Below are 72,089 nucleotides of genomic sequence, written 5' to 3'. Positions count from 1 at the left end.
GGGAACATTGGAAGAGAGAAGAGGTAAGGGACACGAATGGCTAGAGTTCTCGCGTGGATGGGGGTTAATGATTTTGAATCCATGCGTACATGTCCTGTGCGGTCCACATGGGTGGGCGAAAAGATGATGGGCATGGAAGCATCATGTACGCTTAAGCACGGATAGGGAGAGTGCGTGTGGACGCGTACGCATACGGTACGCGTCTGCGCGGGTAGAAGCTTACGCGAGAAGCATAATGCTCGCGCCACGTTTTCATAACTCTCAGGTTATATGTATGGGATCTGTGTCAGCGCATCGACGCGTACGCGTCATGTACGCGTACGCGTGCATGAAACTTGCGCTACACGCCCAGTGTTCGCGATCAACTTGCACAACTCTCTGGAAAATGTATGGGGGCTGCATCCACTCATCGACGCGTATGCGTAAGGTGTGCGTACGCGTCCCTGCCCCCCTCCCCCTTTTTCAGGAATATTAAAAGCAGCTTAAAATCTCCCTAACAATACATACAACTCAAAACCAATCAAAAATGCAAAATTACAAAAATCTTTTTGGCTTTTGAAGAGTTTTTCCAAGGAAAGCTTGCATCACAAGCAACTAGCAACCAAATTATTAAAACAACTATATGAAGAGGAAACTACCTACAATGGCAACTCAAATCACTTATTAATCAAATCTACAAGAGAGTGGAAAGAGTTTACCATGGTGGGGTGTCTTCCACTAGCACTTTTATTTTAAGTCCTTAAGTTGGACATTTGAGAAGCTCTTTGTCATGGTGGCTTATGCTTGTACTCATCCTTGAATCTCCAAGGATGCATGCTCCTCAGTTAGTTGACAGAATTTCCAACCGTCTTCACCAAGCTTGTGTAAAGTTCTACCCAAGATATGAGCTCCCACAAGTGGTCTTCATGTTGTGATCCGGGTCCCATATCTTATTTTTGCACCCGTCTTCTAGTTGATCATCATAAATCTTCCATCCGGGTGGTTGGCACATAGAATTCCCTTTAGAACATTAAACTCTCCTTCTAAACCCATACAAAGTAGCATTCATCCAATCATGGTCCCTATGCTTTGAAGCTTCGACCTTAATGAGCCTAATTCCAAACTTCCGACCACCACACAGCTCCCTTTTACTCTTAGTTCTACAAAGAGCTCTAAGTTGCCCATCTATTTCAATCAAATCATATTCAAGTGAAAAAGTGAAGCTTAAGGGTAAGAATTTTACCCACTTGAATGTTGTGTTGGATGGTGACTTAGGAAGGGAAACCTCCAATGGTTCTTCAGGTGTTATTCCCTTATGCTCTTCTTTGGTTATGTCCACCTCTTGACAACTTCTTTCAAATTCATCTTGCTTGTCAACTTCTTCCAAATCCTCCTCATCATCGATCAAGTCAAACTTTGGAGGTAGTGTGAAGTCTACTTCAATATCAACTTCACATCCAATGGAAGAGTCTTCAACGAGTTCACCAATATCACTTGGCGTTGAGTTATCTTTAATACCCTCAATTTCATGTCCAACAGGAGGGGATTCAATGTTTGATAGGAAGTCATTGATGATTGAATCCATCTCTTGATCAACCTCTTCATATTCCTTAATTTTGATATGCTCCGGAGGTTGTTAAGATTCCCATGGTGGTTCCGCATCTCCTAGATCTTCAACCACTTCTTCTTTTTCTTCAATAATCATAGGTTTCTCCAATCACTCCAATATAAATGCCGATTCCTCCTTCTCCACCAAAATTTCCAATTTCTCCTTCATGCTTTGCTCTTCTTTTAATTTTTCACATGTGACCACAGAAGTACCTTGAGTGTTCAAGCATTGGTAGGCTAAAGTATGCACTACCTTGGTCAAGTTAGCCACAAACTCTAGTGTATTCCTTTGCATGGCCTCTTGTCCTTGAAGTAGCAAAGTGAGATACTCATCTATTGGGGCTTGGGGTGGATAGGGAGGTTCATAATTTTGGAGAAAGGGTTCATAGTAGGAAGGTGGTTCTTTTTGGTAAGGGTATGGAGTTGTATGTATTGAGGTGGTTCTTGGTAATAATCCTGATAGGGTTGTGGTAGTTCTAAAGGTTCTTGCTCATAATGATCACAAGGATGTGGTATGGGTGATTGGTCATATGATGGATATGGATCATAGAAAGGTGCTTGGTAGAGAGGGGCTTGTGAGTAGGGTTGATGGTCATGTTGAGGATAAGATTCATAGGTATATGATGGTAGTTGATCGTCACAAAGAGAGCCACCATAGCCCCATTGAATTGGCATGCATTAGGATAGGAATTATACCTATAAGTGTTCGGAGGTTATTTCCAAGAGGAGTGATCAATTCCTTGAGGCTCCTCCCATTTTTGATGGTTCCATCCTTGATACATGTTGTCATTGAAATTCACATTCTCTACAACACAATTTGAACCAAACTCATAGCCAAAAGGGTGAGAATTCATAGCGAAAGCAAAAACAAACTAACTAAGTCCTAAGGCTAACAAAAGCTAACAAACAAACAAAAGACAAGCATATACACAATATTCACATATATACAATAACCAATAACAAGGCACACAATTGCAATTCCCCGGCAACGGCGCCATTTTGATGAATGGAAAATTGATGGTATAGAATTTCACAAATGAAATCTCGTTGCAAGTATAGTTTCTAAACCAACAATAATCCTTTCATACAAAAATTTGTTTGTAACAAGTACAAACCCCTAATAAATCTAATAACTGAAGTATTTAAACCTCAGATCGTCTCTCAAAGGAATTGCAGGGTAGTGTTCTTGTTATTGGTTATGAGTTGTATATTTTGGGATTTTGGATAAGAAACACGAAAACTAAATGGCAATGGAAATCAAATGATAAAATAGTCTTGGCAAGGTTTAGTGGTCAAGGATCTCTATCCTTATCACTAACCACAACATGATAATTGCAAGGATCAATCCCATTGAATCATCCTCTAACAAGTAAAGGAAAGTCAAATGAGCTATATCAATCCAAGTCCATAAGTCCTAGCTATTCACTAATTGAATTAATGAAAGCTAGAGTCAATGGCTATCAATTATTAATCACTTGGACATTAGTAACTCAAGAGTTCCTAAGTAACCTTCCCAAGCAAAGAACAATAAAATTCTACTCTAACATCCTTCCAAGCATTTTATCAAACACTTGGAAGGCATAAAAGGAAAACATAGTAAATTGACAACAAGAATAAAATCTAACAACAACTAATTGCAAAGAATTAACAACAATAATCAAAGAAATCACAATTAACATGAATTACCTCAAATTGCATTAGACGAAAATAAAAGGAACAAAAGTAGATCCACAACAAAGCATAGAAACAAAATAGAGGAAATTAGAACAAGAGAATAGAAGAACAAGATGTAGAAACAAAGAATTGAATGGTAAAAATAGATGAAAGCAAGAATTAAAACCTAGATCTAAGAAATTCTAATCTAAACCTAATCCTAATTCTAGAGAGAAGAGAGAGATTCTCTCTCCAGAAAACTAACACTAAAACTAGATCTCAAATGTATCTCCTGATCTATGATGTGCAATTGATGCATTCCCCTTCAATCGTTGGTCCTTTTACCTTTTCCTGCCAAAGTTCCACTCCAAAATTGGCCCAGAAGTACTTCAGAAATTGCCAGGCATGATTTCACTAAAGAGGTCACGTGCGGACATCGACGCGTACGCGTCCCTTGGAATTTCACGATCCACGCGTATGCGTCTATTGCGCGTGCGCGTCCATGAGTGCATCCCAAATCTTTGGCTTTTCATGATTTCTCCACTTTGCATGCTTTCTCTTCACTCCTTTGATCCATTCCAAGCCTTTTCAATCCAAAATTACTAACAAACACATCAAGGCATCTAGTGGAATCAAAGGTGAAGTAAAATTAGCAAATTAAAGGCCTGAAAAGCATGTTTTAACTCTTAAGCATAAATAAAGAAAGAATCATAAAACCATGCTATTTCATTGAATAAATGTGAGGAAAGGTTGACAAAATACTCTAAATTCACTACAAGATAAACCCTAAAAATGGGGTTTATCATCCGGTCCAACCCATTAGTGATTTTAGCCCGTTTGGCCCACTTTGGACCAAAACCTTTAAGATTAGTGCCCGACTTTCGATTCTAAATTATTTTTTGTCCTTTCAAAACAATAAATCAACTTTCAGAAATCTTATTTTTCTCAAAACACGGTACCAGACAGACTAGAGTCGGTACTACCGGCTTAAGCTCCGATACGTATTTTTACAAAAAATTTCCGCCGACAAATACATTTTCCATCTTAGAAAAGTTCTTAGAAATAAAATTTTACCTTTTTATTTTTAAAATATCATTTCTATATTTTTAAACCTATTTGGGGCGATTAAATTATTATTTTATTAAAGCGGTTAAGTCGGTTCTTATATATGGAGTAAATTGGTAACTTGAATTGCTTGAAAGTGGACTTGGTGGCTAGACTTGTTGATCTTGGTTGAGGACTTGGTATTTTGTGGTGCGGATTTTTTGAATATCCATAACTTAACCGGAAAGTGCACCGCGTCATCCAAGTAATACCTTAGGTGAGTGAGGGTCGATCCCATGAGGATTGTCGGACTGAGCAAGCAATGGTGATCATGTTGGACTTAGTTAGGCAAATCAAAAAGGGGGTTTGGTGAATGCAATTCGCATAAAACAATATGCAATAAATAGTTTGGTGTGAAAATGCTATGAGAAAACAGTTAAGATTTCAGAGATGTTTACTTTTCCGGATTAAAATATCTTACCAACTATTTTAACAATGAATGATTCATTCTATGGCAAATCATAAGTGATTAAACCTTAATCCCTTAGCGATTTAATCTCCTCTAACCCTAATCAAACGCCACTCCCGTGGTCATTCAATTCAGATTAGAGGGTGAAGTTAAAAAAAACTAGTGTATACCACATAAGCCCTAATCACCTCAATCTCGGCTGAATAGATGTTCCTTATTCCCATCAGGTTGTGTGATTAGCCATCTAGGAGGAGTGTTTTCAAGCTATAGTTCAAGCGAGATAACTCTTCCGAGAATCACAAGAACTCAAGTAGAAAAGGGTCATACTGTCGTTCCACCCAATTCATAAGATTAAGAACGAAAATAACACCTTAGAATTGAATCAAACATATATTAAAATAGAAGAATAATAATCTTAATCCATAAAACTAAACAGAGCTCCTAACCTTAACTAAGAAGTTTAGTTGCTCATACTTACAGAGAAAATGCAATTGCCGTCAAATTAGGTTTGATGCCCTAAAAAAGGTGCATCTTATTCCTTAAATACTAACCTAACAATAAATGCTAGACCTAAAAAGATATTGTTTGTAAATAAAAATTACAAAAAGAAACTAAAATAAGACTGATAAGTGCTAAATCCACTTGGAGGCCCAAAGAGCTGTGAAACGGGATGCTGCTGGTGTTTAACTCTAGAGTTGGGCGTTAAACGCCCTAAAGGGGGTCAAAAATTCGTGCATGCTGAGGTCCCCTGCTGGCGTTGGTTCTGTCCCTGTTGGGCGCTAAATGCCAGGCTCAGCTTTTAGCGCCAGATTTGGCAGTGATTCTAGAGAAAAAGTATATACTATTATATATCGTTGGAAAGCTTTGAAAGTTGGATTTTCAATGCCGTTAAAACCGCATCAATTGAACCTCTATAGCTCAACTTATGCTCGTTGGAATGTAAGGAGGTCAGGGTTGACATCATCTACTTTGTTCCTTTGCTTTTGCACAAAACTCTACCAAATTTGCCCGAATTTCACCTGAAATCATAGAAACACCACAACAACTCAAAGTAGCATTCAAAGAGTATTTTTGCACTAAAATATAATAAAACTTAATAAAATCTAACTAAAAACAACTAGAAAATGCTATGAAAAAGGGTATAAAATATTCACGTATCACAACATCAAACTTAAACCGTTGCTTGTCCTCAAGCAACCAAAACAATATAAGACCAAAGAAGAGATAATGCTTAAGACTTTGAGTTGTCAATGAAGCTCAGGTCTAGTAACTGAATGTGGCTTATGACACTCTATTTCTGAATAGCTTTGGCATCTCACCATCTTTTGAAACTCAGAAATATCAACATCCCCTTGGAACTGGAACTCAGATGATATTATAGATTATCTTCTTTAGGCTCTAATTGATTCTTAAATACAGCTTTTGAATTTTTTTTTTCTTGGTGCTTTGCACCTTGAGCCTAGCCGTGACTCTAAGTGTTTTGTCTTCAAACTTAACTTGATACAAGAGCACCACAAGCACTTAATTAGGGGACTCTTTGAGTTCTAATTTTTCTTTTTACTCCTCCCAGATAGTGGTGCTCAGAGCCTTAGGCATACTCTGTAATAGCAATGGGTCACGACTTTAAGTGTTCAGTCTCAAGGGTTACTTGACACTTTAACACCACAAGCATATGGTTAAGAAAAACTACTCTTTTGAGCTTTAGATCAGTTTTGACCCTCCTAATAATTGATGCTCAAAGCCTTGGACCTTTTTCTTTTGATTTTTCCTTTCTTCTCAATTCTTTTTGTTGTTTGTTTTGCTTCAAGAATCAATCTTTTTCTTGTTTCCGAGAATTCACAATATCCCTCTAAGTTCTTGAACCTCAGGGATCAACACTCTTTACTTCAATATCAAATATGCACTGTTTCTTCACACATTTAGAAATAGAGATAGTGCCACCACATTAAGATAATAAGAACAATATATAACTCAAAATATTATGCATTTTACTACTTTTTTAGAATGATTTTTATTTTAAGCTTAGTGAGCAATACATGAGACATATTTTAAAATAAACATAAAATAGCAAAATAAAGAACTAAAGCAAGAAAATCCTACTAGTGATCATGCAAAAGCTAGAATAGAAAAACAGGAAATAAGCTAAAAAGTATTAGAAAAACAGAAGATAAGATAAGGTAAGGGATAATGAAACTTAACCACACTACAAGAAAACATGTTTTTTGCTACGCTTTTAAAGCGTGGCGAAAAGCTGAAAAAAGCGTAGCAATAGCTTTTCGCCATGCTTTTGGAGCTATTGGGATACTTTTGAAAGGGTCACGTCTGTAAGGGTGCCAGTTGCTCTATTGCCACGCTTTTGGTGACCTATCGCCACGTTTTTTTTGCAACGCTTTAAAACATCGCCACGCATTAAAAGTGTGGCCATATGTGCCAGATATGGCTACGCTTTTAAAGGGTGCCCACATCGAGCTATGGCTACCATTTTAAAAGTGTGCCAATATCTAGACATATGGCTATGCTTTTGAAGCATTCCAATAGCTAGACATATGGCTGCGCTTTTAAGGCGTGCCAATAGCGTGAAATACAGCTATGCTTTAGCTTTTAAAGCGTAGCTGTTGATGCCCACTGTAACGTTATGGCCACACTTTCAAAGCATGGCAACAAGTGGAGATATGGCTACACTTTAAAAGCGTGCCAATAGTGGAGATCAGGCTATGCTTTTAAAGCGTGCCAATAGGTACTTAACTAACTTACAGCCAGGCTTATAAAGCGTGGCTGTTGATTGTTGCTGTACAATATGGCCACTCTTTTAAAGCGTGGCTATAAGTTAGTTCATACCTATTTGCACTCTTTTTTTAATAAACCTTACAAAATCATAGATAATTTTAAAATATAAAAGATGACTACTAATTTTAAATCAACTAATCCTTACTTCATAAACTTGTCACAGAAAAAAAGTGTTTGATCACATGATAAACTCTAACAAAATACCAAAAATCAAAGTCTCATCCACTAGCAATTTCCTAATACATGAATTACAATTCCAACATGGGTTACATTATGTACTTCCTTTACACTTCATTACAAAATATAAAACTTCATGATTACTGATCATCATTGTGACCGAAATTATTTTCACTACTGCCCTGCATAATTTTAAATATTGTTGTGTGTTAGTGCATCTTATATCAAACCAAAAAATGAAAAGACATATATTACACATTAGCAATGTTAGTAGCAATAATTGTTTTATCAACAAATTGCCTTATAGTCATACAATAATTGTAACCAGGAAAGGCTAAAACTAATCATATTTGCAAACAAATATTTCAATTTTCTTGCACAATCTCTATACAATATAACATAAAGTGAACAGTTTTAAATAAAATGAATAAATTTATTTCCTATTAAACCAAAAGCACAAAATGAAGCATTAAGTGTGCCACGAACAAGAGATTATCCATACAATTTTGAATAGAGAGATTATCCACACAGCATATTTTACATTACTTCCAACCTTAGTAGGTTGATTTATAAAAGGAAAAATAATACACAGAATTTTAACAAGTCAGAATATAGCACTAAAACCTGATTATTTTTTTCATTGGATGGATCAACACTTATTGAATGAAAACAGGATGTGGATAAATAGAATGAACACCAAAAATCATGAATATGTAAATACCTGAAAGCCACTATACTTTTTTTGTTCTTAAAGTTTTCAAAAAGGGAAAGGGTACTGATATAGGAAGCTAACAATAAACCCCCCCCCTTTTTTTTGTTTTACTGCAACTGTCACATGTTTTACTCAACAATGGCTTGTATCACCCTAACTCCTAATATATTTCACAACCAAATTAACCATTCTTGTAGCCCTATACTGCACCTGTAGTCACATGCACCATAAGTTTATACTAGCAACTAGAGAATCAATACAAATTGCATATGGATCAATTCTATAACCGATTCCTTCTTCTGATTAATATTTAAGGTAGGAAAAGAAAGAAAGAAAGAAAGAAAGAAAGAAAGAAAGAAAGAAAAGATCAATCCCCAATAAATAAATCAAGCAAAATGAGATATACCATGAGAGCCATTAATTCTTTCTGGAGTCTGCAAAAATCAAAACAAACAAAACCATTAAAATTCAATTACGGTTTCTTTTCTTTTCCTTTTTCCAATTTGATTAAGAAAAAGTATAAATCTTCAAAGATTTCTCATGTTTTCCAAAATTGAGATTCAATGCCACACTAGATACAAAACAAAACACTATTAAAAAGTCAACAACTTTGAATTCAGATTCCAATTCAACACCATTAGCACCATTTATAATCTTTTATCTCACTATCAAATATCCAAAATCAACAACAACAATAAGTCAACAACTTTGAATGGAAATATATCGAATATCCAAAGATAGTTACTTACATCTTTGGATGGAATATGAGTTGATTCGGAGGAGCGAGGAGTATTTCTTGGTCTGCTACTTGAGGTATCCAAAGGAGAATTTTGGGCAGCTTGCACTAAGGCTGCTACCTCTTCCTCACTCATTCCAGGGTTGACTTGGTGCACCAATACCATTAATAAACTACATACATCGTCCATCTTCTTCTCTAATGATGAGACCTTCTCATTGTATTCAACTTTGACTTGTCAAATCTCCTTATCCTTTTTAAGAGAGCTTCTTGTACTCGAAGCCCCATAACAACGAACTCGACCTGGTTGGTCCTTTCTTAGCACTCCTACAAATGCATCCTCATCATTTTTCCCTGCCTCTATGCGGGTTTGAAGTTCAGCCTATCAAAAGTGAGGAGCAATAAAATACAAAGCTGCATTAACTCAATATTAATAGAAATCACTATAGAATTTATATTGTACAAATCCAAATACAAATACAAACAACTCACAATTGTGCTTTGTGTTTTAGCATCAATTTCTTTTCCTTTTTTACTTGTGCAAGTTGCTATGAAAACTTCAACTCTTGATGGTTCTTCACTGTTCTCTTTAGAGTACATATAGAAAAATTTACATGAAGCATACTAACTAGAAAACTACAATATGAATATAAATGAGAAATCACAAAAAAAAATAAGTTATATTATCAGCTGCTTGCGCACTATTCCAAAATTTGTGGATCCCATCCGGTGAGGACATGTTTGCTTTGAACTATTTTCAGCATTCTTAGTAGACACAGCCTAAATATAAATATAAATATGAAAAAGAGATGTTATTATTCTTAATAAACATGTTTTCTTATTTTTTCAAAATCACATTACCTTTTTTCAAAACACCAAGTTTAATCATATAAAGAACTAAAGGACAATATTACCTTGACAGTCGAAAGACTCCAATACCGAATTAGTTTGCGAAATTGAACCTCAGGGATCTCTAATGGTTGGTTCTTTACCTTTTCTTTCTTTGTGTTGTACTTCAAGAAATGTTCCTTTTTTTATTTTGCCTTTGTATTTTTTCCATGAACGACAAAATCCCTTTATTACCCACCGCTTTGAAGTTATTGGAAGAATGAATTTTTGCTAAACAAGATAACAAATTAGAATGTCAAAGGTTAGCATAAATAAAGTAACAAATAAATTTTAAAAAATTATCTATAATGCTATATTTACATACATTGGCATACTGCCACATGTCCTCTTTGAGATTTTTAGGCACACCATGCCAACTAGTATATAGCAAAGTCACAAAACAAGTATTTCTGACTGTTGTGCCCAAAAGTTGGTTGAGATTAGATACGACCTCCTTGATTGGACCTACAGGCTGCCCTCCAAAAAATTCCACCTCCCGTCGATCATTAAAATCAGTGGCATGAAGCTTTTTGCACATAGTCTTTCCACGAGTTTTCTTCTTTATTGTGCCTAAGTCCGATTAAAATAATAGAATTTTAACTCAAATCAACTTAGAAGTAATACAAGCTATATTTTGACAATAAGGTAAAACAAGAAAAGCACCTTCATTTCTAGATTGTCCTCCATTACCTTCATCATTTGCAGCATCATCAAGCTCATCTTCCTCATCTTCCTCATCTTCTTCATCTTTCAAATTTATCCCATGTACCTTAAAATACATGTCAAGACTCATTCTTTTTTTCGTTGAACTTGCACTTAGCTCACTTGTATCTTCTCCCTCATCATAAGAACTTAAATCATTTTGTTCCATTATATCAACTTCAACAGTCCTTTGTTTCCCAGTTTTGGAGGTCTTTTCAGCATGAAACATTGTCCCGTTCCCATTATGTTCACATTCTTGAAAAAGTGACATTGGTTGGACCTTCTTTTTCTTCTTTGGAGTCCTAGCTTGCTCTTCAATGGCATCTTCCACGGTTGTGATGGTTGGTTTCTTGTTTGATCTTTTGGGTCTTGAGCTTGGAAGCTAGCCTTCTTATCTTCAGCCATAATCTTTTCTCTTTTAATATTGTATTGTTGTAGCAATTCAGCACTTGACCTCACTTATGTAACCTCAAAGGAATTCTTTTTTTTTGGACTTTTTTCTTTCATTTTTTGTGCTAAGGTACTTATCCATTTTCTTTTAGTGATCTCTCCTTTCTCCATTCTGCATACACAAAAGAGTTGCAATGAAAAAATATTATTTTATGAATAATTAAATGAACATAATCAACATAAGCGAGTAATTAAATAAGAAAAATAACTAAAAAAAATGAGATGTTTAGAATTCTACCAAAATAGCATTACATGAAAACATGTCAAGATGTTTCAGAATCAGAGTCCTCCATGTACTCGTATTCGCTTTCCTCATCTTCCTCGCCACGTTGTTTGGCAAACATATTTGAAGCTATATCTATAATGGTTTCTCGTAAATCATTCCTCACTAGATCAACTTCGCCATTATCATTTGGGAGACTGGGAATCACTTCAGGTTCACATGGATCCCTTGCATATATTATGAGGGAATCAGACTCAAGGTCATCACTTATCTTAAATAAATCTCTTGGAATTGTTTTCATAACATAGTGTTTGTCACTCACATATGGGTCTTGCACATAAAAGCATTGGTTTACTTGGGATGCTAGCACAAATGGTTCTTCTTAGTAGCATTTTTTACTGAAATACACATATGAGAGACCAAAGTTGTCTTTTGCAACTATATACCACTCACACTTAAATAGGACTACCTTAAATTGGCCATAATAATCTAATTCAAACATATCAACTATTCTACCATAGTAGGTTACTTTTGTTTCAATTGGGTTCTTATCTTTCACAGTAGCAAAACTAGGAGTCAATGCCTCCAATGTGACACCACTATTTTGGGTTTTACGTCTTGCATCACGGTGCCTTGTATGGAACCTATACCCATTGATAACATAACCTGAAAATCTTTTTGCAACTCCATTTGGACCCCTAGCCAACCCTTTTGCCCAACCAGGCACATCCTTTTTCATGGCATAAGTTTTAAACCATTCTGAGAACTGTTGACTATGGTCTTTGGCTTTCTCCCACTTTGTTCTTCGTGGATTGTTATCATTTACTGCCTCCTCATGCTCTCTGAAGATCAAATATTCATATTCTTATTTGTTAGTAGGGTAAAATGTTATGATTGAGGTCTACGAAATGACAATGAATCAAACAAAATACCTCATGTAGACTTCGATCTTATCACAATTGTTTAGGATGTATGCATGACCTTGTATTTCTTATTTTTCATCTAACATGAACAAATCTCCCATTTTTCCACCCAAAGGACATCCTTTACTTGGAAACAAACTAGGAGTTCGCAGCTCATCTGAAACAGACTCATCATTGTTTCAAGGGACTCTGTTGAATCTTGTCTAGACATCTTCATGCAAATATCTTGAGCAAAAATTAATACACTCATTCCCCAAATATCCTTTGGCAATGGATCCTTCTGGACGACTTCTATTACGAACATACGATTTTAGTGTGCACATATATCGTTCAACAGGGTACATCCAACGATATTGAACTGGACCACCTAACATCACTTCATTTTCCAAATGGATAGGCAAGTGCACCATTATGTCAAAAAAGCTTGAAGGAAAATCCTCTCTAATTGGCATAATGTCTTAGCAATCTCTGCTTCTAAGTTAACTACATCATCTAGGCTAACTACCTTTTGACATATCTGGCGAAAAAATGAACATAATCGAACTAAAGCGATGGCAACATGGTCAGGAAGTATGCTTTTGATCGGTACTTGCAACAAGTAATGTAACATAAAATGAGCATCATGGGTAATGTAACTAGAAATCTTCTTTTCTATTTGCTGCACACATCGAGCGATATTGGAAGCGCTGCCGTCTGGTAATTTTGCCCCTTTTAACACACTACAAAAGATTGTTTTCTCTACTGCAGTCATTGAGAAGAATGCCTTTGCTAACTTAGTTCTTTTACCATCATTCGTATCTTTTGGTTGAAGGTTTTTCCTGATACTCATGTCTTTAAGGTCAAAACGCGCAGCTGCATGATCTTTTGTCTTTCCAGAAATATCCAAAAGAGTTCCAGTTATGCTATCAACTATATTCTTCTCTATGTGCATGACATCAAGGTTGTGACTAAACATGTTGAACTTTCAATACGGTAAATAAAAAAAGATTGACCGCTTTTTTCAATTTGAAATGCCATTCTTTGATCTCCTTTGCTTCTTCCCAAAAGAATTATCTACCCCATGCAATATATCAAATACAGTTGTTCCATCTAACAACTGCGGTGGAGACCTAAGTTCAGTTTTTCCATTGAAAGATCTTATATTATGTCTCCATGGATGGTTCATGGGTAAAAACCTTCGATGATCCATATAAACTGTCTTGTGGCTATGTTTCAGATATATAGAAGAAGTCTCATCATTACAACACGGACAAGCCAATTTTCCTTTTGTACTCCACCCAGATAATATAGCATACGTAGGGAAGTCATTAATTGTCCATAAAAGACATGCTCTCATGTTGAATGTTTTGTTCTCTTTGGAATCATATGTTTCGACACCTAACTCCCACAATTTTTTTAATTCTTCAATTAGTGGTTGAAGAAAGACATCAATATCATTTCCCGGTGATTGTGGGCTATGAATGAGTAAAGAGAGCATAAAATAATCAGACTTCATGCTCATCCAAGGGGGTAGATTATACACCATTAGAACAATAGGCCATGTACTATGTGTACTACTTAAAGTTCGAAACGGATTGAACCTGTCGTTTGCTAAGCAAAGTCTCACATTACGAGGCTCCTTTGCAAAATCTTCATGTCGACTGTCAAATGATTTCCAAGATTCACCATCGGCAGGATGCCTTAACGACCCATCTTTAACACGTTCATTATGATGCCAAGACATAGCTTCAACCGTCCTTGTGCACATAAAAAGCCTTTGAAGTCTGGGAATCAGGGGGAAATGCCTTAGAGTTTTTGCAGCAACTTTACGAGGCTCTTTAGATGAGGTAGTATCGTCCTCTTCTACATGATGCTCAATATAACGGGATGTTCCACAGACATGGCAAGATGAGTCATTCTCATACCCGTTCCGATACAACATGAAGTCATTGCGACATGCATCGATCTTTTGGTAGTCAATACCCAAATTCTTCACCATATTCTTCGTTTTATCAAAAGAAGTAGGAATATTCAAATGTGGCATTCCTTCTTTCAATAATTCTAAGAGAGAAGTGAACGATGCATTACTCCAACCATGCAAGCATTTTAACAAGTAAAGACGGATGGTAAAGGATAATCTTGGGAATCCTTTACATCCAGGGTATAGTTCTTGGCTTGCCTCGTCTACCAATTTATAAAATTCTTTTGCACCTTCGTTAGGCCCCATGTTATGTCCATCAACTTGTGTATTATCTCTGAATCTATCACGTAACAACTCATCAATGTTATCATTGCAGTTATATTCCTCATCTGTGTTACTGTCAACATCCATAGCAACAAGTGATTCCCCATGATTAAACCACCGCCTATAACCTTTTATGAATCCATTGTATATTAGATGGTCATACATGACATCTCTCCTTAACCAAAGTCTATTACAACACTTTGCACATGGGCACTGAATTTCTTTCCCTTAAGGAATTCCTAGTGATGAAAAAGCAAAGTGTAAAAACTTTTCTACACTGAGTTGATATTCTTTTTCATGACATGGTGTATCCATTCAATCCTTGGACACATCCATCGAAAATCTATATATTTCAAATAGACAGCTAAATTTCTAGTTTGAAGTCCTTACTGCTAGTCTCACTAACTACGAGTTTAGCTTCCTAATTAACTAAGAGACAACATTTTCCAAGTCTCCAAAATACTTTGAAGGCATTGGACATAAAATAGCAAAGAAAATTAAATTTTAACAATTCTTAAAGAAGGTCCTAAAGTGAGTGCCTCAGGAAAGCACTTAAGTTGTACGCATAACATTAATAACAAATTAATAGATATATTTAAATTCGCATGAACCAACCTTAAATATTGTCTTAATCCATACCACAACAGCACCCACAACTAGAAAATGGATTAATACAGACAGATTTACAGACAGATTTAGTCTTTATTACAGACGGATTTTTGATTACCGACGAATTTTGTCCCTCTGTAAAAGCCTCGTCGGAAATTATTTACCGACGGATTTTTTTCCGTCAGAAATTACAGACGGATTTTTACCAGTTACCGACGGATTTTCCCTCTGTAAATTCTCCATCCATTTCCCTGAGACGACAAACTTTCCGACGGATTTTTCGTCGGTAATTACAGATGGATTTTCTGACAGATTTTTCGTCTGTAATTACAGACGGATTTTCTGACAGATTATCTGTCCGTAGTTACAGACGGATTTTCCGACAGATTTTCTGTCTATAGTTACAGACGGATTTTTCGGCGGATTTTTCGTCTGTAATTACAGACGGATTTTTCGACAGATTTTCTGTCTGTAATTTGAACCTTATTACAGACAAAAAATCCGTCTGTAAATCCGTCAGTAAGGTAAAATAGAATTTTTTTTAGATTTTTCCATTGCAAAATAAACTTGTTTTCATTCAAAATATATATAAATTTAATAAAACAAATTTTTATTGATAAGAAAAATAGAAACACACACCAGTGAGTACAAAGCGCTTTCTTTATAATAAGAAGCAATTATTTCCATGCAATAATACAAACTGAATACATTAGATGACAAGTAACTACTAGTAGACTCATCAGAATTCAATATCCTAATTTATGGATGTAACACCCTACCATACAGAGTCTTATGCTTAAGTCATAATTCAGAGATGGCAAGGTATTACGACCTCTAAAACAAAAATTTAGTACGTATAGTAGTATGAATAATTGATTATAACTAGGAGCCTTTGTAGAAAAAGGGGTAAACAAAAAAACCGTAACTCGAAAGCGCAACACTCCGATCGATAACGCAACGAGCAAAGGATAAGTTAACGCGAGATTATATATATAAGGAGTGTCAAAAACGGGAATATCAAGACTCAAAATCCGGCTGCGAAGATAACCGGTCCGAGCATAATAATATATACATATAATAAAATAAGGAAACCCCAAAGAAAACCCAAAGGGACACAAATACAGAAAACCTATTCTCCAAAATCCCCTCTAGAAGGAGTCATCACAGTTTGTATTATTTAATGGAGATAAAAGTATCTAAACAAGATATATAAACCAAAACAGAGTCCCGAGAACAAAGGATCTTCGCTAATCCAGAAGTCTCCAGCATGCCTCAACGAGAAGCCTCGCGTCCTGTATCTGAAAACCACAAAATCCGCATGGGTGAGAACCAGAGGTCCCTAGTACGGTAACAGCTTCCACATATATAATACATAATAATAGAGGAAAGCCGAAGGCAATCCTAGAACTTCCTCCAGGTAATATCAAAGCTTATAAACAAGCTAAACCGTAAGTGGCAACTGACTAAAGATCCTTCAGTCTAACTAATACTTCCCTTTCCAATTCCTTCAGACCTCCCAACCACCAGCAGGAGTATAATATAGCAAACACAGTTATATCAGACAAGAGATTTACAAATAGGAACAGATAAGGCATTTAGGCAATTAGCAAGTAATATGCAGTCAATAGGCAATCTCAAACAATTCATGTAGTATGCTTATGATGCATGCCTGTCCCTAGTGGCTGATGATATCATCTGTCGGTTATAGAGCCAACCCGACAAGTCCTGGTAGCTAACCATTGGACTGTCCCTCTGTCGTGCATCCCCAACTCGAGTTATACTCATCATAAACTTGATCATAATCATGATCCATATCCATCACCCTCACTGGTGAATATTTATGGGGGCGAGCTCATCCGGGCCTTTCACAGTGCCTGGCCACACTTATGACATAGGGTCAAAAGAGCTTTGAGTCTCAACCTGGAGCACGTGGTGGCTAGTCACTGCTTCCTTCAAGGAAAACCCTCATCTCCGGTAGTGGAAGTGCAAACATTCACAATTCATTCAACAGCATATATGCATTTATACTTAGCCATAATCATGGCTCCGCCGTAACACGGCAATAATCTAGCCATCCGGCTCACGGTTAAATCCATAACCAGCCAATTCATTAACAATTATGGCCCTTCGGCCCATGGCATAACAAGCACTTCCACCGCCATTCTCCGCATCTCACATAATCATCTTTGATCCTCATGGATCATTCATTTTTCCCTTGCTCCACTCGCAAGTTACCACATTCACTAGCCCTTTTCCTCATGCTAGGCATATCATAATGATTTAAGACATAAGTGGTGAGATCGGAGGCTTAAAAGTATGAAATTTGGCTTTTAAAACTCAAAAATCAACTTTGGGATGAAAACAGGGCCATGCGTACGCGCACTCCACGCGCACGCGTGGATGGCCTTAAAAATCATCGACGCGCAAGTGTCATACGCGCGAATGCGCGGTTGAAAAATATCCAAACGGCGCGCAAGCGTCAGCCACGCGTACGCGTGGGTGCTCTTGCGCCCAGGCACAAAACTGGCACAACTCTCTGGAAAATAGCTGGGCATATGGCGCAGCGCATCGACGCGCCCGCGCACGCCACGCGCACGCGTGGATGGTGCTTTCTAGAAGAATGGCGCGCACGCGCCAAGTGCGCCTACGCGCGGAGGGTTATTTTGCTAAAAATATTCTAAGTTAAAAGCTGTAGATTTCACAGATTCAACCCCCAATCTTCCGACGGTCATAACTCTCTCATTTTAAATCATTTTTCACCCGTTCTTCGAACGGCATGGACATCCCAGATCCAATTTCATTTCTAAACAAATTTGGCACAAATCAGAGATCCGTAGTCCAAGTTATGTCCCGTCAAAGTATGCCCAAAAACCATGTTTTCATACAAAACCATAAAGTGCCATTTTCAAAAACAAGCCACTTTCAAGTCTTTTCAAAATCAATCAAAACATGCCAATTTCAACCCTTTTCTTTGAAATCATTCAAAATGTACCAAAATCAACAACAAGCCATCCTCAACTCACACATTGACACTTTACCAAAATTTCCAACCCTTTTAACACTTCTCAATCAAATGGCTAAAGGACAAACACAATATCATGTCATACATCCTTCATCATTCCAATTTCCAATAATTCCATTTCCAATCAACCATCATTATACATAATCATCATCATACTCACCATCAACATGGTACCACCCATCAATTCAACCTCAATCATCCATCAAGCATATATCACAACATGCATTTCTCATATATCACACAATCAAGGCATCAATATTCATAATCACATATATGATCACATCATATATCTCAACCATTCAACAACATCAACAATTCAATGCCTATCTTAGGGCCTCTAGCCTAAGTATTTCCTACCACATTACATATTAGATACGGGAAACCGAAACCATACCTTAGCCGATTACCCAAGCTCAACCGGAGCACTTCTAAACCACTTGGCCACAAGCTCTCAAGGTCTCAACACCTCCAAGAACAGATTTTATCACACAAAACCCTCTCCCAAGCTTTCCAAAATCACCAATCAAGCTCCAATATTCACATATACACAACCTAAGCCACAATCATCATACCCATACACAACATCTCAATACCCAAACATCATAGAACAACAAATTACACTAGAGTTGAGAATCTTACCACACCCAAGGTCCAAGGAGACAAGATTAACCTTCTCCTTCAAGAGAGTTGGGTCCTATAACATCAAAGAACCCAAAATCTCAACATTTTTGCTCATGAAACTCGAAATCAAGGGCTAGAATTTCGAACAGTAAAACGTGGCTTACCTCAAGATTAATTGTATGGGTTTTGTAGAGCTCTCCGCGGTGAACGCGTGGCCGCAAACGGAGCGGCAATCGGAGCTCTAGATCAAAAGTTATGGTGGTTTGAAGATCAACCAAGGGAGAGAACTTGAGAGAGTGTTCTTCCCCCCTCCATACCAATTTCAGCGTGTTTGAGTGTGTTGTGAGGAGAGAGAGTGCTGAAAACTAGGGTTTTGGTTTAGTTTAGTTGGGCCAAGGGCCCACTTTGGGTCCGGTTGGACCGGTTTGGCCCGTTCTGTCCAATCTTGGTCCGATTTCTATAAAATTGGTACCGAAATTCTCGTCTCAATCTCCTCTATCACATTTAGCCATAAAAATAACATTTTTGGCTTTCTAGAATAAATTCTCATTTATGGGTAAATTAGCCGTTAATTAACCGGGTCTTACATTCTACCCACCTAATTGGGAATTTTGCCCACAAAATTCAAATGCAATTACCTGAGAATAAGTGCGGATAATCCGTTCGCATCTCCGACTCAAGTTCCCAAGTGTGTTCCTCAACACCGCCTCGACTCCAAGCCACTTTGACTAATGAAACCTCCTTTCCACGCAACCGTTTGATACTAGTATCATCAATTCTGACTGGAGCCACTGGAAGCGTCAAATCTTCCCTTAACTGAACCGATTCGGGTTCTAACACATGGCTAGCATCAGGGGTGTACTTCCGAAGCTGCGACACGTGAAACACGTCGTGCAGGTTCGAAAGATGAGGTGGTAGAGCCATCCGATATGCCACCGGTCCAATCCTCTCCAGGATCTGAAATGGACCAATGTATCGAGGATTCAACTTCTTTGCTTTAATCGCTCTACCTATTCCTGTGGTCGGAGTAACCTTAAGGAAAACATGATCTCCTTCCTCAAATTCCAAGGGCTTCCGCCTCTGATCGGCGTAACTCTTTTGGCGACTCTGTGCCGTAAGCATCCTATCTCGGATTTTCTTCACTTGTTCAGTGGTCTTAGCTATCATCTCCGGCCCTAACAAGCCTTTCTCTCCAGCTTCATACCAACATAGCGGAGATTGACATTTCCTCCCATACAACGCCTCATACGGAGCCATTCCGATGCTCGCATGGTAACTATTATTGTATGCAAACTCCACTAACGGCATATACCGATCCCAACTCGCCGGTTGGTCCAAAACACAAGCTCTCAACATATCCTCTAGTGTTTGGATCGTCCTCTCGGATTGACCATCTGTTTGAGGATGGTAAGCTGTACTCAAGCTTAATCGGGTTCCAAAAGCTTTCTGAAATGCACCCCAGAACCTCGAAGTAAAACGAGGATCTCTATCAGAGAGTATAGTAGCAGGTACACCATGAAGTCTCACAATCTCTTTTATGTATAACCGAGCTAGCTCCTCAAGGGTGTAAATCATCCAAATGGGTAAAAAGTGAGCTGACTTCGTCAGTCGGTCCACGATCACCCAGATAGCATCAAAACCAGTCCTAGTCCTTGGCAATCCCGACACAAAGTCCATTGCAATACTTTCCCACTTCCATTGCGGAACCTCTAAGGGTTGCAACATCCCGGAAGGTCTTTGATGTTCAATCTTTACCTTTTGACAAGTTAAGCACTTTGAAACATATTCCGCCACATCATTCTTCATACCCGGCCACCAAAACATCGCCTTTAAATCATGGTACATCTTAGTACTTCCCGGGTGAATGGAGAATCCGCTTTTGTGTGCCTCCTTTAAGATATCTTGCCTCAAAGTGCCAACATCCGGCACAATGATCCTACCCTTGAATCTCCATAACCCGTCTTTTTCTTCCGACACTCTCGACTGTTTTCCTTGCTCGATAGCCGGTAACACCTTCCATAACGCTTCATCATTTTCATGAGCCTTTAGGAGTTCGGACTTAAAGTCACTCGAGATTTCTAATCGGCTCAAACACAAGGTTCCGGATACTTTTCGAACACCAATTTTTAGACTCTCGAATCCCTTGAGCAACTTCTCCTCTTGAAGCATCATCCAAGACGCATATAACGACTTTCGACTTAACGCATCCGCCACTATATTCGCCTTTCCAGGATGGTAATTTAACTCAAAGTCATAGTCTTTCAACAATTCCATCCACCTCCTTTGCCTCATATTAAGCTCTTTCTGATCAAAGAGGTATTTCAAGCTCTTGTGATCGGAGAAGACTTGGAACTTAACCCCATAGAGATAATGCCTCCACACCTTCAAGGCAAACACGACCGCAGCGAGTTCCAGATCGTGCGTAGGGTAACTAACTTTATGAGGTCTTAACTGTCGTGAGGCATACGCCACCACATTATGATGCTGCATCAGCACGCACCCTAGACCCTTTAACGATGCATCACAGTACACCTCAAAAGGCTCGTTCGGCTCAGGTAACACTAACACAGGTGCAGTGGTCAACTTTTTCTTCAATGTCTGAAAGCTCTCCTCGCACTCAGGAGTCCAAACAAACGGAGTGTCTTTGCGGGTTAACTTTGTCAACGGCAAGGCTAATTGCGAAAAGCCTTTGATAAACCTTCGGTAATAGCCAGCTAAACCCAGAAAACTCCTTATCTCAGTTACTGTGGTTGGTTGCCTCTAATCCATCACAGCTTCCACCTTAGTTGGATCTACGGCTATTCCCTTCTTACTCACCACGTGACCCAAAAACTTTACCTCACTCTTCCAAAACTCACACTTAGACAGTTTTGCATAGAGTTTCTTCTCCTTTAAAATCTGCAACACGGTCCGCAAGTGTTCCGCATGCTCTTCTTCAGTTTTGGAGTAAATTAGTATGTCGTCAATGAAGACAACAACAAATTTATCCAGAAACGGATGGAACACTCTATTCATGTAATCCATAAATACTGCAGGAGCGTTCGTCAACCCAAAGGACATTACAGTATACTCGTAATGACCATAACGAGTCCTGAAAGCGGTCTTAGGGATATCCTCACCCCTCACCCTTATCTGGTGATAACCGGATCGCAAATCGATCTTAGAGAAAACCCCAGCTCCTTGTAACTGATCCATGAGATCATCAATCCTCGGCAATGCGTACTTATTCTTTATGGTGACCTTGTTCAGCTGCCTGTAATCCACACAGAGCCGCATACTTCCATCTTTCTTCTTTACCAGTAACACTGGAGCACCCCACGGGGAAACACTTGGTCGGATAAAGTTCTTACCCAACAATTCCTCTAACTGAGACTTTAGCTCGGCCATCTCTAACGGTGACATCCTATAAGGAGCACTTGAGATTGGTCCCGCCCCAGGCACCAACTCAATAGCAAACTCGACCTCTCGGTTAGGTGGAAATTCCTCAATATCATCGGGAAACACTTCCGGAAACTCACACACTACCGGAATCTGATCCAACTTTTGATCATCACCCGAAACACCAGCGGTTAACAACAGGATACCCTGACATTCGATTCCAGAACAGTTCACCATCATCGAATTCAAGTAATAATTATTCACCACGACCGGCCCTTCTGTATCCTCCGGCATAAAGTACACCGACTTTGTAGAACAATCAAGCAGGACATGGTTCCCAGATAACCAGTCCAATCCCAAGATAAGATCAAGACTGATCATCGGTAAGCAGATTAAATTATGGACAAAATCACGCTGCTTGAACCTAAACGAAACTTTCGGGCATCCTAGCCTAGTTACCATGGCCTCATGGGTAGCATTATACACTTTTAAGTCATAACCTAAGGTTACGATCTTCAATCCTAACTCATGGGCTTTCTCAAATGCAATAAATGAATGCGATGCTCCCGAATCAAATAAAGCATTTAAAGTTTGACCAGCCATTTCACAGTTACCTCGAATGAGTGTCTCGGATCCCTCTGCACCCACAGCTGAGGTGGTGAACACCCGACCAGTCTGTTGTGCTTTCCCAGCACCTTGCTTTTGCTTCTCCGGAGAACTTGTGGCTTTATGCCCCGCTTTTCCACAATTGTAGCACAAACCCCATCCGGCCTTGCATGGTACTCCCGGATGGTGACTTTCACACCTAGTACAAGCTTGATCATTCTGAGGCTGCTTCCCAAACCTTTTCCCTTGGGAGTAGTTGTTGTTGGGCCTCCTAAAAGAACCTCCCCTCTTGAAAGATGGACCTCTAGGTGCAAAGCTCTTCCCTCGGTTCTGTGGAAATGATCCTTTGTGACTTCCTTTCTCAGCGGCTGCCCTCTTCACACATTCTTCAGCAACCCTACACTTGTTCACCAATTCGGAGAAAGTCCTAATCTCCATTGGCCCTACCGAATCGAAAATATCGCTCCGAAGTCCTCCTTCGTACTTAACACACTTCCACTCCTCATATTCCACCGGAGTCCCTTGACACATACGAGAGAATCTGAACAGCTCCTCAAACTTGTCAGCATACTCAGATACGGACATAGTACCCTGCTTCAGCTGCAACAATTCAAGCTCCTTGGCTGTCCTAGCAGAAGTCGGAAAGTACTTCTTATAGAACTCCTCTTGGAAGACGTCCCAGGTGATATAATCATCACCCTGCTGCAGGAGGCGTCGGATTCCTTGCCACCAATGCGACGCTTCACCAGTGAGCAAATAGGTAGCGAACTCCACACGCTGCCCTTCAGGTACCACCTGCGCTTGCAGTGCTCGTTCCATAGCCTGAAACCATGTATCAGCTTCAGTCGGGCTAGTAGTTCCTTTGAACTTCGGGGGATTAACCTTCAAAAAGTTCGCCAGTGTCATCGGGCCCTGAACTCTACCTCCGTCATTACCATAGTTGTTCATCTGTTGACCAAGAGCCTCAGCAGTGGCTTGCATAGCAGCAACCATGTTCTCCAACGCAGTCATAAAATTCATCGGGTCATTAGGGTTAGTCTCCGGTGCACGAGCATTTGTATGTCCTCTCCCACGGCCTCTACCGCATCCACAAGGCGCCATCTGGTTCCTATACACACCAAACAATCGATATTAAGTTGATCAGTCTCAATATCGGAAGTTTAGTGCTTCAAAGTCCCAAATGCATGCTCATGAACGTTTATGCCAACCATATCAAGTAGATATACTAACAGCACATAACACACATACAGAGAATGCACAGAAGCATAGTCAGTCCATTCCTCAGGCTCTACAGGAACGAACTGCTCTGATACCATAATGTAACACCCTACCATACAGAGTCTTATGCTTAAGTCATAATTCAGAGATGGCAAGGTATTACGACCTCTAAAACAAAAATTTAGTACGTATGGTAGTATGAATAATTGATTATAACTAGGAGCCTTTGTAGAAAAAGGGGTAAACAAAAAAACCGTAACTCGAAAGCGCAACACTCCGATCGATAACGCAACGAGCAAAGGATAAGGTAACGCGAGATTATATATATAAGGAGTGTCAAAAACGGGAATATCAAGACTCAAAATCCGGCTGCGAAGATAACCGGTCCGAGCATAATAATATATACATATAATAAAATAAGGAAACCCCAAAGAAAACCCAAAGGGACACAAATACAGAAAACCTATTCTCCAAAATCCCCTCTAGAAGGAGTCATCACAGTTTGTATTATTTAATGGAGATAAAAGTATCTAAACAAGATATATAAACCAAAACAGAGTCCCGAGAACAAAGGATCTTCGCTAATCCAGAAGTCTCCAGCATGCCTCAACGAGAAGCCTCGCGTCCTGCATCTGAAAACCACAAAATCCGCATGGGTGAGAACCAGAGGTCCCCAGTACGGTAACAGCTTCCACATATATAATACATAATAATAGAGGAAAGCCGAAGGCAATCCTAGAACTTCCTCCAGGTAATATCAAAGCTTATAAACAAGCTAAACCGTAAGTGGCAACTGACTAAAGATCCTTCAGTCTAACTAATACTTCCCTTTCCAATTCCTTCAAACCTCCCAACCACCAGCAGGAGTATAATATAGCAAACACAGTTATATCAGACAAGAGATTTACAAATAGGAAAAGATAAGGCATTTAGGCAATTAGCAAGTAATATGCAGTCAATAGGCAATCTCAAACAATTCATGTAGTATGCTTATGATGCATGCCTGTCCCTAGTGGCTGATGATATCATCTGTCGGTTATAGAGCCAACCCGACAAGTCCTGGTAGCTAACCATTGGACTGTCCCTCTGTCGTGCATCCCCAACTCGAGTTATACTCATCATAAACTTGATCATAATCATGATCCATATCCATCACCCTCACTGGTGAATATTTATGGGGGCGAGCTCATCCGGGCCTTTCACAGTGCCCGGCCACACTTACGACATAGGGTCAAAAGAGCTTCGAGTCTCAACCTGGAGCACGTGGTGGCTAGTCACTGCTTCCTCCTAGGGAAACCCTCATCTCCGGTAGTGGAAGTGCAAACATTCACAATTCATTCAACAGCATATATGCATTTATACTTAGCCATAATCATGGCTCCACCGTAACACGGCAATAATCTAGCCATCCGGCTCACGGTTAAATCCATAACTAGCCAATTCATTAACAATTATGGCCCTTCGGCCCATGGCATAACAAGCACTTCCACCGCCATTCTCCGCATCTCACATAATCATCTTTGATCCTCATGGATCATTCATTTTTCCCTTGCTTCACTCGCAAGTTACCACATTCACTAGCCCTTTTCCTCATGCTAGGCATATCATAATGATTTAAGACATAAGTGGTGAGATCGGAGGCTTAGAAGTATGAAATTTGGCTTTTAAAACTCAAAAATCAACTTTGGGATGAAAACAGGGCCATGCGTACGCGCACTCCACGCGCACGCGTGGATGGCCTTAAAACTCATCGACGTGCAAGTGTCATACGCGCGAATGCGCGGTTGAAACCAAACGGCGCGCAAGCGTCAGCCACGCGTACGCGTGGGTGCTCTTGCGCCCAGGCACAAAACTGGCACAATTCTGGCACAACTCTCTGGAAAATAGCTGGGCATATGGCGCAGCGCATCGACGCGCCCGCGCACGCCACGCGCACGCGTGGATGGTGCTTCCTGGAAGAATGGCGCGCACGCGCCAAGTGCGCCTACGCGCGGAGGGTTATTCTGCTAAAAATCTTCTAAGTTAAAAGCTGTAGAATTCACAGATTCAAACCCCAATCTTCCGACGGTCATAACTCTCTCATTTTAAATCATTTTTCACCCGTTCTTCGAACGGCATGGACATCCCGGATCCAATTTCATTTCTAAACAAATTTGGCACAAATCAGAGATCCGTAGTCCAAGTTATGTCCCGTCAAAGTATGCCCAAAAACCATGTTTTCATACAAAACCATAAAGTGCCATTTTCAAAAACAAGCCACTTTCAAGTCTTTTCAAAATCAATCAAAACATGCCAATTTCAACCTTTTTCTTTGAAATCATTCAAAATGTACCAAAATCAACAACAATCCATCCTCAACTCACACATTGACACTTTACCAAAATTTCCAACCCTTTTAACACTTCTCAATCAAATGGCTAAAGGACAAACACAATATCATGTCATACATCCTTCATCATTCTAATTTCCAATAATTCCATTTCCAATCAACCATCATTATACATAATCATCATCATACTCACCATCAACATGGTACGACCCATCAATTCAACCTCAATCATCCATCAAGCATATATCACAACATGCATTTCTCATATATCACACAATCAAGGCATCAATATTCATAATCACATATATGATCACATCATATATCTCAACCATTCAACAACATCAACAATTCAATGCCTATCTTAGGGCCTCTAGCCTAAGTATTTCCTACCACATTACATATTAGATACGGGAAACCGAAACCATACCTTAGCCGATTACCCAAGCTCAACCGGAGCACTTCTAAACCACTTGGCCACAAGCTCTCAAGGTCTCAACACCTCCAAGAACAGATTTTATCACACAAAACCCTCTCCCAAGCTTTCCAAAATCACCAATCAAGCTCCAATATTCACATATACACAACCTAAGCCACAATCATCATACCCATACACAACATCTCAATACCCAAACATCATAGAACAACAAATTACACTAGGGTTGAGAATCTTACCACACCCAAGGTCCAAGGAGACAAGATTAACCTTCTCCTTCAAGAGAGTTGGGTCCTATAACATCAAAGAACCCAAAATCTCAACATTTTTGCTCATGAAACTCGAAATCAAGGGCTGGAATTTCGAACAGTAAAACGTGGCTTACCTCAAGTTTAATTGTATGGGTTTTGTAGAGCTCTCCGCGGTGAACGCGTGGCCGCAAACGGAGCGGCAATCGGAGCTCTAGATCAAAAGTTATGGTGGTTTGAAGATCAACCAAGGGAGAGAACTTGAGAGAGTGTTCTTCCCCCCTCCATACCAATTTCAGCGTGTTTGAGTGTGTTGTGAGGAGAGAGAGTGCTGAAAACTAGGGTTTTGGTTTAGTTTAGTTGGGCCAAGGGCCCACTTTGGGTCCGGTTGGACCGATTTGGCCCGTTCTGTCCAATCTTGGTCTGATTTCTATAAAATTGGTATCGAAATTCTTGTCTCAATCTCCTCTATCATATTTAGCCATAAAAATTACATTTTTGGCTTTCTAGAATAAATTCTCATTTATGGGTTAATTAGCCGTTAATTAACCGGGTCTTACAATGGATAGCTTCATTCTTTCTTGAGCTTCATTCTTGCCTTGGTGAAATGCTTGCTCCAACTCAAGTTTAGTTGGTTGTCTTGATCCATCATCACCAGCATAAGTTCGGGCACCGTACGGACTGTCACCCTTCACTTCATTCATCTCGAACATGCCGCCGCCGAATGTATATCCGATTGAGGCAGTCTATCTCTGCTTCAAACTACACTTAAAGGAATGAGGGGAATGGTTATTCATTGAACTTTATCATATATTTATGAGCCAAAAAAAAACAAAAAAACAAAAGAAAGGGTAGGAAATAAATGAATGTAAGTGGAGCAATGTTTTCATGGTTAAGGCGATACCACTTATAAGTTCTTTCAGAGATTCTAGAGAGTTTTAATTTGTTATGTCAACTAAGCATTTGTTGATGATCCACTTAGAACTTTGAATTGCTATAATTATTATTAAGATATAAATATCAAATATAGCAAACAAATATACTCACAAGGGCCCATTTTTCAAAGCATGCTCCTTTGTAAACTTGCAAGCTTGTTTCACAGCAAGAACATCCATGCTCTGATACCATATTGTAACATCCCTTCCAGCAAAATATCTTGCTTAAGTCAGGGTATTTCTACTAGAAAGAACATTACGTAACCTTTTCTAGTATTAATTACTTAATTATCGAGCCTTTGTATCGAGTTCGCGTTTTAGTTTTAAGGAAATGCCAGAAAATTTTTGTTTTTATTCAGTAAAGTCATGTTTCAAAGATTTCCAACAAATAATAATCACATAAATATTATTAATAATAACTCTTAATACAAAAGAAACCAAATAAAACTCAAATACAATATACTAAACCTACCCCTCTATGTAAAATAAAATCTCAAGGGACGACAGCGAGGGGACTCTATGAAAGCAATTAAAACCGTAAAGAAGGCCTACTAATCGCTTGCAGCTTCATATTGCATCTTCAAACCTGTGTCACTGAAAGGGTGGAAAATTTGGGGGTGAGAACCAAACCACATGTTCTCAGTAGAGGTCGAGAATGCCGTGAAAGTAAAGAATAAAACGCAAATAGTTAATTTCATTCAGTGACATCTAAAGGAAAATTAACCTTCTTTAAAAGCATTAGTTAATTATTCAAAATCCTAGACCAATATTTTCTTTATAAAGCTCTTAAAAGTTTTCATAGACTGTATGAATGACCAACCTGTTCCAAGCATAGGTTCATTAAGTCTATGCTGAACCAGTTTGATTTTTTCATACTTTACTAGACCATAACATAAAAGAAGTTACCTATGCGGTATAAATGATCATCCTACTCCAAGTATAGGTTCATTAAGTCTATGCTGAACCAGTCAGGTACTTTATACAGAACTAGACCTCAAACGTACCAGTCACGGCTTCAGGCCCAAACAACTCAATCAACATCCAATCACCACAATCCAAACAATCAGTTACAAACACAGGTAATGAGGTTCAAACACAACCAAAAGCAATTACATCAAGTATAGCAATTAGCAATTAAACAGAATTATTCACTTAGGCAAACCAATTACAATATACACACCCAAACAATGTCACATAGATGCATATGATGAATGTCTAGTCCTAGTGCAGGCCATGAGCTCATGTGTCGGTTAGCACCTGCATTCCTGACATTTATCCAGTCACGAGTTCACGATTTTCTGAATACGATTTTCCGTTCAAATAAATGCGCATATAATTATTAGCAACTCTATTGAGACAGCCTCTGCTTTCTACTCTCAGGAAATATAATCTTGGGAACGGAAAATTGCTGTACGTATCCTAGTTTCCCTACAGAAGCTCTTGGGTTGCTTTAAGCAACAGATAAATAAATATTATCTCTTGGGTTGCATTAAGCAACAAATAAGCAAACAATATCTCTTGGGTTGCCTCAAGCAACAAACAAACATCTCTTGGGTTGCTTCAAGCAACAAACAAATAAACAAATATCTCTTGGGTTGCCTCAAGCAACAGATAATCATACAATAAGTACTTTACTCTTTCCTTTTTCTTTCATAATTGCAAATACGCAAGCGGGACTAGACCCACGCCCTTGCCAACAACCTCATAAACCAAATAATCTTTTCTTAAAAGAATTAGTGAAGTTATCATCAAGCCTTAAATTTATTTTAATTAAATCCTTATACTTTTATAAAAATTTGGACATAATTTCCTCTAAAAATAGGACTTAGCCACCCTTTCGGGTCCTTCTTTCTCAACATTTCACCAACCTCTTATCAGCAATTGCCACAACAATATATTCTCAAAAACATTTGATAATAGTATAGAAAATCTATTTTCTTAAATTCCATATCCAAGTAATCACCAAAACAACATCGGCAATCTAATTTCAATTTTATTTTTAAAATATCAAACGAATTCGGAATTATGAAAACCTTATATCCATGCGACCGTTTCGGATTAAGCTTTTTATTAAACTAAAAATCACAAATTTTCGCTGACTCTAGCTTTGGAAATATAAGCAAAACCGTGACTACTCTGTAGTGCCTTAAAATCAGAAGACAGCAGCAACTTACAACATTCGAAATTTCGTATAAAATCCAAATTAAATCCAACCACCTTCAAAATTAATGTGGTTAAACATAAGTTATCCAAATTTCTTTCTAAATTAGTTCCAGGGTCATACCATTTTTAATGAAGAAGTAACGTAGCTTCGAAGTTAGGTAATTCTCTGCAGAATTCTGTTTTACAAATCATTGAACACAACCTCTTCCAAGTCCCATAACTCCCTTATTAAAACATGGAAAACCCTGAAATTTAAATCACATATGCTAAACATACTTAATTTTCACCTCCAATTGGTTGCATCTCAATATCTATCCAGGATCAAAACTTATAAACTCTCAAAGTTACTAATTTAAGAAAACAGAATCTGGCTTTTTCTGCATAATGCATCATCTTTCAAAAATTCGTATCTTTTAAACCACAAGTTCAACCATTCTGAAATTTTACGACATTAAAATAATAGGACTAAAGTTTCATTTAAATTTGGTTTCGCTTCAAAATTCAATTCGGAACATTCACAACAGAGCCAACAAGTTACTGCTGTTCCAAAAATTCTGCAGTAAAAATCAGATCCCACAACCATTACTCAAAAATTCACCATAAATCTTATATTTAACGAAAAGATATCAAACTCTCCAATTCAGTCCCAATTATTCCCAAATTTAACCAGGACTTGGTTCAACGCAATTCTGATCATCACAGAATTAGTTACAGTCTTTCAAAGTTACTGTTTTCACTTAAAGGTAATGCAGAAAATCAGATTTTATGACTTAACTTTGAAAAATCATAACTAAATTTTCAGTTAATACGAAATCTTCAAATTTAAATCCTAACAACTACACTTGTTAAAGTTTACTCAGATTTTAATCTCATACCATTTCGATCGCTAGCAAATTACTAGGCCATCCTCAAAGTAACCATTCTATTTTGAAAACCAGATTCTTAATAATAGTTTAGTCTTTTAGGCCCTAATTCTTCAACAATTCTCAATCCAGTATCAAATATATCAAATGATTATCTTAGTTTCAACCATTTATACATAATCAGTCAAAACCACAATCCTCTACTAATCTCAAGTCACTTTCACAGCCATAGCAATATACCAAACAACCATTTCAACAACCAACAATCAATAATTCACTCATCTACCATACATAATTACAATCAATTCAATCACAGCACCAAGCACAATCGCAATCACAATCCAACATTCATATAATCAATTAATTACTCACAGCTATTAATACTATTTGCAGTTATTCAGTAAACCTTGTTGGCATTCCTAAATTAAAATCATTTTAAACCCCCTACCTCGATGTCGCAATCGCATACTTTAACGTAACAACTCTCTTCTCTTTTAGTTTCAGGGCAGTAGCGGTAACTCTCACGCAACCGGAACAGCAACAATATTAGCCTTCGCAGCACTGACCATGGTTGCAATAAAATAGAGGATTCAAATTGGATAAGAATCACAAGCAATTTCAGCTCTAGGGATTCAAGACAAAGCAAGAACTAAAATAGAATTAAAACTAGAACATGGCAACCACAGCAGTGACAAAACAAAACGTGTAAATGGATCAACCCTAAGGAGAAGATAAGACCAGTACCCAGATAACAAAATCAGAATCAGTAATGGCTTCAACCGTCCCATGGCAGCACCAGCTTCAATACTCGACCTAATTGTAGCAGTAAATAGGAGCCAAAAAGGGGCTGAGCAACAAAAATATAGGCAACCATGATTAAAACAAGCACATGGAAGAGAAACAAAGTATAATCAGAGTAAGGGTGGGAGTGTTACGGTTTCAAAAATGGGGAAATTGGAATTAGAACAAGGAGAAGGATCCTAGCTTAATTGAGAGTTGGTGGCGGCAGCTTGCTTTCTCCGATGACAAGCTCCATCCACTGCAGCTCCAAAAATCAAAAGGACAGGGATTAGAAGCAGGAACCGCCGTTTTTGTAGCAGCTCCAAATCAACAGCAACGGTATTACCCTCCCCGTCAGTCTCTCTTCTCCGTTATTCTTCCTCTTTTCCTCTGCCCTAACCGACGTTGACAGTGGTGAGGGGAGCTTCAGCAGCGGCGGCTAGAAGTGCGACAGCCTCCCTCCCTCTTCTACTCGATAGCAACAGCAGCGACGGTGGCAGTGACACCCACCGGCACTGCTCCTTCCTTCCCCTCTTCCATCTGCATCTCGTGCTCTCTTACTCCCTCTTCCCCTGTTTCTCAGTCTCTCGTCTCCCCCTTTTCTCCCTCTATGCGTTATACTATTGAAAATGTGTGGTGAATTGTTGAGTGTAAATGAATGGTAAGGAATGAAAGAACGTGGATCACTTGGGAAAAGGGTTAGTGGTAGTGTGCGTATGCGTTTGTGATTGGTTAGGGATTATACGTATTAGATAATAATGGTACGTATTAAAATAAGAAACATAAGACTAGAAAAAATATATACAAGTAACATAAATTTTATAAAATATTTGAGATAGAATAACAATTTAAGATTCAAATATAATACTATAAAGATTACTTTCAAAACGCATAAGATTTTATCTATCAATCTATTAACGAGCTCAAATAATTATTTTTAATTTAAATTATAAAATAAGCATACTAATCACATTTTATAAAATACGGTTTAAATCCGAAAATATCAATTATTTAGGTTATACGACATAATTTTTTTCATTACTTTCCTTTTACCAAAACATTAATTCCAATTTATATAAAATAACTCTAATTATGGTAAAGATTGTACATAAACCTTAATTAAATTAAACCCAAAGTATTTATAAAAATCAATTTAATCATTTTCTAGTAAATTAATCTCTAAGAGTTCAAACTAATAAAATAAATCATAATTTATTCATAATAGAAATTTCTTAAATTTAATTATATAACACTTCCAGTACTGAATTCTAATTTGAAATTAGATAAAATAACCAATTATAAAAATTTACACAAAAATATTAATTAACTTGACTCCGAATATTAATAAAACTAATTTAATTACTCTCAATTGATTAATTTATAAAATAAGATATCAAATCAATAAAATAAATCGTAACCTTTCAGAATAAAAGTTACTTAAATTAAATTATACAATTCTTTCTTATTTTTCAATTACTAAAATTATACAAAATATTCTGTTATAATAAGGTTACTTAAAAATATTAATTGATTCAAAATAAAACTATCTCCGAATCTATTTAATTATTCCTAACAAAATAATTTCTAAAATTACAAAATTTAAACTTAACAAGATAAAATCACAATTTATTTATATTTAGATTTTAAAAAATTGCGGGATGTTACATTCTATCCAACTTACAAAAATTTTCGCCCTCGAAAATTGATATAAGATGGAGAAAAGATTTATATTCACATCCCTTTTTGAATATTTTAAAGAGATCAAGAAATTCATATCACAAACATAGAAGAAAATATACTAGGTGTTGCAAAAGTTGATAAAAATAATTTCACGCAAACCAAATTTCAAAATTCAAAATCAAATAGGCACAATATTCGTTCAGAACACTTAACAAAGTATGACCACTTCCTCTTGTCACCTCAAAATTCCACAACTCCTTATAACTTTGTATACTGACCACATTCAATTTTCGCACGTACAAATTGCATCCCTAAGAACTAACGCATATAAGGAATACGAAACATGAGAAGAGAAAGCCAAGCGGCACGAAAGGTTTATGCGAGAAATTGAAAGAATACTCAAGTTCGCAATTGTACAAGATGGTATTTTGCAAGGATTTGAAGGAATACGTGAAATCATCAACAAACAAGGATATATATATATATATATATATAAGCAATGAAATGGAGCATAAAGGGAGTTAGTTCGAAGTTTAGGAAGCAATTTTAAATCGAATAGTTTCAATATGAACATCATTAGGAAAGATAGTACAACAATTTTGAACAACTTCAATTTTGAAATAGAGAGAATTAGTTTATCTTTTTCAAAAGAATATATATAAATCTAACATTTTTCAAAGTACTAAACTTAGTATAAATAATATGTTATATCTATTTAATTTTCAAATCAAAACAAATCATATGCATGGTTTGTAAATTAAAGCTTGTTTGATGTTAAGGGCAAAATATTTTCTTTAAAAATTTTGGAGGATACTTAAGTACATAATTAGGTAAGGATAGCCATAGAATTATAGTAAAGTTGGCAGAAAATCAGCTTTTATTTAAAGAATAAATTCTGAAACAAAATTTTCTATAAATCAATAAAAGTAAGTGGTATATCACAGATAAACAAGATCAAACTACATAAAGAAGTTTTAGAGTTTGTGTAAGAAAGTCTAGGCTGAATTAAAAACAATCCCATCAAAATTTGAGCAAGGGTTGTGGATACAATCAAGTAAGAAAAGATGTAAATTGAAATTTTTTTCGAAGAGAATCTGAAACAAGTACTCAAGAAGAAAATTAGAAGAAATGGTATGTTACACCGAAATAAATCAGAGTTCAGAGCAAGGAGCATAGAGTTTGTAAGGTAAGGATAAATGTTTCAAAAGATCCAAACAACAACCAGATACAGAGTCAAGCAAGGACGTGCACGAATGATAATACAAGGTTAGTAAGAAAGAGATAAGATACTAGAAATTCCAATACAATTAGTAGAGAAAGAGATAATGCTAAGCACGAATAAAGAGCATACGTTGAAACGGAACTAATCTCTAGAATTTAGTTTCTAACGTCCCCAAAACCTCGTAATTCGCGTTAACCTATCACTTCTATTTCGTCTATGATAACCCATTAATGTTCCATATACATAAATCATTAGTATTAAGTTGGCCAAACTTGATACCATGAGGTATGCAATGGTAAACTAATAGCGTTAATCACTAAACAGTCATGCATATAAAACATAAACTCTTGTCTTCAGAACAAGTTAGAAAGCATGACAGACACTCAGAGTATGCAATGAAACATAGTCAGTCCACTCCTAAGGCTCTACAGGAAGGACTGCTCTAATACCATATTGTAACATCCCTTCCAGCAAAATACCTTGCTTAAGTCAGGGTATTTTTACTAGAAAGAACATTACGTAACCTTTTCTAGTATTAATTACTTAATTATCGAGCCTTTGTATTGAGTTCGCGTTTCAGTTTTAAGGAAATCCCAGAAAATTTTTGTTTTTATTCAGTAAAGTCATGTTTCAAAGATTTCCAACAAATAATAATCACATAAATATTATTAATAATAACTCTTAATACAAAAGAAACCAAATAAAACTCAAATACAATATAATAAACCTACCCTTCTATGTAAAATAAAATCTCAAGGGACGACAGCGAGGGGACTCTATGAAAGCAATTAAAACCGTAAAGAAGGCCTACTAATCGCTTGCAGCTTCATATTGCATCTTCAAACCTGTGTCACTGAAAGGGTGGAAAATTTGGGGGTGAGAACCAAACCACATGTTCTCAGTAGAGGTCGAGAATGCCGTGAAAGTAAAGAATAAAACGCAAATAGTTAATTTCATTCAGAGACATCTAAAAGAAAATTAACCTTCTTTAAAAGCATTAGTTAATTATTCAAAATCCTAGACCTATATTTTCTTTATAAAGCTCTTAAAAGTTTTCCTAGACTGTATGAATGACCAACCTGTTCCAAGCATAGGTTCATTAAGTCTATGCTGAACCAGTTTGATTTTTTTATACTTTACTAGACCATAACATAAAAGAAGTTACCTACGCAGTATAAATGATCATCATGCTCCAAGTATAGGTTCATTAAGTCTATGCTGAACCAGTCAGGTACTTTATACAGAACTAGACCTCAAACGTACCAGTTACGGCCTCAGGTCCAAACAACTCAATCAACATCCAATCACCACAATCCAAACAATCAGTTACAAACACATGTAATGAGGTTCAAACACAACCAAGAGCAATTACATCAAGTATAGCAATTAGCAATTAAACAGAATTATTCACTTAGGCAAACCAATTACAATATACACACCCAAACAATGTCACATAAATGCATATGATGAATGTCTAGTCCTAGTGCAGGACATGAGCTCATGTGTCGGTTAGCACCTGCATTCCCGACATTTATCCGGTCACGAGTTCACGATTTCCCGAATACGAGTTTCCGTTCAAATAAATGCGTATATAATTATTAGCAGCTCTATTGAGACAGCCTCTACTTTCTACTCGCAGGAAATATACTCTTGGGAACGGAAAATTGCTGTACGTATCCTAGTTTCCCTACAGAAGCTCTTGGGTTGCTTTAAGCAACAAATAAATAAATATTATCTCTTGGGTTGCATTAAGCAACAAATAAGCAAACAATATCTCTTGGGTTGCCTCAAGCAACAAACAAACATCTCTTGGGTTGCTTCAAGCAACAAACAAATAAACAAATATCTCTTGGGTTGCCTCAAGCAACAGATAATCATACAATAAGTACTTTACTCTTTCCTTTTTCTTTCATAATTGCAAATACGCAAGCGGGACTAGACCCACGCCCTTGAGAACAACCTCATAAACCAAATAATCTTTTCTTAAAAGAATTAGTGAAGTTATCATCAAGCCTTAAATTTATTTTAATTAAATCCTTATACTTTTATAAAAATTTGGACATAATTTCCTCTAAAAATAGGACTTAGCCACCCTTTCGGGTCCTTCTTTCTCAACATTTCACCAACCTCTTATCAGCAATTGCCACAACAATATATTTTCAAAAATATTTGATAATAGTATAGAAAATCTATTTTCTTAAATTCCATATCCAAGTAATCACCAAAACAACATCGGCAATCTAATTTCAATTTTATTTTTAAAATATCAAACGAATTCGGAATTATGCAAACCTTATATCCATGCGACCGTCTCGGATTAAGATTTTTATTAAACCAAAAATCACAATTTTTCGCTGACTCTAGCTTCGGGAATATAAGCAAAACCGTGACTGCTTTGTAGTGCCTTAAAACCAGAAGACAGCAGCAACGTACAACATTCGAAATTTCATATAAAATCCAAATTAAATCCAACCACCTTCAAAATTAATGTGGTTAAACATAAGTTATCCAAATTTCTTTCTAAATTGGTTCCAGGGTCATACCATTTTTAATGAAGAAGTAACGTAGCTTCAAAGTTAGGTAATTCTCTGCAGAATTCTGTTTTACAAATCATTGAACACAACTTCTTCCAAGTCCCATAACTCACTTATTAAAACATGGAAAACCCTGAAATTTAAATCACATATGCTAAACATACTTAATTTTCACCTCCAATTAGTTGCATCTCAATATCTATCCAGGATCAAAAGTTATAAACTCTCAAAGTTACTAATTTAAGAAAACAGAATCTGACTTTTTCTGCATAATGCATCATCTTTCAAAAATTTGTATCTTTTAAACCGCAAGTTCAACCGTTCTGAAATTTTACGACATTAAAATAATAGGACTAAAGTTTCATTTAAATTTGGTTTCGCTTCAAAATTCAATTCGGAACATTCACAACAGAGCCAACAAGTTACTGCTGTTCCAAAAATTCTGCAGTAAAAATCAGATCCCACAACCATTACTCAAAAATTCACCATAAATCTTATATTTAATGAAAAGATCTCAAACTCTCCAATTCAGTCCCAATTATTCCCAAGTTTAACCTGGACTTGGTTTAACGCAATTTCGATCATCACAGAATTAGTTACAGTCTTTCAAAGTTACTGTTTTCACTTAAAAGTAATGCAGAAAATCAGATTTTATGGCTTAACTTTGAAAAATCATAACTAAATTTTCAGTTAATACGAAACCTTCAAATTTAAATCCTAACAACTACACTTGTTAAAGTTTACTCAGATTTTAATCTCATACCATTTCGATCGCTAGCAAATTACTAGGCCGTCCTCAAAGTAACCATTCTATTTTGAAAACCAGATTCTTAATAATAGTTTAGTCTTTTAGGCCCTAATTCTTCAACAATTCTCAATCCAGTATCAAATATATCAAATGATTATCTTAGTTTCAACCATTTATACATAATCAGTCAAAACCACAATCCTTTACTAATCTCAAGTCACTTTCACAGCCATAGCAATATACCAAACAACCATTTCAACAACCAACAATCAATAATTCACTCATCTACCATACATAATTACAATCAATTCAATCACAGCACCATTCACAATCGCAATCACAATCCAACATTCATATAATCAATTAATTACTCACAGCTATTAATACTATTTGCAGTTATTCAGTAAACCTTGTTGGCATTCCTAAATTAAAATCATTTTAAACCCACTACCTCGATGTCGCAATCGCATACTATAACGTAACAACTCTCTTCTCTTTTAGTTTCAGGGCAGCAGCGGTAACTCTCACGCAACCGGAACAGAAACAATATTAGCCTTCGCAGCACTGACCATGGTTGCAATAAAATAGAGGATTCAAATTGGATAAGAATCACAAGCAATTTCAGCTCTAGGGATTCAAGACAAAGCAAGAACTAAAATAGAATTAAAACCAGAACATGGCAACCACAGCAGTGACAAAACAAAACGTGTAAATGGATCAACCCTAAGGAGAAGACAAGACCAGTACCCAGATAACAAAATCAGAATCAGTAATGGCTTCAACCGTCCCATGGCAACACCAGCTTCAATACTCGACCTAATTGTAGCAGGAAATAGGAGCCAAAAAGGGGTTGAGCAAAAAAAATATAGGCAACCATGATTAAAACAAGCACATGAAAGAGAAACAAAGTATAATCAGAGTAAGGGTGAGAGTGTTACGGTTTCAAAAATGGGGAAATTAAAATCAGAACAAGGAGAAGGATCCTAGCTTAATTGAGAGTTGGTGGCGGCAGCTTGCTTTCTCCGATGACAAGCTCCATCCACTGCAGCTCCAAAAATCAAAAGGACAGGGATTAGAAGCAGGAACCGCCGTTCTTGTAGCAGCTCCAAATCAACAGCAACGGTATTACCCTCCCCGTCAGTCTCTCTTCTCCGTTATTCTTCCTCTTCTCCTCTGCCCTAACCGACGTTGACAGTGGTGAGGGGAGCTTCAGCAGCGGCGGCTAGAAGTGCGACAGCCTCCCTCCCTCTTCTACTCGATAGCAACAGCAGCGACGGTGGCAGTGACACCCACCGGCACTGCTCCCTCCTTCCCCTCTTCCCTCTGCATCTCGTGCTCTCTTACTCCCTCTTCCCCTGTTTCTCAGTCTCTCGTCTTCCCCTTTTCTCCCTCTATGCGTTATACTATTGAAAATGTGTGGTGAATTGTTGAGTGTAAATGAATGGTAAGGAATGAAAGAACGTGGATCACTTGGGAAAAGGGTTAGTGGTAGTGTGCGTATGCGTTTGTGATTGGTTAGGGATTATACATATTAGATAATAACAGTACGTATTAAAATAAGAAACATAAGACTAGAAAAAATATATACAAGTAACATAAATTTTATAAAATATTTGAGATAGAATAACAATTTAAGATTCAAATATAATACTATAAAGATTACTTTCAAAACGCATAAGATTTTATCTATCAATCTATTAACGAGCTCAAATAATTATTTCTAATTTAAATTATAAAATAAGCATACTAATCACATTTTATAAAATACGGTTTAAATCCGAAAATATCAATTATTTAGGTTATACGACATAATTTTTTTCATTACTTTCCTATTACCAAAACATTAATTCCAATTTATATAAAATAACTCTAATTATAGTAAAGATTGTACATAAACCTTAATTAACTTAGACCCAAAGTATTTATAAAAATCAATTTAATCATTTTCTAGTAAATTAATCTCTTAGAGTTCAAACTAATAAAATAAATCATAATTTATTCATAATAGAAATTTCTTAAATTTAATTATATAACACTTCCAGTACTGAATTCTAATTTGAAATTAGATAAAATAACCAATTATAAAAATTTACACAAAAATATTAATTAACTTGACTCAGAATATTAATAAAACTAATTTAATTACTCTCAATTGATTAATTTATAAAATAAGATATCAAATCAATAAAATAAATCGTAACCTTTCAGAATAAAAGTTACTTAAATTAAATTATACAATTCTTTCTTATTTTTCAATTATTAAAATTATACAAAATATTATGTTATAATAAGGTTACTTAAAAATATTAATTGATTCAAAATAAAACTATCTCCGAATCTATTTAATTATTCCTAACAAAATAATTTCTAAAATTACAAAATTTAAACTTAACAAGATAAAATCACAATTTATTTATATTTAGATTTTAAAAAAATGCGGGATGTTACAACCTCTGAGCAAACGCCAACCCACATCCAAGTGGAATCTGTTGAAAAAAGAACACAATTTGAGAGCCAAAAAGAGGGTCAAACGGTTTTAAGAAGGGTGCCTTTTCATCCATTACTTTTGAAACTTCATACAATATTTTAGCTTTAGCTTGCAAATTTTTATATTGAAATGATGGAATAAAACCTTAAAATTTTCGCCATTAGAAATTGTATCATTATCTAAAACCCAATTATAAATCAAATAAGTACTAGTAATTTGAAACAATTAGATGATGTTTATTTGAAACAATTAGATAATGTTTTGTCCAACTTAGAATAGTAGAAGTCCAAAAAAAAAACACAATAATACAAGATTATAGTGAGTTGTGATTAGGATAACATCTCAAATAGGAGTAAAAGAACTTTTTGATGATTGAAATCTTTTAACATGCGCTCAATAAAAATGTCAAAGGACTAATCCACCATATGCATGCATCTCTAAATTATTGAATGTAATGTTGTGCTGTGTATTTTATATTATCTATTATCGTTGTATAGTTGTGGCTGTCACTATCACATGCACCTGTATGAAGTAAGAAATGTTACAGCTAAAAATCAACCTCAATTTGTACTTATTAATTGTCTACTTTGTTGTTTCTATAGGAGGTAGACATTAATTATAAAGAAATAAATTCTTCTTAGAAAAACCTTAAAGAAAGAAAAATTCGAATGCAATGTCTAAAACTATTAGATAGAGTTGTTGAGTGATAATATTCAATTCATATTAGGTGTAAACGCTGTCACATTTAAATTTTAATAAAGTGTATTATTTATTAAAATAAATTCATAAACGAAACTTCTATTAATTTTCTAAAAGAATTGATTGAAATGTGCTTAAGCTGCGGTGGTTTCATTTGCTTGAAGCCGATTGTATCACCTTTTTTTTTTTAATTTCCTTTCTCAAAACAAGAAAGAATTTCATGTTGACTATATAAAAAAATTGAAACAATATAGGACATGATAACTGATCAAGCAATAACTAATTATGTACCTGCAAAATAAGGGTCCCAATAGTGACTTGTCCATGAAGGGCATTAATAGTGTTCTTGTCCATCAAAAACTTCAAGACCTGGTAAAAAACACAGGAAAAGGAAACAGGATTGGTTACAGCCTTACAAGGCATGAAGTACGTGAGTCTGCATCTGAACTTTTAAACATAGGACACTAGATCGGATATGATGTTATACCACTGCTGTTGAAGACATAGAAAGGAAAGCACCAACAAAAACTCCTTCTGAGGCTTTACCACCAACAAAAGCACTCTGCTAATTGAAACAAAAACATCTTTCATCTTTGTAGCAGCTCTTAGTGAAAAGATATGTTAGATATCTAATTATCGAGTAAATGCTCAATAGTCCCTAACATAGTTGACTACTATTTCTTATCAAATACTATTTATATATAAGGGTCATGGGATGAATTAAAGTAATAATATGTCACAACTAGAAAATTGTTTACGCTATGATGATTAAGGTCAAACAATATATATAGTAATCTAACTATGGAAAGAAATGCATGCTTTCTTCAAAAATTACTTGAATTTCCACACGAAGGGCTGTGATTTCCTCATCTCTCCCATCCTGTGTTTGTTTGCCAGCCTTGAGAACAGCCTGTGACAATAAATAAATAAAAAAATTGAGTATTCCATAAAATTCTGTCTCTCAATATAATTGAGTATTCCACGAAGGGCTGTGATTTCCTCAGTTCATATTTCTGCCACATATAATATGATTAATATCCATTCTTCTGGCATACCTCTCTTTGTCGCAAAGCAGCTTCCTTCCTACATAAATAGCACACAAGCTAGCTTACCTTCTCAGAAGTTTGGTTTCTAAGGATACACCTTCTCTAAGAGAAGCAACCTGCCAAAATTAAAATGAACAAGGACACGAAAAATCAGCAAAGGCAGCACAAGGAGTAAAGCAGTTTCTATTGGTAAGTATTAAGCAAATGAAAAATCAAACTCAGATATGTCTCTTTCACTAGCTGCATTAACTACACATGCTGAACCCTGCTTTATAGGAAATCTGACTCTCAATTTATATTTTATTACATGATGACCCACCAAGGTTCTATTATTACACCACTTTATGTTCCAATATGACTCCAATCTAATTCCCTATATCTATATTAAAAATCCAACTTAGAAATTGTTCAAAGCTGGCCCACCTAGTAGAAATCAACTGTCTTATAAAAAATTTAACAACATGCATGCTAGATCTTCTCATTTAATGTGTGATATTTCACTATCAATTTAGAAAGCAGAGCTCAGACTAGAAATTTAACGAAAGAGAGCTAACAGTGAAAGATCATCATACATGATCCAATCATGTAAAATCTTCACGAGTGAATCTATTCCCATCAATAGAAGACATTCAGTTAAGTTAGCCACAATTGTTCATGATGATACTATTAGGTTATAGAGCGGAATTTGGAAGTACCTGGAGGGTTCTCAGAGACAGTAGCATCAAGAACCTTTTCTCCAACAGCTTGGACAAAAGCCGGGCCACCGGTGATTGCTCCTTCCTTCTGGCTTGTGACAAGAACCACAATACCCTTGTTGTTGCCTTCTTCTATGGAAGGATACCAACGCTCCAAAACTTGATCAGCATACTCAAAAGCATCAGCTTTGCTCTGCAACCTCATCACATCATAAAACCAAATTACTCTTATTTCCATCATGCCAGTCCATTATCGCATTGCAAGGAACATCAATAAGGTTAGACAAGAACAACAACAATACAGTTTTCCCTACATGGCGTCTGCTATATGGATCAAACTACACAATCATGTTCTATGGCTTTAGAACAAATAAATTACAACTCAGGTTAATGTTGCAGACTACAATTTAAAGCCATCATTGAAAAAGCCTTAACATACATGAGAAATATTTGCATGCTCTTGAAGAACATTTGGTACTTGCTTCAAGAGCATCATCAACCACTCATTTTCATTTGTAAGGTTTTCAAATTATATAAAAGTATAAAACAAAAAAAGTGTGTGGTTGTGAATGTTCCTAGAGCATGCATTGAACTTGCTTAATCTTTAACAGCACATCATGATAAGAATTTGTTTAATCTTTCATGTTCTGTCAACTTCAAGTAAAATAACATGATATCAAGTGCATTAACATAAATAAATAAAATTAAAAACATATAATTGTTGTAAATTATAACTAACCGTGAGTTTCCTAACAGTGACAAAGTTGATGTGGAAATTCTTCCTTGATTCCAAATCAGATAACAAGCGCTTCAAATCAGACCTTGTTACTCTGCTCCAACTATATTAATCTTTTAGTTTATTCTGTTCTATGTATGTTTAATGGTTGAACATGTAACTCTAGTTTCCATATACTAATTAAATGGCCAATTCTCTGGTGCATTTAACTTTCATGCCGAAATTTGTCTCAATATATCAATTTGGAAAAAAGCTGTCATTTTAATGGAAGAGTCTTCTCCTAATCTCATTTGTGAGGAAGTTATTCTTTCACCTGGTTGGAGAGGGATAATCTTGGATGATCACAAACCCAAAGTAGCTAGTAATAAAATCAAACTATGATGTAATTCACTAAAACCTATCATGACAACATCAAAACCTTTCCCTCACTGGATATGGCTGGATGCATGAATCAAGCAAAGCTAAGTGATTAGGAGCCGCAGCATCATCCATCAACCCCAAAATAAATCAAATCAAATCGGAAAATAAAAAAGTTGAAAAAAGAAAAAAAGCTTATCATCGTAGAAGAAAATATACTCCATCAAGCAAACAATACAAAAAATTAATATGAATAAAAAATAAAAAAAACAGTAATTATAACAATTAACAAAAAGAATAAACAGAGAAATTAGGTTTGAAAAACTGAAAGCGGTGGTGGTGAAGAGTGGCACCTGAAGCAAATTTTGAAGATATGAATTACCACATTTACCAAACTTCAAGGCTGGTCAATCGTCAACTCCTTTGCACAAACATCAAAGCCAATACAGGCAGCAACTACTACCTGAACAAGAACAAGAACAAGTAGATCAAGCACCTTTGATGCGGCAATGGAAAACGAGAGAGAGAGAGAGAGAGAATCAGAAACAACGCACCTTTGAGAAATGGAAATAAGAGGCAAAAGCGCAGATCAAGCACCTTTGAGAATTAAAGGAAGCAGATATTAAATCACAAAATCAAAGGCAAACGCTAGCTTAATCCTAAATCAAAAACGGCGAGGAGCAGAGAATCAGAAACAACGCACGGCAAGGAGGGGAGGAACCCTTCGCGACGGCGACACCACGAGCTCAACTCAGAACTTCGTGCGACGGCGAGGAGAGGAGGAACGATGCGAAGAGGGTCTAGTAGAGCTTCCCAGATGATGAAGGCACCCACGGTCTGTCTCCGCCGGCGGCGACAGCACCTTCTACCGGAGGAGAAGAGTTCGAGGGATGAGGCTGCTGGCAACGTTCGAATGGAGTGGGAATGGAGTTGGAGCGTGAATGGGTGGCGATAAAATTAGGGATACCTTAATATTTTCGAAGAAAAATTTAAATTACAAACGGATTTTTTGTCTGTAATAATTTAATAGAATGCAGCATTTTACCTATTTAATTATAGATAGATTTTTGTTTGTAATTATTTTCTACGGAAAAAAATTAATTTTTTCGATGGAATTATCGACGGATTTTTTTTTTTCGTCTGTAATTTATGCTAATTCATTTTTTTGTTTTTTGACAAAAAATCTCTCTGAAATTCCCTCTATATTTCCGTCGGATAAAATCCGTCGAAAATATCCGTCTGTAATAACTAGTTTTTTAATAGTGACCAAAGTAGTAACACAACAAAAGCAGAATTAGAAAAGTAGCAGCGACGGCGAGTAGCAGTTCGACAGTAGATAATTAATTAGTACCAAAGCAATAGCAAAGCAGTACCACATAAACAGCAGAACTTATTAATTAGATAAAAAAAATTGATATTTTCTGTACCAAAATTTAGTTAGAGTGTGAGAGACAGAGAGAGTGTGAGAGTGCATGCATGCAAATGCAGGTGAGTGACTATGTGCGCGCTTGCAACCACTAACAACCGTAAAATGGCGCCATCTCCTTTATCTTTTCTTTTCTTTTCTTTTCTTCACTAATTTCTGTATGCAACATTTGTGAATTACGATCAAATACTCTAAGCTAAGCTTAAATAGGAGCACATTTTAGCTTAGATAGGAGGATTTTTTTACGTGTTTTAAGAGTAAATTTCATTTTATTTGTTAACGTCCATCATTTTTATTATTTAAAATTTGGTTTTCAAAATTTAACAAGTATATATTTTTGAATTAACTATTTTTTTTCTTTCCAACATTGCTTATATGTCACAACTCACAACATAAGTATAATAGAACGAAAAATTTCATTTATTCTTAAGACATCTAAAAAATTCTCCTTAAGTAGTTCCAATATTTGTCCTTTTTCATGGATCAAACGGAATTAATCTTACTCGTTTTTATTAAACCTATACAAGCATAAAAAACAGTAGTCTGGGTTTTTTAAACCCTTATATATATGTAAATACATTAACACTTACATTCATTTCATGAACCCTACTTGATGTGATTGCTTTTAAGATACAGATGAATTCTCTTCAAAAATATATACAATCAGTATAATTTTACTCGTATAGGTATTGGATTGGATAAGTGAAGTCTCAATTCATTTAGCAAAAAGTTAATTGTTAATTAATAAGTTCTACAACACCCAAAAAAAATTATTAAAGGACCTGAACTGTTGATATAATTAAAAATTATTAGATTATAATTTAATTAAATATATAAATATGAATATTGCACCAATATTTGAGTTCAATCCTTCGATTGCACATTAATGAATGCGCTGAGCATAACTATATTCTTAGAAAACATGCAAAAAACATTCGGCATGATATAAATTACCTAGGCATATATAATTGCCCTAATAATTAATTCTCTTATCATAAAGCCTAGTGCATTTGACCTAGTAATTAATTAAAGCATCAAAATTAATTCGCAATACTATATATGAACATAATATACACTTAACAGTCAACACGCAATAGCACAATTTAATGCATATATATGATGAATATGTGTTGAAAAGAACTTATTAGGTGTTTTAAAAGTAAATAATAACAATTTGGATTTAGCTAATACTATATGTGATTTAAGATAAGTGTAAGAGTTTTTCATATAAGTAACACTACTTCTACTTACAAAAAGCATTCTAACGGCGCCAATTCAAAATTACTAGAAATTTATGCAATTATAAAGTTAGGTTTATTCAAATATAATACAACAATTCAAATTTTAATAATTCAGAGGCTATATAAACATTGACATTCAATATACTTCAATTTATTCAATAGCAAAAGTTCTATTCAATTTCGTTCAATTTCCTTCAAAACACACTGATACAAGAAGATTATTAGTTCATATTAAATACTATATGGACCCATAAATGTACTTTAGTGACCATTTTTTCTTGCACAGCTACTTGATAGATACAATACTTCATTAATGTAATTTATTTAATATGAGAAGTTGTAAGATAACTCAGTAAATGCATTCACTTCATTTATAAGATAACTCAGTAAGTTTAAAGCAGTGAACTTTTTTAAAAATTGTAGAACTAAAAAGTCCCAGCAATCCTTACTTTATAAAAGAAGCTAAAAAGAAACTAATTTAAAAGGAAGCATATTTAATACCAACTACTTCAAAAACATTTTTTTTAAATGAAAAAGATAAAAATAAGAAGGGATATTCAATTCTAGTCTAATTAAGCTATCCTCTCCTCTCCTTTCTCTCCTCTCCCCAAAGGAAAAAAAAGCCTAAAACTTGAAATTAAAGTTTGTGAGGCTTCAAAAAACACATACATTAGAGAAAAAGAAAGCAAAAGGACAGGCAAAAAAAAAAAGCAGAGGCATTAGCTGAAAAACCAAGGATTTTTTCATTTTAGACACAGAAACGTGATCCCAAAACCTGTTATAGTTGTGAACTTAAGTAATAAAACAAAACATATTTTAGGCTAGCTAAGTAACAAGGATCAAATTCTTTGTAACAACGTTACATGCATATTTAAACCAAATGCCTATTGACTGCTAGGAAAGAGTTAAAACAATAGTATTAACTTGGTTTCAACTTTCAAGAGAAATGCAACTTTTCAATTCAACACAACACAAAAATAAATCAATTCAGAGTTTAATAACATCAGTTCTATTCTATTCTATAATTCCATGGCACCCAAGAATAATATTAACAAAAAAAAATAAATCAATTCAACTAACACATTCAACACAACACGGCCATAATAACCAACTCATATGCACCGATTTGATTATAGAGACTTGCTACTTAAATTAAACTTCAATCAAATACAGAATTCTATTTCATCAAATCCAATAAACATAATAGGGTTTCCAAAAGACATTGTACCTACCCTGTGATGCATTCTTCATCAGCGGATAAGTCCACGCATATTCTTCGCAAGTTTTAAAACTTTTTCAAATCCTGTTTAACCATAGGAAAATAAATAGGAAAATCAATGACAGAAAGTGTGAAATAGGAAAAGAAATAAAAGAAAGGAATAAGAATAGGACTTACGAAGAAGCAAGAAGCTAAGATTGATGAATGCCTGGAGAGTCTAGGGGTTTTTAACCTACCACCATAGAATATCTCAAATTTAATCACCATAAAAGGAAAAATGACCTTAATAGCAAGATAGCAAAGAGTACAGCTATATATGGTTCATCAATTAAACTGCGAAAATATACAACAAAATGTCCCGCCACATAACATTCAAATGATAGTTTATTCAATATATATATATATATATATATATATATATATATATATATATATATATATATATATATATATATATATATATATATAAAAGCATAAATAGAACCCAGACAGAACAAAACTAAAACGTGAACCAGTGTTATCCAGATTCAAGGATCAATCATGTGCGGCAAGAAATAAGCAAAGTAAATATGTAACATTCCTTCTAGCAAAATACCGTGCTTAAGTCAGGGTATTTCTACTAGAAGGAACATTACGTAACCTTTTCTAGTATTAACTACTTAATTATCGAGCCTTTGTATCGAGTTCGCGTTTCAATTTTAAGAAAATACCAGAAAATTTTGTTTTTATTCATTAAAGTCATGTTTCAAAGATTTTCAACAAATAATAATCACATAAATATTATTAATAATAATTCTTATACAAAAGAAACAAAATGAAACTCAAATACAATATGCCAAACCTACCCCTCTGTGAAATAAAATTTCAAGGGACAACAGCGAGGGGACTCTATAAGAGCAATTTAAACCATAAAGAAAACCTACTAATCGCTCGCAGCTTCAAATTGCGTCTTCAAACCTGTGTCACTGAAAGGGTGGAAAATTTGGGGGTGAGAACCAAACCACATGTTCTCAGTAGAGGTCGAAAATGCCGTTAAAGTAAAGAATAAAGCGCAAATAGTTAGTGTAACGACCCAATTTTCAATACGCCTAGGACATACCAGAAACTGAGTGCTACCAATTTGTCATCCTAATTATTATCTATTATTTATTATATGAGCCTGATTCGTTGTTAAAAACGTAGTTAATTTGCGGGGTATTTTTTTTCTTTTCTCTCTTGTTATTTTCGGCTAAAATGATGAAATGAGACAGCTTTGGAGGTCTTGGGGGTGTAAGGTGAGTTGTGATTGGTTGGCTTGGAGGTGGATTAAAATAATATTAAAATATCTCTGGTGTACAACTACTAAAACTAGGTGTATCGGAACACTCGTAAAAACATCTCTAAAAATTATTTTCTGAGCTACTAGCATAAATGACACTAGTAACATATTTATTATGAGAATAAAACATGTATAATGAGGTCTTAGCATTGCTAAATTCATCAGAGAGTGCTGGTACTAAGCTGCACCAGTAAACCGTAAACCCGGTTAAACCGATTTTCTGTTTTTAACAAAAACAGACCAGGTAACCTTATAATATCATTCAAGCATGTTCTAATACTAATATAATGATAATATTATACTATTATCTATCTTCTCTCATGAATCGAGTCCGGTTCATTAAACTGAGACTATTTACGAAAAACAGAATCAAAACTCCTAACCAATACGGTTCAAAAACAAGGTTCTTCGTGATTGCGTTATCGAGCTTGCCTCAAAAGAGGTTCTAGCTTAAGGATGACATAATGTCAATGAGGATCGAGATACTTGTTGATATAGAAGAGGTGTTCTCTTTACTGATCTTCCGGAGAAATCCGTGCCTTTAGAAAAGATCTCATGTACTCGAAAATCAGGGTTGTTACAGTTAGCTTCGTTCAGAGACATTTAAAATAACACTGTTTTCATTAGCCTTACGAATCCTCTTGAAAACCAACAGTTTAACATTCAAAATCCAAAACTTTCTTTAAGAGCATCAGTTAATTATCTAAAATCTTAAACCCATTTTTTTCTTTATAAAACTCTTAAAAGTTTTCCTATACTGTATGAATGACCAACTTGTCTCAAGCATAGGTTCAATTAAGCCTATGCTGTAAGAATTTGATTTTTCATACTTTACTAGTCCATAAACATAAAAAAAAGTTACCTACACGGTATAAATGATCATCCTGTTCCAAGCATAGGTTCATTAAGTCTATGCCGAACCAGTCAGATACTTTATACAGTACTAGACCTCAAACACAAACCAGTCACGGTCTCAGCCCCAAGCAATTCAGTCAACACCTAATTCACCACAATCCAGCCAATCAGTTACAAACACAAGTAATGAGGTTCAAACACAATCAAGAGCAATTACATCAAGTATAGCAATTAACAGTTAACAGAATTATTCACTTAGGCAAACCAATTACAATATACACACCCAAACAATGTCACATAGATGCATATAATGAATGTCTAGTCCTAGTACAGGCCATGAGCTCATGTGTCAGTTAGCACCTGCATTCCCGACATTTATCCGGTCATGAGTTCACGGTTTCCTGGATACGATTTTCCGTTCAAATAAATGCACATAAAATTATTAGCAGCTCTATTGAGACAGCCTCTATTTTCTACTCGCAGGAAATATATACTCTTGGGAACGGAAAATTGCTGTAGGTATCCTAGTTTTCCTACAGAAGCTCTTGGGTTGCCTCAGGACAACAAATAAAAAAACAAATATCTCTTGGGTTGCTTCAAGTAACAGATAAATAAGCAAATATGTCTTGGGTTGCTTCAAGCAACAGATAAATAAGCAAATATCTCTTGGGTTGCCTCAATGCAACAGACAATCATATAATAAGTACTTTATTCTTTCCTTTTTCTTTCATAATTGCAAATACGCAAGCGGGACAAGACCCACGCCCTTGCCAACAATCTCATAGACCAAATAATCTTTTCTCAAAAGAATCAGGAAAGTTATCGTCTTTAAACAAGTCTTAAATATTCATTTTGATTAAGTCCTTATACTTTTATGAAAATTTGAACATGATCTCTTCTAAAAATAGGACTTAACCACCCTTGCGGGTCTAAACCAAACAATTTACCAAACTCTTTCAACCTTTCCAGCATCACATCAATTCAGAATCAAACAAATTTCAACATTGAATCAGCTATATAACGCTAAGGTTCATCTTTAATATAGAAAATAAACTCGGAATTACGCAACTTTACGTCCAGGTGTTCATCGTGAAATAATATTTTTAACAAATCAAAGGTCATGATTTTCTGATTTCTCTAGCTTTAGAAATAGAGGAAAAACCGTGACTGCTCTACAGTGTGTAAAACCAGAAAATAGCAGCAGCATGTGATATTCAAAATTCAATATAAAATCTAAGTTAAATCCAATGACCTTAAAAATTAATATGGTTCAACTTCACTCATCCAGGTTTCTTTTCCAATTGGCTCCAAGACATTATCATTTTTAATAAAAAAGTTATGTAACTTAGAAGTTGAGTAATTTTCCGCAGAATTCTGTTTTAAAAGTAAATGAACTTATCTTCTTCCAAGACCCATAACTTACTCATTAAAACATAGACAGCCATGAAAGTTAAGTCACATATGCTAAACATACTTAATTTTCACTTCCAATTGGTTGAATCTCGATATCTGACCAGATTCAAAAGTTATAAACTCTCAAAGTCATTGATTTAAGAAAACAGAATCTGGGGTTTATTGCATAATGCATCGTTTTTCAAAAATTCATATCTTTAAAACCACAAATTCAACCGTTCTGAAATTTTACGAAATTAAAATAATAGGACTAAAGTTTCATTTAAAATTGGTTCTATTTCAAAATTCAATTCGAAACATTCACAGCAGAGCCAACAAGTTACTGCTGTTCCAAAAATTCTACAGTAAAAATCAGATTCCACAACCATTACTAAAAAATTCACCATAAATCATATAATTAATGAAAAGATCTCAAACTCTCCAGTTCAGTCCCAATTATTCCCAAGTTTAACCAAGACTTGGTTTCACACAATTCCGATCATCACATAATTAGTTACAGCTTTTCAAAGTTACTGTTTTCATTTAAAGGTAATGCAGAAATCAGATTTCACGGCTTAACTTTGAAAAATCATAACTAATTCTTCAGTTAATACGAAACCTTCAAATTTAAATTCTAATAACTACACTTGTTAAAGTTTACTCATATTTTAATCTCATACCATTTTGATCACTAGAAAATTACTGGGTCGTCCTCAAAGTAACCATTCTATTTTGAAAACCTGATTCTTAATAATAGTTTAGTCTTTTAGGTCCTAATTCTTCAACAATTCTCAATCCAGTATCAAATATATCGAATGATTATCTCAGTCTCAACCATTTATACATAATCAATCAAAACCACAATTCTCAACTAGTCTCGAGTCACTTTCACAGCCATAGCAATATACCAAACAACCATTTCAACAACCAACAATCAATAATTCAATCATCTACCACACATAGTTACAATCAATTCAATCACAACACCAAGCACAATCGCAACCACAATCCAACATTCATCTAATCAATTAATTACTCACAGCTATTAATCCTATTTGCAGTTATTCAATAAACCTTGTAGGCGTTCTTAAATTAAAACCATTTAAATTAAACCCCCTACCTCAGTTAGTCGAGACCGTCGAATTTAAATGCGATGATCCCCTTCTTTTTCCAGTTTACAGTAGCCAGTTGATGACCAGAATTCACTACCCATACATATAATGAATCCGTTCTTTAGCAAGCGCACCAAATTATCGTCAAGTAATAACCTACAGTGGAGTGGGGTCGAATCCATAGAGATTAATTGGATTAAGCAAGCAATAGTTGATTAATTAGCTTAGTTAGACAAGCATAATTAGATGATAAACAACAAGAAAATGTAAATGACATGAAAGTAAAGGAAAGCAATAAAGTACAAGAAAGTAAATGGCAAGGAAAATAAAGTACGAGAAAGTAAAGTGCTGAAAATGTAAAGTGCAGAAAAGTAAATAACCATAAAGTAAATAAAAGAAAGAAAGAAAAAATAAAGATTGGGATAAAGAGATATTGCATTCTCCGGATTAATTGATTTCATCTCATCTTCAATCATGCAACTCATTGACCTCTTGGCAATCATGAGTGATTGAGTCCCAATCCCTTGGTAACTCAATCTCCCCAATCTTGATCAATAGCCAATTCCTTGGTCTAGTTACTCATGAGAGGAGATGAAGCTTGTTCCCTGATTATACCACACATCCTCATAGATCCAAGTAGTGGGTGGATTATATGTCACCATATCCAATCACCAAAACCCAAATCTACTTAAGTGTGAGAAAGGATTTCAAGCATGGTTTTATGATTCCTCTTCCAAGGTTCACATAAAACCCAAATACATTCAATCTCTTTTCCAAGATAATTGAATGCTAGAATCAAGAACAAAATCCCTTCTAGTAAATCAAAGAGATATGAAGAGAAGAAGAAGAATAAAAATAATCAATCCATTGAAAAATAATAGAGCTCTCTTTCCCAATGGAAAAAGTTAGTAATTCATAACTAAATTATTTACAAAGTAAGAAAGAAAAGAGAAGAAATTGATGGTGAATAGAGAGGGTCCTAAGCATAGTTATCAGACCCGGCTCGACCCGGCCGGTTCGACCGGAAACCCGGTCACCCGGTCACCTGCCCGGGCCGAGCCATACGTTGAACCGGACTTGCAATTAACCCGGTGGAACCCGGTTCAACCCGGCGGGTTTTGATGAAAACCGGTGACCCGGCCGGGTGACGTGACCCGGTCCGGGTTGGGAATTTTTTTTTTTTTTTTTTATTCCTAAGCAAAACGGCGTCGTTCTAATGCATATTTCCCCCCTCCCCAAACTGAACTGAAACCTCAAACCCTAATGGCTATCCCCCCCTTCCCCCATTGCCTCGCCCTCACGCCCTCACCTCACATCTCCTGATCTCTCTAATGGCGTCTGAGAAGAGTTCTCACTTCTCACTTCTCTGACTCTCTGAGACTTTGAGAGTCTAACTTCATCAACCTCGTCGTCACTCTCAGTCTCGCGTCGTCCTCGTCGTCACCCCCCTGCCAACCTCGTCGTCGTCACTCTCAGTCTCGCGTGGTCCTCGTCGGCTCTGTTCATCAAGTCGCGGCCTCACCTCTCGTCGGCGCTGTTCATCAAGTCGCGGCCTCACCTCTCGTCGGCGCTGTTCATCAAGTCGCGGCCTCACCTCTCGTCGTCACTCTCAGTCTCGGGTGGTCCTCATCAGCGCTGTTCATCAACTAGCTCAGAAAGCTCAGAACGCTTCTGCGGCCTCACCTCTCCGTCACTCACAGTCTCTGCCTCAGTTCCTCTGCTCCCTCAGGTCAGTGCCTCTGCTATTGACCTATTGTTATGGAATCTGTTGATAAATTTGATTTTTTAGAGTAGTTCTTGAATTGTATTGTTGCTGGATTCTGGTGGGTAATTTGGTATCTGTTGAATTGAATTATATTGTTGCTGGTTGGTAATTTGGTCTCTGCTTCGGATCCTTGGCATTTGTCAAAAAATTTCTTCATTTTGCTCTCTAGTCCTTTGATTCTTGTCTTGAATCTGCCTTTCCGATCTTTCTCAGTTGAGAGGCACTTCAATTCTGTTGCATTGTTCTTGTCTTCTTGAATTGTATTTTCCCTGTTTGTTGCTGGTTGCTGCTGTTGCTAGTTGCTGTGTTGGTAATTTGGTATATAGTTTTTTAGTTGCTGGTTGTTTAGAGTTGCTGTTAGTTGAATCAGAAAACTTTGGTGTTGTTGTTTACTGCTGGTTTGTTTAGACTTTAGACTTTGGAGTTGTTGTTAGTTGAATCAGGATTCAGGAAACTTTGGTGAAATGGTGGTGGTGGTTGTTGGGTTGCTTAAAAACTGATTTAAGCAAATCCTGTTGCTGAAAATATTTTTGGTTTTTTTGCTAGAATTTTAAAAATGGCTTCATCTCAAACACCATCAGAAACGCCACCATCTCAAGAACAAGCATCATCAGCAACTCCTACCCCTGATCTTACCACTAAAAGAGTTTATAACAATAGAGGAAAGACTGATCCAGCTTGGGGTCATTGTAAACAAATTGTGGAAAAAACAGGGAAAATTACTATGATGTGCATATATTGTGACAAACCTGTTAGGGGAGGTGGGATTAATCGATTTAAGTATCACTTGGCTGGAAAAGGAGGAGATGTTGAGAAGTGCAAAAAGGTTCCACCTGCTGTTGCTCATCAATTTGGGCAAAGTATTGAAGAATTTATGAATAAGAAAAGGAAAACTCAAGAAAATTATGCAGAAAGTTATGGAGCATGTGATGATGTTGAAAGAGAATTTGATAGAATGGAAGAGGTTGAAGCACGACAGCAACAACTCCAACATTCAAGGACAAGGTTGCCACCACCTGCAGCTAGGAAAGGGAAAAAGACTACTGGAATAGAGACTTTTTTCCCATCTTCAACAACACCTGGAGCCCAACCAACGATAAAAAGTGTATTGCAAAGTAAAGAAATTGTGGAAAAATGTGACATTGCCATTGCAAAGTGGATGGTTGATGCTTCTGTGCCATTTAATGCAGTTAATTCAGCATATTACCAACCAATGATTGATGCTATTGCAAACATGGGTGCAGGATATAAAGGTCCAAACTTTGGTAGAGTTCGTGGGTATTTGTTGAGTAAGTTGGTGGAGGATGTGAAAAAGATGATTGAACAGTATCGTGAAATTTGGAAGCGAACTGGATGTACTATAATGGCTGATGGATGGACTGATCGTTGTAGGCGCACTTTAATTAACTTCTTGGTTTATTGTCCTAAAGGAACTATCTTCCTAAAGTCTGTTGATGCTTCTCATGCCTCCAAGACTGCTGAATTATTGTTTAGGCTTTTTAAGGATGTTGTCAACTTTGTCGGTCCTGAAAATGTTGTTCATATAGTGACGGATAATGCTGCAAATTATGTTGCTGCTGGAAGGTTGTTGGAAGCTGAATTCCCTAAGTTGTATTGGTCTCCTTGTGCTGCGCATTGTATTAATTTGATGTTGCAAGATATTGGAAAGTTGAATGAAGTCAGTGAGACAGTTTCACATGCTTCAAAGATTACTAAATACATATATAATCATTGTCATCCACTGTATCTTATGAGGAAGTTTACCGGTGGACGAGAAATACTTCGTCCAGCTCCAACTCGCTTTGCTACCAATTTCATAGCTTTGCAGAGTATTCTGGCTCAAAAAGATGCATTAAGAGCTATGGTAACTTCTAAAGAATGGACAATCTCAGCCTACTCCAAAGAAGCTAAAGCTAAAACATTTGTGGATCAAGTTTTAGACTCTAAGTTTTGGAATCAATGTACAGATGTTGTCAAGCTTACTGAGCCACTTGTTCGTGTGCTTCGTATTGTGGATAGTGAAGATAAAGCTGCAATGGGTTTTCTTTATCAAGCTTTTAATATGGCTAGAGAAGAGATGGTGAAGAGGTTTCGACGAAGAAAGAAGATTGTGGAGCCTTACTTGAAGATTTTGGATACTCGTTGGGATTCACAACTTAAAAGAAATCTTCATGCTGCTGGCTATTGGTTAAACCCTGCTTTTCGATTCAATGCTGCTGAATTTGAAAAACATATGCAAACCACTTCTGGCCTACTAGATGTAATTGAGAAATATTCATATGATGATCCAGAATTGAATACTAAGTTGACAAGTGAGAAGAGAATATATTCTAATGCTGAAGATGATTTTGGAAGACAATCTGCACTGCGTGAACGAAGTACAGTGATGCCAGGTAAATATTTTATTTAGTTTTATCTTTCTTTATTCGTTAATTTATTTAGAAAAGCTATTTGTAATGCATTGCCTCTTTTGATTTTAAGACCAATGGTGGGAATCTTATGGAACTGGAGCACCAAATTTACAAAAGTTAGCCATTCGTGTTTTAAGTCAAACTTGTAGTTCTTCTGGTTGTGAGCGAAATTGGAGTATTTTTGAACACATCCACACAAAGAAGAGGAATCGGTTAGAACACCAAAAGCTTAATGATCTTGTTTTCGTTCATTATAACTTGAGGCTACAACAAAGGTATCTTCTATAATTATTTATCTAATTTTAAAAAGTATTGTTCATTAAAATTTAATCTTTAGTTTAGTAATTACATAACTTGATAACATAGGAATCTAATGAGAAAGCAAAGCTATGATCCAATTTGTCTTGATACATTTAATGAGCATTCGGATTGGATATTGGAAGATTCACCGCCGTTTTTAACTCCTGAAGAGGTTGATGCTCTACGAAATGATTTGGCAAATATGTCCATTCAACCAACTTTGGATGATCTAGGTAAATTCTTCAATTGCTTGAATATTTTAATCGTCAGTTGCTATTATGAATTATTCTTGATATTGATTTGTCAAAAATACACAAATGTAGATCAATTAAATTTGGAAGATGACCAAGATAATGATGGACCAAGTAACAATGCTATGGAAGATATGGATACAAATCAAAATGAGGGAAATGTTGATCAAGCTCCTAATTTGCCCTATGAAGATGTTGATGCCGACTTTGAGCTCACCCCTTGGACTTGATTTAATGATTGTGTTATCTTTAACTTGCTCTAGTTGATTTAAACTGAGAACATATTTTGTACTAAAAACTAGTTTATTAACTCTTCCTTTAGATTATTAGTTATGTTTAAGACTTGATATTTGATTATTAATGTTTGTAAGACTCGCATTTTAAGTTTTAAGACATTATTTCAATTTTATTAATATAATTTTATATTTTTTTAGTTATGACCGGGTTAACCGGGTGAATTAGTGACCCACCGGTTGAACCAGTAACCCGATGACCCGGTCATATGACCGGGTTGATTACCGGTTCGGTTCTGATAACTATGGTCCTAAGACTTCCCCCCAATCCAGCATGCCTAATTCTATGAACTAAGGCCTTTATATAGGCTCTCCTAACTTACAAACTTAAATGAAATTAAAAGCAAATTACAATGAAATAAAAATAAACTATTTTAGATGCTTCTTGTGGCCTTGATTGGTTGACAATTGTTGCTTGAATGAGAGTTGGAGTGGGCTTGGCTGAAGGTTGGGGGCTGCAAGAAGAAGTTGGCGTGTGGTTCCAAGTGCCACTCCCACTTGATTTTGCTATTTGGATTGTGACACACTTTGCAACGTTGAAAGTATGGAGTTTTTTGGGCCTCAAATTGAATGTCCACTATAAAGTATTATATATTGTTGGAAATTCCTGGATGTTAGCTTTTCATCTCCCTTGAAATCAACTCATTTGAAACTCTCAAGTTATGCCCATTTGAAGGTGACTAGGTCAGTCTGTCAAGTAGCCCGGCCTGCCACGCCCACTTCTGTCGTGCCACGCCCCCTATGTTGTAAAACTGGCGTGCCACACCCACTCTTTGGCATGCCACGCCCCATATGTTCCTCTCTGGCCATTAGAACTGGCGTGCCACGCCCAAAGCTTTAAGTGGCACGCCCAATATGAAAATAGAACTGGCGTGCCACACCTTCGATATCAAGTGGCATGCCCAGGTTTTGCAACGCTGAAATAATGGCCATTTTCACCTCCAGTTTTAACGTGCACTATAGAGTATTATATGTCGTTAAAAAGCTCTTGATGTCAGCTCTCCAACGCCACTAAAATTAGATCATTTGGACCTCTACAACTCAAGCTATGTTCCTTTAAAGATGACGAGGTCAGGCTGGTAACTTTGTAGTGATGTGTTTTTCTTGTGATTTCGAGATCAATATAAAGTGTTATATATGGTTGGAAAGCCCTGGATGTTTACTTTCTAATGGCACTGAAATCACTTGATTTGGAGTTGTGTACCTCAAGATATCTTCATTTGAATGAGAGGAGGTCAGGCTGGCATATGTGCTGGCGTGCCACGCCCAATGCTTGGCGTGCCACGCCCAATGCTTGGCGTGCCACGCCCAATGCTTGGCGTGCCACGCCCATAGTGGGGCTCAAAATCACTCTTCTGAAACTTAAGCCTGGCGTGCCACGCCCAAAACACCAAGTGACATGCCCTCTTTGAGACTTGGCTTCACAAACTTGGCGTGCCACGCCCAGAGCTCCAAGTGGCACGCCCATTGTTAAGAGTTAGTTCAAAAGCTTGGCGTGCCACTCCCAGCTTCACACGCCCAGCTTTATTTGTTATTTCCTTCCCCTTTTGTTGCTCTTTTCACCTAAAATTTAGTACAAACCCATTTCAAAGCAATGTACTTTAATATATATCATTTGGTTCATGAAATTGCATTGATTCAATGAGATTATACTCTTTTTATGACCCTTTTAGATAAGAAAAGGGGTACATGATGCGCAGTCATCACAACACCAAACTTAAACTTTGCTTGTCCTCAAGCAAATAAAGAATCATGCAATAAAGTTTGACAAACCAAGGTGAGAAGAGTAGCAATTTTTATGTTCATGGTTGGCTAGTTTCTTATGCATGCTACAATCACAAAATAAATTCAAATGATTGATGCTTCTATCTAGCTCATTTTATGAAATCTTTTTCTTTATATTCCTTCCTTGAAACAAGCTTTTCATTCTTTTCTTAGCTTAGCTTCTTGGGTGCTTTGCACCATTTGTTGACAGCTACGACTCTAAATGCTTTGTTTTCAAGTATTACCACTTGATACATAAGCACCACGAGAATTTAATTAAAGGACTCATTTTGCTCATTTGTTTCTTTTCTTTACTCTCTAATCATTGATTCTCAGAGCCTTGAGCTTGAGGGAGTGCTTTTGCACTTGAGCCTAACCTTGACTCTAAGTGTTTTATTTTCAAGCTTTTTGCTTGATACATAAACACCACAAGTACTTAACAATTGAATTGTCATTGGTACTCAGAGCTTTCAGCTTTCTCATTCTTTCCCTTTTCTTTTCTTGCCTTATTTACAATTGCTTCTTCAAGGTTTTCATGATTTCAAAAATTTCATAAAATGTCCTAGATGAAAACTTTCATCAAACAAATTCAAATGCAATTGAGCAACAATAGCCATGCTAGCTTCCCAATACTTATAAGCTCATGCTAACTTCTTCTTTAATTACCTTGTTTGTTTAAGATCATGATTCTTAATTACTTTGAACTCGCAAAACTCAAGATGGTAGTCATAATGTCATAGCACATGTTACAATTCAGCAATCAAGCTATGCTTATTCACAAAGAGTAATCACACATGCATACAAAGAAAATAGAAGACAATCATGCAATTTAAAAATACTGGAAACAAATAAGAGGAAAAAGAACTTTACCACCTTGTAGTTCATCTTCATTGTTGTTGTCACTTTCTTCCTATTCTTTCCCTTCCCACACTAAACTTAGAATGATTGCTTGTCCTCAAGCAACAAATAAAACAATGGTGATGGGGTCTATGATGGGTCATGAATATCTTAAATAATGAAATGTGAGTAATGCATGTGCTTGAGCAAGCAAAAATTAAAGATATAACAAGGGCACAAGAATGGAAACAGAGACAATATGATTGCATTAATAAGTGGTGTGCATGGTACTTTGCATGAAAGATAAGTAGCAACACCAAACTTAGTGTGACACTCTTATTTTAGAATGTTGCAAGTACCCAGTGAAGATTGAAAATCAAATTGTTGCATGGCAATACCAAACTTAGAATGCAATCATATGTCAAATTATTGAAAGTAAACTAAGCAAGGAGAGAAAATTTTACCTATGGTTGGGTTGCCTCCCAACAAGTGCTCTTTTAATGTCATTAGCTTGACATGTTGTTCTCAACTTTCTTCTTCTTCTTCCAGTTTGTTAAGAGGAATGACCTCAAGAGGAAAGATGAGCCAGTTGATGTCCCCTGTTTTGAGTGCCTCCCAACAAGCTTTCTTTTGTTGTTAGCTTGAGTGAACTTGCTTGTTGGGGTAGGGGTGGGATTGTTCTTTGACCTTCTCTTTTTCATGGATATGGTCCTTTGTTTCTTGGTCACAATCCTCTTTTTAGTGCTTTTGTTGGTTGCCTTCACTTCTTTGATTTCAAGCCTTGGTTGTTGTGTGATGGTTAGAGTGTCTTCTTCATCAAGAAGTTCTTGGAATGGTAGCTCTCTTGGTACAAAGATCTCTTCTTCTTGCTCTACCAATTCCTCATTTTCACCCTCATTAAGCACTTCTCCACTCCTTAGACTGATGGCATGATATTCTTCCCCTAGCCAAGGGAAGACATTGGTTGGTTCATCAACAAAATATTATGCCAATTGTCTCATTTTCTCTTCTTGATTTCTCCTTGAGATTTCCATCTTCAATCACCTCTTTTACATTTTGCCTTAAAAACTCACTGAGTTGGGCAATGAAGAGATATCTCTTGGGGAGTTCTATTGCAAATTCTAGAAGATTTTGTGGAGGTACATAGGTTGGACAATTACGGGATAATAGTCCTTGAAAAATGGGGTATGTAGCATTAAAATCCCTTCCAAAGCCAAAATTTCTGTAGGTGTCATAACAATATGAACTGTTTTGTGGCTCTGAGAGATATTCCATTTTATTTGATTCTTCATACTCTATCATTTCTTGGTGATATTTCCAGCCACCATTAGAATAATGACTAGAATCATTTTGTGGTTGTGGGAAATATCCCATATGACATGATTGATCAAAATGTGAGATAAACTTCATTCTTACTTGCAAAATGTTCTGTCTCAAATAATAATCACCAAAAGAAATTGGAATCCCATTGTCATAGATGAGGGGTTCTTAGTGAGGCAATAACACAAATACCTTAGTAGCAAGAGAAAATTAAAAGAAATTAAATGACAAAAACAAAAAGAAAGAAAGAAAGTGTCTAATCTAGGTAATCAACCAACCGGTAGTTTGTTAATCACAATTAATCATTGACAACGGCACCATAAAACTTGATGACTAGAATTCACTACCCATACATATAATGAATCCGTTCTTTGGCAAGCGCACCAAATTGTCGTCAAGTAATAACCCACAGTGGAGTGGGGTCGAATCCACAGAGATTAGTTGGATTAAGCAAGCAATAGTTGACTAATTAGCCTAGTTAGACAAGCATAATTAGATGATAAGCAACAAGAAAATGTAAATAACATAAAAGTAAAGGAAAGCAATAAAGTACAAGAAAGTAAATGGCAAGGAAAATAAAGTACGAGAAAGTAAAGTGTTGGAAATGTAAAGTGCAGAAAAGTAAATAACCATAAAGTAAATAAAAGAAAGAAAGAAAAAATAAAGATTGGGATAAAGAGATATTGCATTCTTCGAATTAATTGATTTCATCTCATCTTCAATCATGCAACTCATTGACCTCTTGGCAATCATGAGTGATTGAGTCCCAATCCCTTGGTAACTCAATCTCCCCAATCTTGATCAATAGCCAATTCCTTGGTCTAGTTACTCATGAGAGAAGATGAAGCTTGTTCCCTGATTATACCACACATCCTCATAGATCCAAGTAGTGGGTGGATTATATGTCACCATATCCAATCACGAAAACCCAAATCTACTCAAGTGTGAGAAAGGATTTCAAGCATGGTTTTATGATTCCTCTTCCAAGGTTCACATAAAACCCAAATACATTCAATCTCTTTTCCAAGATAATTGAATGCTAGAATCAAGAACAAAATTCCTTCTAGTAAATCAAAGAGATATGAAGAGAAGAAGAAGAATAAAAATAATCAATCCATTGAAAAACAATAGAGCTCTCTTTCCGAATAGAAAGAGTTAGTAATTCGTAACTAAATTATTTACAAAGTAAGAAAGAAAAGAAAAGAAATTGATGGTGAACAGAGAGGGTCCTAAGACTTTCCCCCAATCCAGCATGCCTAATTCTATGAACTAAGGCCTTTATATAGGCTCTCCTAAATTACAAACTTAAATGAAATTAAAAGCAAATTACAATAAAATAAAAATAAACTATTTTATATGCTTCATGTGGCCTTGATTGGTTGACAATTGTAGCTTGAATGAAAGTTGGAGTAGGATTGGTTGAAGGTTGGGGGCTGCAGGAAGAAGTTGGCATGTGGTTCCAAGTGCCACTCCCACTTGATTTTGCTCTTTGGATTGTGACCCACTTTGAAACGTTAAAGTATGAGTTTTTTGGGCCTTAAATTGAATGTCCACTATAATGTATTATATATTTTTGGAAATCCCTGGATGTTAGCTTTCTAATGCTTTTGGAATCAACTCATTTGGACCTCTGTAGTTTAAGTTATGCCCATTTAAAGGTGACTAGGTCAGTCTGTCAAGTAGCCCGGCATGCCACGCTCACTTCTGGCGTGCCACGCCCCCTATGTTGTAAAACTGGCGTGCCACGCCCACTCTTTGGCATGTCACGCCCTATATGTTTCTCTCTGGCTATTAGAACTAGCGTGCCACGTCCAAAGCTTCAAGTGGCACGCCCATTATGAAAATGGAGTTGGCGTGCCACGCCTTCAATATCAAGTGACACGCCCAGGTTTTGAAATGCTGAAATAATGGCCTTTTTCACCTTCAGTTTTAATGTCCACTATAAATTACTATATATCGTTGGAAATCTCTTGATGTCATCTTTCCAACACCATAAAAATCAGATCATTTGGACCTCTACAACTCAAGTTATGTTCCTTTAAAGATGAAGAGGTCAGGCTGGTAACTCTGTAGTGATGTGTTTTTCTCCTTGTGATTTCGGGGTCAATATCTCCCTTAATTCCAATGTCCATCATAAAGTGTTATATATGGTTGGAAAGACCTGGATGTTTACTTTCTAATGACACTAGAATCACTTCATTTAGAGTTGTGTAGCTCAGGATATTTTCATTTGAATGAGAGGAGGTCAGGCTGGCATATGTCCTGGCGTGCCACGCCTATAATGGGGCTCAAAATCACTCCTCTGGAACTTAAGCCTGCCGTGCCACACCCAAAACACCAAGTGGCACGCCCTCTTTGAGACTTGGCTTCACAAACTTGGCGTGCCACGCCCAAAGCTCCAGGTGGCATGCCCATTGTTGAGAGTTGGTTCAAAAGCTTGGCGTGCCACACCCAGAGCTTCAAGTGGCACGCCCAGCTTCACACGCCCAGCTTTATTTCTTATTTCCTTCCCCTTTTGTTGCTCTTTTCACCTAAAATTCAGCATAAATCCATTTTAAAGCAATGTACCATAATATATATCATTTGGTTCATGAAATTGCATTGATTCAATAAGATTATGCTCTTTTTATGACCCTTTTAGATAAGAAAAAGGGTACATGATGCGCATTCATCACCAGTGTGGCTGGAACAGCAGCAGTAGCCTCAGTTCTTCTGGGGCAGCAACAACAATGACATCGGTGGTTCCGGATAAGGACGGAAATTCCGAACAAAGACAATAATGATTGGCAGCTAGGGAAGATCAAGAAAACGAGGCATGTTATGTTCAAGGCAGTAGCAAACCAAATAGTGGCAACAGAACATAACTCAATGCTACCAAGGAAAAGCAGAATAGAACAACAATGGCAGAGTAACCTACGGTGACCATGAAGCATGGAGGCGATGGAAACAATGGCAGCGGCGGTGTGACGGGTTCGGCGGAGGCACAGCGATGGTGACGCGACGGTGCAGCTTCGGCAGTGATGAAGGCGCGACCGAGGCACATCGGTGCTACCCTTCGCACACAAGCTCTCCCTCTCCTCGCATTCGTCCTCTCCTCTCCTCTGGTACGCGACAACAGCGATGCTACTCGAAGCTCCATGGACGACGGTGACAAAAGCAAAGCACGCAGCGATGCTTGGAAATGGCAGCAATAGACGCGACGGGGTGCAGTGTTGACAGAACAGCGATGGGGCAGTAGCTTGGCGGCAACGTGCGTGACAGTGGCGCTTTCTTTCTCTTCTTCCCCATTTCTTCGTCTATGTGTTATCCGTGAGTGAGAGTGGCGGATGGAATAAGGGTTAGGGTTTCCCAATTTGGGAATTAGGGTAAAATTAGAGTTTTTATAAAGGAATAAGGATAAATATGAATAGATATTTTGATAAAATTGAAGGGTAGAGTGATTTTAAAATCAAATACACTTCATTAAAAATATCTAAAAATATTGTTTATCAACATATTGCTAAGTTCAATTAATTATTTCTAGTTTAAGTTATAAAATAAGCATATTAATCACATTTTTATAAAATATAGTTTAAACTCAATATTAATTATTCAAATTAAATGATATAACTTTTTATTATTTTTTTTCTATTATCAAAACTTAATTCCAAATTATATAAAATGATCAATTGAAATAAGATTACACAAAAATATTAATTAACTTAAACTCAAAGTATTTATAAAAATCAATTTAATCATGTCTAATAAATTAATCTCTAAGAGCTCAAACTAATAAAATAAACCATAATTCATTTATAATAGAAATTACTTAAATTGAATTGTACAATTTTTTCTTATTTTTCAATTACTAAAATATGCAAAATATTCCATTATGATAAAATTACGTAAGAATCTCATTTGGTTTAAAATGAAGTTATCTCCGAATCTATTTAATTATTTCTAATAAAATAATTTCTAAAATTATAAAGTTTAAACTTAATAAAATAAAATCACAATTTATTCATATTCAGATTTTCAAAAATGCGGGATGTTACAAAATACAATGGAATAAAAATAGAACTGCATGGTTGCTACATCTCTCTATCATTTAAATCTATATTACCTCTTTCTTTTAAACTAAGAAACTTTAGAAATGAAATTTACCAAGAATGGTGGAGTGATGCCATTGAATTAGAGGTTGCCAAAAGGTCAACAAAGCACTTTAAATTCATTATTCTATGGGAATGCTTATTGAACACCAATAGACCATTGACTACCGAAGCATAGACCACCTTGTATCAGAATGTTTATCAAAAGATAACAAGCACAACATTACCTTGCCTAACTTGGTGAGAATAGGAGGCACAATGCAACCTCTTTTATTTTTGACACCTGAAACAGTGACAGTCAAATTAGATTTTGACGAAACTAGATATAACAAATGGTATCTAAATGGGAAAAAGAGACAAAACAGTAGCAGAAACTGAGATTTAAATTAAAACCAGTGTGGCCTCCTAATAAACTATAAAATTTGAGAAAAATGAAAGAAACCGTGATAGTATCAAGCTTTTTAGAGAGTTGATTCTCCTATTTCAACAGTTTAAATGATTCCCTCACCATCTCCTGCACCGTAAATATCCTCCTCACTCACCATCTCTTCATTATTCTTTCACCAATCTCGCATTATGTTCATTTATTTTTCTCCTTATTGGGGTTTAAGACGTGAATCAAGATTCGGGAAATAAAACGATGGCATGAATCAACAAATTTGCTATAAATCCTTACCTAATTTGACTTCCTCGATTCTTAGATCCTCACATCTAGCATTCTTACCTATTTTCTTTCACTAATCATAGGCATCAGAGATCATGAAGTCTACGATCTAAAAGGTAGCACCGTACCTTGGGTGCAGGGGTTATACCTAAGTGCATGCAGAGATGCACCTTCATATGTGCTACACTGAGAATAGCTTACTTATAGAAAGGGTTCAGCAAATAAGTTCCCTAAAGAATAAGGGCACTTGTTAAATTAAAATAGAAACCTCCCAAGTTTTTACCTAATGGCTAAGGATTTTCATTGGCGAGATAGTGAATGTCTAAGAATCCCACCCCTCCCCTAACTTGCCATTTGGAAGGTTAGTTACAACATTTGTTGGCTCATTAACTCCCCTAGGAAATAATATTGACATTAGGAAATAAACAATTATCAGCTGGAAATATGGATCATTTGGCAAAGGCTTCAAAGCAAACTCCCTTTGGCATGTGTATCTTGGCTCTGTTTTGTGCAAAACACCATGTCCGTATCCAGGAATAACCTGGCGATCCAAAAGTGAATAGCCAAAACCTTATTAACAAATTTCTAATACTTTTCATTGCACTTACTCTATTTACGAAAACAACCCTTATTTTGGAAGTATAAAAAATTGTCCCCTAGTTCTTTTCAAATCTTTTACATAAAGTGTGAAACATGAAAAGAAATAAAAGAAAGGAATAAGAACAGGACTTACAAAGAAGCAAGAAGCTAAGATCGATGAATGCCTGGAGAGTCTAGTTTCTTCCAATGCTAAGCAGGAAGGGAGCGGTGCCAAAGGAGTTAGGGGTTTGTAGAAACGGAAGGGAGCGGCGGCAAAGGGAGCATCGACGGAGGGTTTGCGACGGCAATTGAGCAGAGGGAGTCACTGCTAGAGAGTCATCACAGAATGAGAGTTAGGGGTGCCGAAAGAGGGATTACCAATGGAGGCATTGCGAGCGCAGCTACGTTCTTCACAAGTGTCGTCGAAGTAGTTCTTCGTCGGAGTGTCATCGTCGCAGGAGTGGTTCGTCGTCACAGGAGTTAGGGCTTAATCTTTGAAGAAGGAGGAGTTAGGGTTTTAGTCTTTGTCGAAGGGTAGTATACGAGCTTCTGAAGGGTAGTACACGAGCTTTTTAGTCTTTAATCTCAAATGTTTTAAGTTACAAGACTTAAACATTTTAATTTGTAGGGTATATGAGCATTTTAAAATTTTTTTTTCTAAGGAAACCTTTTGGCCACGCTTTTGAAGCATGCCAAAAGGCTTGTAGGAAACGACTACGCTTTTCAAACGCCACAATAATAAAATTCTATTGTCACGCTTTAAAAGTGTGCCAAAATCTCTCTATGGCTACGCTTTATAAGCGTGGCAGAAAAAAACGTGGCTAATTCTCGCATCAACTGCCACCCTTATAAAAGCGTGGCCATTGACCCTTTTCGCCACGCTTTTGAAGCGTAGCAATAAAAAACGTGGCCAAATCTCTATTCAAGCTCCACCCTCACAAAAGCGTGGCCATAGACCACTTTTGGCCGCACTTTTAAAGCGTAGCAAAAAAAAGCGTGGCCATAGGCCTTTTTTCTTGTAGTGCTACTGCTCCCTCCTCAAGCTGTGCTCTTCCATGAGGATGATTCACCTTCCTTTGGTGCCATTGATGATAATATAAACCGAGAGTTTACTCTGCAACACCAAACTTAAAAGTTTGCTTGTCCCCAAGCAAAGAAAACTAAAAATGGGAAGGGACATGAAGAGCACACGGATGCGTATACAGAAAAGGATAAAAGTGATAGAAGGGGAAGGAAACTTTAAATATAAAAATCCCTTTTTTTTCATTTTTTACCCCTTTGTAGCGTTAAACGCCTATTATGTACGTGAAACGCCCCAAGGGGATCAAAAGTTTGCATGCGAACGCCTAAACCGCTACTCCCCTCATGGCGCTTAATGGCTCCTTGGCGTTTAGCGCCTGCAACGTAGATCCTTCAGGGTGTTCTATTTTTCTGTCTAAGTCTTCATGTCCCTGTTCTGAGCACTGTACATGATCACAAACATTAGAAAACCTAGGAAAACTTTAAAAAATCAATGAACAATAAAATGAAATCAAATTAAAATAAAACTGAAATAACCTAAAGGATACTCCTGGTTGGGTTGCCTCCCAACAAGTACTTTTTTACCGTCACTAGCTTGACGGTCAGCTCCTATAAGGAGGAAGATAGTCATAAAGGCTTAAATCCTCACCCCTCACTGTGAACTTCTTTTCTGTGCTCTCATGGATCAACTCAATATGCTCAAGAGACATGATCCTGTTCATTGTATGAGGTAAGATTGGGCTTGCAGTGAATACCACCCTAATCCTTAGTGAGAAGCCTTCAGTATGGATCTTTTTGTTTTTCCATCCCCTAGGCACCTTCCTCTTGGGTTTTTCTCTCTCCTTGGTGGGTGGTGAATGCCCAACACCAAACTTAGGTTTGATGTCTGGGGAAACTATATGAGTTTGCACCAAGGGGGGAAGCATCAGCATTACATTCTGCATGCAAGTACCTCCTTTGTCAGAGGGTGGTGGAGGTTGAAAAACCTTGAAGACCATCCAATCCTCATGTAACCTTAGTATCGATTTGCCTCTCTCAATGTCAATAAGGACTCTTCCAGTGGTTAGGAATGGCCTTTCTAAGATGATGGAGTCATTTATTTCTTCTCCTATGTCAAGTATCACAAAATCTGCCAAGAGGAAGAGCTCTCCAACCTTGACTAGTACGTTCTTCACTAGCCCATATGCCTGCTTCCGAGACTTGTTAGCCATCTCTAGTGCTATTCTTGTAGGTTGTGCCTCTTGGATTTCCAGCTTCTTTATTACAAACAGAGGCATTAGATTTATGCTTGAGCCAACGTCACACAGTGCTTTCCCAAAAGTAATAGTCCCAATCGTACAGAGGATCAGAAAGATTCCAAGGTCTGGCATCTTCTTGGGTAGCTTCCTCTGAATCAGTGTACTACACTCTTTGGTCAAGACTACAATTTCATCTCCTTTTAGGGCCTTCTTCTTAGAGAGTAAGCTTTTCATGAAAGCTATATAGGGAGGCACCTCCTCTAACACCACAGTAAAAGGAATATTGTACAAGAACTGAATGAATTGTTCACCCTCGATCTCCTCTTGTGACTTCTGAGGGTGTACTTTAATGCTCTCAGCCTCTTCTGGTGTTTCTGTTTGCTCTGATCCTTCAACAACTATGGCCTTGCACTTTTCTCTTGGGGTAGGCACTATGACACTGGGAAGAGTGAGGGGTCTCTGAAGTCGCTGAGGGTATGACAATTTGGCTTTGTACTTTGGGGCCTTTGGTAATGTAAGATGAGTGTCCAGAGTGATTGGAAAAGAATTGTCAGGGTGCCTGGGGGGAACGACTTTTGATTTGATGTCCATTGCCCCCCTCTCTGGGCGTTCAACGTCTATTATGCCCCCTCCTGGGCATTCTACTTCCACTCTGCTCCCTCCTGGGCGTTCTACTTCCACTCTGCCCCCTCTTGGGTGTTTTACTTCCTTGGTGGTGTCCTTTGCTGCTGTAATTTCACTCTCTAGTGCCTCTTTTTCATCCTGTGCTTCATTATTCTGATGTTGAGTATTCAAGGTCTTGCCACTCCTCAATTGAATAGCCTGGCATTCCTTTCTTATCTGCTCATATATTTGCTGATTCCTCTGGCTTATTTGCATGTTTAGATTCCTATAGAGGCTTTGGTTTCTAGCATAAAGCTTTGTTGGCTCTTTACAAGTTCTACAAACATGGATGCTAGGTCAGGGGTACACTGAGATTGTGGAGGCTGTGAAGGAAAGTTGTTGACTGGATTTTGATTAAGACCTCCCTGAAAGCTATTGGCATAATTCGGTTTCTAACCCTGGGTTTGTTCTCTCCACCCAAAAATTGAGTGATTCCTCCACACTTGATTAAAAGTCTGAGAATAAGGGGGTATCATAGGGGTTTCTGGAAGGATTTCCCATGTAATTGATTTCCTCATGTGTATAGTGGTCATAGTTGCAAGTTTTACCTTGAGGGGGGCTACCACGCATACCATAAGGAACATCTGGAGAGGCATTCTGTACTCTTGCAACTGGGTTCGGCATACCCAATTGTTGAGTAAGAAGACTTATCTGTTGACGCATAAGCTCGTTCTGAGCATGAATTGTATCTATGGAATACGCCTCCATGACTTCTTCCTGTTTCTGCTCACGCACAAACAAGAAACAAAGAAAAAGTGGGAGTCTCTTTGTCACAGTATAGAGAGCTCCCAGTAAATAAAATAAAACAAGGTAAATAATTAAACAACACAAAATTCAAAAAAAAAAAAAAGAATACCAAGATAACCTAGAAATTTGAAAACTAAAACTGGAAAAATAATATAAATTTTTGAAAAATAAAAATAAAAGAAAGTAAAACACTAATGGGACACCAAACTTAAAATCAGAAACTGAATGAAAATAAAATAAACAAAACAAAATTCAAAATTAAAGGGAAAGATAAATAAGATAAAGATCGAAAATTAAAAGAAAAAGTGAATGAAAAAAATTAAGAAAAATACCTAATCTAAGCAACAAGACATGTAACACCCTAATTACCCTAAGCCTTACCTCGCGTCATAAAGCAAAGGTTAATCAAAGATTACGACAAGTCTAAAGCTTATACATATAATATATAGAAGAGATAATATATTCTAGAAGCCCGATGAAGGATATGACTCAAAAACAGGATTTGAAAAGCGCAAAACATACTCACGAAGCTAGAAACTTAACGCACAAGAAAAAGATATAATATAGCAAAATATAAGAGTATAATAGTGTAAGGATCTAGCCACGGCTCGTAGAGTTTAAGCTGACTAGCTATATACAGACCATACAGAAAACCTGACAGTTAAAACAGCTTATACAAATTTTTCTCTCAAGTAAGCCTCTAGGCAAAAGTAAAATACAAAAGTGAGAGATATAAAAAAAATAAATCAAAAGACTTCAAAAATATACCGGATTCTCCGCTCTGTCACCATCAAGACAACTCACCATCTGAAAAACAACAACAGAATCTGGTTTGAGAACCGAAGGTTCTCAGTATAGTAACAATGCCCAATGATGTAAGATATAAGACCCCAGGACGCCAAAGGCAATCCTAGAACTTCATATCCATCACAAGATTCATCTTAAAGCATAACTAAAACCATACATAATAGAAAGGGGTAGTCCATCTTTTTAACAGTTCTCCGCTGTCCCACAGCCTTCACCAACCTATCCTCTATGCGATCCCATCGCCACCGCCTTTCGAACCTCCTCAATCCTAGTAGAAAACACAGATAATATCAATGCAAGTAAAACACAAGTATAGACATATATGGCAAGTTATTCAAGTAGGCAATTAGGCATGTTATACAAATAGACAAGCAATTTCAAGTCAGCAAAGCAAACAAACAGATAGAAGATGCATATGATGAATGCCTGTCCTATTGGCTGTGGTATCACATTGTCAGTTCAACTGCCAACCCGACACATCTCCATGGAGATGTCACCCTTCGGAATCATAATTGGGAACCCCCGAGATATGGTGCTCGAAACACCGTCCAGGATTTTGTGCCTGCACACTCTACTGATCCGAAGGGATGCGAGCAGGATACTCTTGCCACAGACCTCACATCTCAACGTAAGCGGGATTAACCACCGTCTTTACGCCGCCGCCGCGACCTCAAGAGGTAGGATAACCACCGTCTCTGCCAGCGCATAGCGTCTCATATTTCTCAGCATAAAACAGTATTTCAGTGGTTTTCAAAAACATTTTTCAGTATATCATGGATCCATCATCCCATTTC

The 72,089-nt window shown here is 36.6% G+C and overlaps 3 protein-coding genes and 1 long non-coding RNA gene across 4 annotated transcripts; 1 reads left to right on the top strand and 3 right to left on the bottom strand.

The window, feature by feature from the left end:
• Window positions 1-10,503: 10,503 nt before the first annotated feature.
• LOC107607360 (uncharacterized) lies at window positions 10,504-18,894 on the bottom strand. Its single transcript, XR_015892174.1, has 4 exons — window positions 18,846-18,894; window positions 18,601-18,758; window positions 10,744-11,317; window positions 10,504-10,623 (listed from the first exon to the last, which is right to left on the bottom strand). It is a non-coding gene; the product is annotated as an uncharacterized LOC107607360 (long non-coding RNA).
• Window positions 13,352-14,740, bottom strand: LOC148553198 (uncharacterized). Its single transcript, XM_088492909.1, has one exon. It carries the CDS (start codon window positions 14,738-14,740, stop codon window positions 13,352-13,354), a length of 1,389 nt encoding a protein of 462 aa, XP_088349035.1.
• A 21,366-nt stretch (window positions 18,895-40,260) lies between the features above and the next one.
• On the bottom strand, window positions 40,261-45,526 carry LOC107609071 (uncharacterized). Its single transcript, XM_088494789.1, has 11 exons — window positions 45,508-45,526; window positions 44,816-44,952; window positions 44,482-44,582; window positions 44,339-44,380; window positions 43,632-43,731; window positions 42,893-43,085; window positions 42,207-42,313; window positions 41,987-42,061; window positions 41,639-41,713; window positions 41,443-41,520; window positions 40,261-40,450 (listed from the first exon to the last, which is right to left on the bottom strand). The coding sequence occupies exons 1-7, from the start codon at window positions 45,524-45,526 to the stop codon at window positions 42,300-42,302; spliced, it is 606 nt and encodes a 201-aa protein (XP_088350915.1). The 3' UTR covers window positions 40,261-40,450; window positions 41,443-41,520; window positions 41,639-41,713; window positions 41,987-42,061; window positions 42,207-42,299.
• An 8,019-nt stretch (window positions 45,527-53,545) lies between these two features.
• Window positions 53,546-57,663, top strand: LOC110265609 (uncharacterized). Its single transcript, XM_088492720.1, has 5 exons — window positions 53,546-54,277; window positions 54,860-56,706; window positions 56,795-56,999; window positions 57,091-57,257; window positions 57,348-57,663. Exons 2-5 carry the CDS (start codon window positions 54,870-54,872, stop codon window positions 57,503-57,505), a joined length of 2,367 nt encoding a protein of 788 aa, XP_088348846.1. The 5' UTR covers window positions 53,546-54,277; window positions 54,860-54,869; the 3' UTR covers window positions 57,506-57,663.
• Window positions 57,664-72,089: the final 14,426 nt, after the last annotated feature.

This window comes from Arachis ipaensis, chromosome B7 (assembly GCF_059453495.1).
Source record: "Arachis ipaensis isolate K30076 ecotype BB chromosome B7, ASM5945349v1, whole genome shotgun sequence".
Taxonomy (NCBI): Eukaryota; Viridiplantae; Streptophyta; class Magnoliopsida; order Fabales; family Fabaceae; genus Arachis; species Arachis ipaensis.
This window is presented reverse-complemented; position numbering and strand designations above follow the sequence as displayed.

What these genes read in the sequence shown, in the direction of transcription:
- LOC148553198 (XM_088492909.1), bottom strand. Translation starts at nt 14,740, where the DNA reads ATGTATGACCATCTAATATACAATGGATTCATAAAAGGTTATAGGCGG.
- LOC107609071 (XM_088494789.1), bottom strand. An exon ending in CCGGCGGAGACAGACCGTGG is followed by an intron (nt 44,583 to 44,815) that starts GTGCCTTCATCA and finishes TAATTCTCAAAG; the next exon opens with GTGCTTGATCTGCGCTTTTG. An exon ending in TTTCCATTGCCGCATCAAAG is followed by an intron (nt 44,381 to 44,481) that starts GTGCTTGATCTA and finishes CCAGCCTTGAAG; the next exon opens with TTTGGTAAATGTGGTAATTC.
- LOC110265609 (XM_088492720.1), top strand. Translation starts at nt 54,870, where the DNA reads ATGGCTTCATCTCAAACACCATCAGAAACGCCACCATCTCAAGAACAA. An exon ending in AACTTGAGGCTACAACAAAG is followed by an intron (nt 57,000 to 57,090) that starts GTATCTTCTATA and finishes TTGATAACATAG; the next exon opens with GAATCTAATGAGAAAGCAAA. An exon ending in ACCAACTTTGGATGATCTAG is followed by an intron (nt 57,258 to 57,347) that starts GTAAATTCTTCA and finishes ACACAAATGTAG; the next exon opens with ATCAATTAAATTTGGAAGAT.